The 72,089-nt window shown below is 48.0% G+C and overlaps 1 pseudogene; it reads right to left on the reverse strand.

The window, feature by feature from the left end:
* Positions 1 to 5,564: 5,564 nt before the first annotated feature.
* LOC125758901 (uncharacterized) lies at positions 5,565 to 42,310 on the reverse strand (annotated as a pseudogene).
* Positions 42,311 to 72,089: the final 29,779 nt, after the last annotated feature.

Genomic DNA, 72,089 nt, shown 5'->3' on the forward strand with positions numbered 1-72,089 from the left:
GTGCATGATTTTGCCGCCAGAGGCGCCAAAGGTCATTTTTCGCGACTTTCAATGAAGAAATAAAAATATAAATCCGCCTCTCATTAAATAAACAGGGTTGGTTTCAGTCAATGCGACGGACAATCTTTCCATCAGTGCAGTCATCTTATTTCATGTTCTGGGCAGTTGTCGGTCCCTTTAATATTGTGTATAACAAAGAAAAACTAGCCCTTAGAATTTCCACTTCTTTCCTTCATTCAGGGTATTTGTAAGTGGCAGGATATAAGCCAAAAATGCTATTCATGTAGCCATGGCATCTTTTTACAGTGCATTCAGTCTTTGGCATTGCGAAGTTTAAATGAAGGGTGCATTGCTTTCACTGTAAGCATTGGCTTTTCATTTATATCATTTTATGTCTCATTTGAGGTTCTTGTTAATCCCTGTAACATTTGATTTCTACGTTGTCTTTGAGCGCTGTTCATATTGTAAACATTGTATAAATGGAATTGTCCTGTGCATACACCATGGTAAACAGAAGAAATGAGCCCTATTGTGTGCCAAACTGTATCATAGATTCTTGCAATGCGCAGTGCCGAGCGCTCTCAGCTGTGTATGTTGATAGGTCTCTGCAAGTGATGTATGCAGCTCCAGGTGCCGATACAGATGCAATACACACATTGTTTTAAGTGCGAATGCACTTTATAAGCGACCCTGAGTCCGCCGTCCCATAGCAACGGCGCGAGGAAAGGAGAGGAGCGTCTGTAGCAACGGCGCAGCGACGTCACACCCCACGTGACTGCGCGCGCTCCGCCTCCTCACCGCGGTTTGCGCGGGCGCGCGCCGGCTCCGCACCGCTCTTCTACATGCTCTTCTAGGTGGCATTGGGTGCAGTGCTTCGCCGCTCCTTCTCTCGCCGTTCGCTCTCTCTCCTCCCTGCGCCCCACTCTCCCGTCCGCTGGCTGGGCGCCTCTCAACGTTGGCGCCTCTCGAAATGTGTGCTCGAGACGCCGCTGTGAAACGCCAACGGCGACCACAAGGCAGAGATTATGGCCGTCAGGTACAATGACAACACAAACAGGTGCTGATGAATGTGTAAATAAATGGTTACGGTACAAATCCTCGTCTCGTCATTAATTTACGCCATTAAAATTACTGCGCCGTCTACTCTCGGCGTAAGAAATGCATTCGCATTTCCTCACGATTCCCTTCGGGGAGTTGGGGGCATTTTTTTCTTAGAAGAATGTTTTCTGCTGGAATGACGTTTCATAAGTTATGATATTTTTGTTTGAGGAGACCCCATTTGAAAGAGCCCTGACATTACCACGCCCTGTAACATGTGTAGTGTGAATACCAGAATGTGCAGTGCCGAGCGCTCTGAGCTTTGTGTATTGGTAGGTCTCTGCAAGTGATGCAGCAGCAGGTGCCGATGTAACATCGAGAGTGCTGCTTGTGCATTAACTAGGAGTGGAAATAAACTGCATAAGAATGGAAGCTTGAGCGAGTTGGTATGCGTTCATCTTTGTTGAAACAGCGCTCACTAGACGAAGACAAAGTAAAAGAAGGCACAGGACAGGCGCTGACTCGCAAATAAACTTTATTAGGAAAGACACGCATGTATATAGGTGATGTGCAACAACAAAACAACAACTAAAAACACCAAAAGCGAAAAACACCCAAACAAGTCTCAGGCAAGTAAAAGCAAAAAAAGCAGGTATCATACTCTGCAGTTGCTGCAAAGGTACGAAAATTCTGCGTCACTCAGCGAAATCAATGGCATGCTAACACACTTATCTCCTTTTCTTCTAATGTGGAAGGCCTCGATCACTTCCCTTGCTACCTGCTCTTTATGATGCGATAAAATCATTCTGTCACTGAAGAAGGGTGCGCAGCCGCATTCGTGGCAATGAGCGGCGAGAGAAAAAATGGCTTTTTTTCTGTCAATGATCGTTCGTGTTCACAAAGACGAACGTTAACGCATCTTCCGCTTTGGCCAATATAAGTTTTTCCGTATGATAATGGTATTTGGTATACTATGGCCTCCTTGCAATCTGTATAGTGGTAGGTGTGGTTAATTGCACAGTTGCCAGGAACACTTTCCCTGTCGTTCCTCTGCTTATCAATGCTTTGCTGTACCTTTGAAGGACGGAGCCCTCCAGTTCCTAGACCTGCAGTTAGAATTTTTACCCACTCATGTTTGTTGGCGCTACCATCCTCGTTCACTGAAGCCACTTCTGCATTGCAGAAGTCCTGCCAGGATAGATTGCAACTAAGCTTTGATGAACAGCTAGTTAGGCTTAGGCAAGCGGGTTTTCCGGAACACGTAATTGCGCAAGTGTGCGAGAAGATGCGCAGACACCTAAAAACAAATGGAACGCAGCCTGGGAATGATGAGCGGACCGCCAGAGCAAAAAAGTACACGGTGATACCGTACACTCACCGAGTGGCACACGGTTTAAAAAACGTGGCCAAAAGATATGGCGTTGACGTAGTTTTCTCACCTCCTCATAAGCTGGTGTCCATTTGCGCAAAGGTACAGCAAAGCATTGATAAGCAGAGGAACGACAGGGAAAGTGTTCCTGGCAACTGTGCAATTAACCACACCTACCACTATACAGATTGCAAGGAGGCCATAGTATACCAAATACCATTATCATGCGGGAAAACTTACATTGGCCAAAGCGGAAGATGCGTTAACGTTCGTCTTCGTGAACACGAACGATCATTGACAGAAACAAAGCCATTTTTTCTCTCGCCGCTTATTGCCACGAATGCGGCTGCGCACCCTTATTCAGTGACACAATGATTTTATCGCATCATAAAGAGCAGGTAGCAAGGGAAGTGATCGAGGCCTTCCACATTAGAAGAAAAGGAGATAAGTGTGTTAGCATGCCATCGATTTCGCTGAGTGACGCAGAATTTTCGTACCTTTGCAGCACGTGCAGAGTATGATACCTGCTTTTTTTGCTTTTACTTGCCTGAGACTTGTCTAGGTCTTTTTCGCTTTTGGTGTTTTTAGTTGTTGTTTTGTTGTTGCACATCACCTATATATATGCGTGTCTTTCCTAATAAACTTTAGTTGCGAGTCAGCGCCTGTCCTGTGCCTTCTTTTACTTCGTCGTCGTTTACTGAGCGCTGTTTCAACAAAGATAGGAGTGGAAACGCCATGACAAATTGGCCGCGCATCTGCGTGCTTCGCTGCAAATGTCGTCTAAAGACGATAGAAGAGGCGCTGCGTGAGATATGGACGCCATCTCGCAATACGTCGGGAAACATGAGTGCTGTGTTGCGGGCTGGTAGTCCCGGCGCAGCAGCAGGCGAAGACCGGCGGTGACCAACGCGACCGGCGGGGACGCCAGCCAGCCCGAACACGCAGTTTGGCGCGAAGCGCTGAAGCAGAAGAAACGTCCGCACTCAACGAGTACTCTCCACACACTCTTTCATGTACACGTCGCCTGGGTAAAGCAGGAATGCCAGAGCGGCGCCCCATGGCATTGGTACAGTGCAATACAGAACCGAAACCGAAACACAACAATGAGCTCGTTCAGAGGGCACGGAGGAAGGCAAGTTTCAGCGCAGTCGCATTTTCAGCATAGCTTAAGAAACTAGGGTCTTTAGAATTACGTATGTATGCATTTTCTATTAAAGGAACACACCCCCTAATACTTACCTAGTGATGTTGCGCCTCAGATATGCGTAATATATACTTTTTGATCGACAACGTTCACAAGTATGAACAGCCGTACCAGTTCAAGCTGGGTGGGCGGTAAGCAAGTGGTTCAACTTTGGCCGGGTGGCTGAATCGAGTGACGTGCCGACAAACAGAAAGACAGACAGACCAAAATTTCTCCGTTTAAGTATCCCAAGGAAGACTATCGTCTTTAAAAAAGCATAGCTTCTGAGCAGGGTCATGCCCCCTTGTTAGACCCAGTGTAGCTTTCATTGCACTAGTGGAGACCAACGGAAGGAAACTCAACACATTAGTGCAGTTTATCTGTAATTTTTGCAACAAAGGATTCATAAGGCTATGTCACAGTGATTAGTTGGAAACGTGTTTCAGAGCCACTTAACCTATATATGCCCAGTGTCCTACATATAGGACGCTTCTTTGATGCACTCTAACATCGCTATTTCTTTAGCTGATGACTAGCACCACCTACAGCACATCAAACAGGCCTCATTCTCAATGTATGCAAGCCTAGACATTGCTTGCTTTTCATGCTGCCACGTGCCAACCGCTTCCTCCGGGCAAACGCGTGCTTTGTGTGAAAGACGTCACGGAGAGGAAGAAGTGCACGAGAAATGCCGACCGCTTTCTCCGGGCAAACGCGTGCTTTGTAAGAAAGACGTCATGGAGAGGAAGAAGTGCAATGTCGGTGTGTACGTGAAATGTTTCAAGGCTTACCACACCCGCACATAGTACCCCTAATGCACAGTGTCCTAAATGTGTAGGACGACTTGAAAAGCAGTGTTGCGTTTACCTGGCAGTAAATAAAGAACTTGTGCTTTCTTTTGACGGTAGAAGTACACTTTTTGTGAAAAAACTATTTGTTTTGTCATTTTTTTCTGAGTTTGGGCATATATGGGTTAATGGGTTGTTATATTTTTAGGCGCCACTTATTTTTCATTTACGTTTACAGCAAGAAGAGCTCCTCTATGTAGTTCAATAATTATCATTTACTGACAAGTGAGCACAAATGCCTCCCGCCTTGTATTGCTGGCTTTTCAGTTTTTACGCCTCCCAGTAAAGCCACTTGCATTGTATTTAGCAGAAATTGAATGGAACTTGGAACAGAAACTTGAGCTTGTTCGCAGGAGTCCATCATGACAAGAGGTTATGCATGAAAATACAAACACAACAGAACGAGAAAAGATGTGTTGTCCTGTCCTCTTGTGTTTACGCACCTTACCGTCTTTCATATTCAAATGAAACCACTTATTCAGTGTACCTTCTGCTTGCTCGACATCTTTTCGAATATTCATTGTATACAGATTGGACCCTGCTCTATGTTAGAGCTTGTGTTCTGTTCGGCTAGATAAATCGAGTGTGATTACATTTAGAAGCGAAACAACAACGGGTCAGAGCAATATGAGTTCGTGTGGTTTATTTTATGAAGAAACGAGAGCAAAGCAAGGTTTAATAAACCCATTGAAACAAAGCCACGATGCTGCGCAGACATATTACAAATTATGAATAATGAAATCGCGACTATATCAGAACACCATCACACGAAAACTTGCGTCAGAATGTGCAGCATAAATGTGCACTTCAATGACGAATACAAGTTGTAAAAGGGCACAAAAACGTAAAACCATGCCTGTAGTAGCTGATCTGCAAATAGTTTGCCAAGGGGCTTATCAGCAGGTTTGGCTGAGAAAAAGAAAGAGGTCCCCATGTGATCAAATTATTTCAGTCCTTCAATACGGCATGCCTCATAATCATATCGTAGTTTTGGCACTAAACACCAGCAACTGTTATAATTGACATCATGCAATATGCTCAAAAGAAGCCAATTCCGTACTCAGCAACTTTTATGGTGTGAAGTATTTCATGATAAACAACTTTGTGGCAAAATCACTTGAAGTATTCACAAAAAACGATGTGCTGCTAAAATTGGGGATGACAAATTTGTGATACCAGCAGCCACTATCACAATGTCATCAAGTAGTCCCACCATGCTCCGCGGAATCCTTGTTGACAAGACTTTATCTTCATTCGCTGTATAGCACGCTCGACGTGGACTCTGGCCGACGCTATCTTTTGTGTTTGAAGTGCGTCACCTCTTGACATCTGCTTTCGTAGTTTTTTTAATGGAGGCCTGATTAATTCAATTAAACGGTCTGCACATATGTCATCAATCAGAAAGCCGCGGTCTGCCATGATGACATCTGAGACTGCATGGATCTAGTTCTTTAATCAGACAGCTTTGTTCGAATATAGCCTTGTCCGATGTTCGGCCCCCATATCCTTTACTTATGTGGGCAATTAGACCGCTTGGTGTAACAGTCACCATGTATTTGACTGTGAAGCCCTTCTTATAGAAGGAATAGCTCTGCAACGCGCACCGCAGACAGTTAGGCTGGCCTATTGAAATTTCTGTCCAGTCCGCAATGACACGCACGTTGCTGAACTGTTTAAAACACATGGGCAAATGCTCAACAACTTCTTTTGGTGGTACAGTCACAGTTAATGTCAAAACTTCTGACAAAAGCTGAACTGTCTCTGCAATTATGTTGCTGCAAGAGTCAATGAACAGTTAAAAAGGTGACTCAGGAAAGCTGTAGAAATATTATGCTTCAATTTTACCAGAGTTAGACCAATTCTTTCTTTTGCAGACAACTGGTGCCGTCCTGAGAGCGGATGAATCATTGTGTAGCATTTCACTGGAGCATCCAAAACTTCTATTGATGGCAGGTCTGTTAAAGTATTTATGTTGTTGCTATTTATCGTGTCCACAAACTTGTGTGGAAAAGAACCTGATGTCACTTGGACAGCTTTATGTTCGGTAGTTCCAGTCCCCGAAGCCATTTCTAGGAGGAAATGTGCCACATCTTTTTCCTCTCCAGAGAACTCTGCCACTTGTGTCCGGGGGCCAAGTTGGCAAGCACATTCCGGTCACAAGACAAAAGCAAGAGTTATTATATCTGGAATAACTGATAGCACTGACGTCAGACGTAGAGACATATCTTTTTTCTCACTGCTTTTTTCTAATAATCTATGTCAGCATGTTAAATGAAAAGCTTGAAATAGGAAGTCCAGAGTTTTTGTGTACGTAAGTTAAAGCACACACATCTCACGATAAGAAGCTTTTTGCAAAGTAAATCCAGAAAGCATAACCCATACTCTGAAACGATCGCGAAAGACGACAGTATTGCTTTTCGTGATGTAGAATCTGATGTGTTCAGTAACCAACCAGTGCAACGTCATTGTTGCACTAGCTGTTGGTGTTACGAAGGTCTCATAACACAGGATTGAGCATACTGTAAGAGCGCAGAGCAACCCGAGTGCGGCATTTTCGAGTGTATGCTGGCTTCCATACGCAGTGGTCAGGCTTAGCTGGGGCTACTTGAAATGCAACGCGTGTTGAAAGTGCTTTCAATGTTTCCTGTACAGTAGTTTAAAGCACAGTATAATATTTAAAGAATGCCGTTTTGTGTGAAATGTATTTTTGCTGAGAGCTTAACTTGCGTACTCAGAGAGGTCAGCTGTCGTACGCCACCGCAGCGACTTCATTTCTGAATCTCAACATGTTGGCGGCGTGCAATAAACCAGCAACGCATGGTTCATGTTCTTGGAATGTTCAAACCACACACAAAAAAACAAGCATTGGCAAAAGAACAAGTACTGAAAACACACCGAGGTAATGCTTGCTGGAAGCTTCAGTGCAATAATTACTACGCATTTCCACCAAGGCTTGAATACTGCCTATTTCCCCGAGATGCTATACTTCACCACCAATTTACAATGATCAGGGGTGTTCGTTTATTCCAGGCATATCAAGAGCACCGTCACATCGATGGAAATTGTAGATCGCATCCGCACTTTCCCAGTTTTGCTCAATATCCAATCAGTGCGCACCAAAGGCAACACTTATGCCTTTTGCGATCGTTTCAGAATACAGCCCCATGATGGAGTCTTGATAAAACAAGTTACCACCACAAATGTACAAAAAGATGTTACCATATTTTCCAAGTCCTTGTTGGTTACGTTGTGCACAAGGCTTTGGTTGAAGCGATTGTCATCAAGGGATGGGAGATCATCCTGTAATGTAATATCAAGTTTAGTCAAAGAAAAGAGTGGGCTGAAGTGTAAAGAAGTTTCAGGCAGCCGATTTACCATGGTTGGGCTGGCAGGACCAAGTACACCAGGCAATGCATTTGCTTCCGGTTTGCTTTGAGCAGTTTGTTTGCTCGATTCATTCTGTAATGCATTAACAAGTGATGACATTGTTATTTAACCCATATATGTAATCGTGGCTTATGTACAGGGATGACCACATCTGTGGTGAACACGTCATTATTATTCAAGCTGATAAAACTAGAACAATTGTACTTCGCAAGGAAAATATCCATTATATGTGTAATCATGATGTCGATAAGCTCAATATTAATTTTAAGAGTTAGACATCATTAGATATCAGCTTCTATGAGGTGTTCACCTTAGATGTGCACGATAAGTTCTGTGTTATGCGGTCAAACTAACTCACTCTGGCTGACCGTTCAGTACGTCGGCGAAGCCTCGCCTGTGACAACTCTCTTAAACGAGCATCTTTGTTCTCATCCTGGCATGGTGTCTTAGGTAGGTTCTGGCTTGGTACGGCGTTGATTTTTAGCCGTCTTTGCTGGCATGGGACATCTGAAAAATAAATTGTTTAAGCTTTATGTGTCGGTGTGTGTTGAATTTAGTTTTTCACAACAGAAACACAATGTTTTTAGGAAAAAGAAAGGGCACTTGCAATCAAATTAGGGTCATGTTTGGAGTGTTATGAAACATTACACACCGAACGTAGCATCTGCAAGACACAGTTTAAAGTTGCTTGTAATACAATAAAATGATGAATGCTTATGACGCTGACGTCAGCATAATCGAAATAATCTACATAACGCTACTTTAGGTACTAATACTGCACTTGTAATACGGTATACGCCAGCAAAAAGTGGATGCGGTTGGTTTTTTTTAACTTGCAAGGGCGAGTAAAATTGTCGCGAGGGTGGCGTGCATGTCACCGATTACTGTAATAAACCGGCTGAGTGAAATACCAACATCATATGGAGACATTCGTGCGTGAGTGGAAGACAAATCCGTACTCGTACGCGGAGAGCTTTTTGAGTGCACTGCGGATTCGTCCGTGCCATGCAAGAGACTGCGCTTTCAATAAGTGCTAAGGTTACAATGATCGCTTCCCCGAACTTGCTGGTACGCCAGTAGTAAACACTAAGACTTCCTACACCCGTTCACGATGCGCGAGCGTTGTGCTGGAAAGTGCATAGGACGCCTTTCGGGTTGCCGCCACGTGTAGTGCAGAAGACGCGGACAACGCAGACACCGTTCAAAGGTCGCACATGTGCTCGAACTGCGGCATGATACATGCAGCAAATAGTCGCAAGTGTGCCGAATAGATCAAGTCCTCGTATTCCGGTTAACATACAAAGAAAATAAGGTTGAGCTCAATCGTCTAATGCACATGGCGTACCGAGACCTCGCAGTGCCGCATTTGTTGACATACTTCAGGCGCCGCAGCGACATGTGAAGTCGCTACAATGGTCATCTAATAGGTTCTAGTTAACAAGTTTACACTAGTGGATCACCTGGAAAGAAGAAATCATCCCGTGCAAAATGCCGCGAGCAAACGGTCATCGTCGGCGTCACAGCCTTGCCGATGCGAAGATTAATTCTAATCCACCGCGCTCTGCGGCTTCGGTCTTTGGCCTCGGAAGGAAACGCATGAAAAGAAATAGCGCTATCTTTCCATCTCGCAGACACGCACTGAGGAACACAGCAGAACTGCTTGGCCGTTCGTTTTTTTCTTTACTGGCGGCTCCATCTTACCGCCCACGACTGCAGCCGATACGGTACTTATGGCGTCCGGACTGTTTTGGACCTCCGTGCGCAGTTTCCTCCCACTGCCGCTAGGTGCCGCATGAGTTGCTGGAGTCGCGAATATAAAGCCAGCTAAACGGCCACGAGTGCGCCATGAGCATGGCATGTAAGTCATGTCGTACATGACATGCATATCACGATTTTCATGTTACCACCTGTCATTTATGTTTGCCATACAGTCACGTCGCGCAATACCAATTTTATTGCATATCAAGCGAGCGAAACGGCCCCGAGTGCACCATGAGCCTAGCATGTAAATCATGTCCTACATGACTTCCATATCATGATTTTCAAGTTTCCACCTCTCATTTACATTCATCATACAGTCGCGTCGCGCAATATCAATTTTGGTGTATATCACGCGAGCGAAACGGCAGCGATCGGACAATGAGCGTGGCATGTAAATCATGTCGTACATGGCTTGCATATCATGATTTTCCCGTTACCAGCTCTGATTTATGTTCTTCACACAGTCTCGTCGCGCAATACCAATTTTGGTGTATATCAAGCGAGCGAAATGGCCGCGAGGGCACCATGAGCGTGGCATGTAAATCATGCCGTACATGACTTGCATATCATGATTTTCACGTTAGCACCTATTATTTACGTTCATCATACTGTTTCGTCGCACAATACCAATTTTGGTGTATATAAAGCCAGCGATACGGCGGCGAGTGCACGATGAGGGTGGCATGTAGATCACGTCGTACATGACATACACGTCATGATTTTCATGTTACCATGTGTCAGTTATGTTCGTCATACAGAAATGTCTCATCATATCAGTTTTGGTATGTATCCATTCATTTAAACGGCCACGAGCGCCCCGAGACCATGTAATGTAAATCACGCTGTATACATGAAATGCGTGCCATGATTTGCACTTTGGGACCTGTCACTTATGTTCGTCATACACTCTTGTCATGCCATACCAATTTTGGTATATATCAAATAACGAAACAGCCGCAAGAGCCCCAAAACCGTGGCATGTAAATCATGTTGTTCATGACATGCATGTCATGATTTTTATGTTATGACCTGTCATATACGTTCGTAATGCGGTCATGTTATGTCATACCAAATTTGGTATACATCCCATTAACGAAACGGCCAGGAGAGCACAAAGTCGTAGGCGGCTAGATAGATAGATAGATAGATAGATAGATAGATAGATAGATAGATAGATAGATAGATAGATAGATAGATAGATAGATAGATAGATAGATAGATAGATAGATAGATAGATAGATAGATAGATAGATAGATAGATAGATAGATAGATAGATAGATAGATAGATAGATAGATAGATAGATAGATAGATAGATAGATAGATAGATAGATAGATAGATACGCTCAAAGTTGCAGAAGTTCGCTAAGAAATACTTCGCATATAACTTCCCATTTAAAAGAAAGAACGCATAGCATAGCCTTGTATAGTAGAGCAAAGCGAAGTGAGGGTGGGGAGATAAAGCATTGCAAAGCCACGTATAGTATAATGGTATAGTGAGGGGGGTGGCAGGGAAAGGAGAAGGCCACCAGATCCAGTGTCTTCGCAACACTAGTGCGTAGCTCCCCCAATCACTTTAGAGTGAAATGCACTTGGGAGCAGAATAAGGGGATGTTATTGACGCCTCTGTATAATTCTTTTCTTACATGTAATTATCCTCCACTCTCATAGCATTAATATATTCATAATTGCCTTTAAGGCGCAAGAGAACACGATCACAAGAAAGAACACGGGACAGGTGATCGTGTTCTCTCGCGCCTTAAACACAATTATGAACGTGCACCAATTCGCCCAACAATAATTTATCTTAAGTCACAGTGTCAAAGCGGCTTAAATGGCTCGCAGTGCCATTTCCGGAATGTTGCTCCGGCAACACGAAGTAGGGGCAGCGAATAACGTTTCTTTGTTAGACAATGAAACCGAGGAAGGCACATGTAGTTTTTAGCGTCACTCATCGACTCGACAGACCAACACGGCGACGGAACAATGCGAGAACACTGCGCCGCCTTCTTTACGCACAGCGCCCACAAAATTAAGACGCTATAATAGCACCCTTTCGAACGCCGCGGCTTGAGAAACACACACACCCAGCAAATGGACGTGTTGTTCACAAGTGCAGCCGCAAAACTGTCCTAGTTTCTTGTCGGGATCCTTGGCCAACGGCAGGCTGCTTCCTTCTTCAGTGCTATTTTATTTTAAACGCCGGCAGGCTCAAAGTTTCAGGCCCGTTACGTCGCAGAGGTGACGTGTGTTACTCGACAAACTTAGGAACAGCCTCGTAACTGCTGACCGTTTCGAAAAGCTCCGCGGAAGTGACTGGCTCCATGAAGCGCTCATTCGGCGACATAACAACTGGCATGTTCCGCTGTGAAGACGCTGGTGCACTCTGAGTACGACGTCCTAAACTGCCGTGTGAGAACGAGGTTAAGTTGCGGAACGGATGCAACAAAGCACGTTGCTGTTATTCAGCTGACCTGTGACGCAATTATAATCGCCACGAGTTCTCGAAATAGAGCTTCTGTATATGATGAGCCTTGCGGAAGTACCCTTCGTATTTGTTGAATGTGCACGCCGCAAAGACACAGAAAAGCATCGTGTGGCCCTTCGTATAGCCAAGAACAATGTGGCGCACCACTCATGGAGAAAAATGTGATACACTTTAGGAGCATGCGTGGAAGTAAAATGCATTCACTCAGATACGAGTGGTATTTCCTTCGGTAGAAGCCATAGAGTGTCCTACTACCAGGAGCGTAGCCAGACATTTTGTACCCCCAAACTCCCTGGTTACGCCCCTGCATACTACTACCTAGAGTGAAAACTGGCGCTGAAAGCTGTTGTATGCATCGGAATGCTTACAGCAGCTCACAGAATAGAACAATTGCCCCGGGCGCCACTTGGGAGGGGACACCGAGCCGAGTCCGCCTAACATGTGCCCGGCGACACAAACATGGGTCCGGGGACACAAACATGGGCCTGTTTTCAGTAACAGGAAATGTCTGTAATGTTACATTTTTTTTGTTCTCAGTAGCAGTAAATTTCTGTAATTTCAAATATTTTTTTCTGTTTTCAGTAACAGAAAACTTCTGTACCTTGAAATGGTTTTTTCGGTTCTCACTAACAGAGAATTTCTGTAATTTTACTACACTGTTGGTTTCTTAGTACAGATATCTTCTGTGACTTGACAAGCTTTTTTTTTTTCATTTGTTCAGTACAGGGAGTTTCCGTAATTAAAATGAGTTTTCTGCTTTAAGTAACAAGAAATTTTTGAAATTGTATTTCTTTCTCATCGCAGCAACGTCAGTTCACAAATATTCTGCAATTTGACAGGTTATGCAAACTTAAGCCTGTTTCACATGCGAGCGAATGAGCGGCGGGGCCCGCGGCGATTGAGCGGCGACAGGACGCTCGGACGCGGCCTCGTTTCACATGCACCGCTTTTGCGCGGCGCGCGCCTCTGCGATGCGAGTGATGGTTGTGGAAAGCGCCCGTTACCCGCGGGATTCCTTTCTCAGAGTTCGCTTGTGTTGGTGCACTTGGGTTGCAAGTTTCACCAGCCTTCTACTTCGGTGCTCGATTTTCACGCGCCCAAACCTTGAATGACGAAAATGTGCAGTGTATCAGAGTGCAATTAAACAACTTCAGTAGTCACGTTTATTTCTGTTCCAGCTTTCTTTTTTTACCACGCAAGTCTTCTTGCACGCTCATACACTTGGCCATGGAAAAGCAAAAGAAAGAATTGGTTTTTGTGCTTTTAAGCTTTCACAGTGCTTTCGGTGGCTTTTGCTCTCGAATGCCGCAAGGCGTTGGTGCGCCGTCTGGGCCGGCAACCATTGCAAACCCACAATGTCGTCGTCTGGGGGGCTCGCATTTGTCGTCTTCGGGGTACGTGACCATTGAAAAAAAAAAAGAAAACAGTAAACTATTCGAACGTGCTGGGCCAGAGTAGTAAAAAAAAAACTGAAACATATCCTACGACCAACAAGTGCGCAGTGCCGTAGGGTCCCCCTGTACGGACCTGTGTTGGTGCCACGATTCGATAAAAATACAAAAGAACAAAATGACACGTGCAAACGATTTGTTTGCTTTGATGGAAGCGCAGTAAAGAACAACAAAAGGAAAAGAACGGCGTTTCTACACTGCCAGCTCGTTACAGCGAATGTCGTCTGCTAGGAAACCGAGTTCGTCCTGGCGCACGCGCCCGCTCCTCGACTCCGCCCCTGCAATCACGTGCTCTCCACGTCACTGCTCTCCCATTGGGTGACCTTGGGCAGACGCTCTGCCGCGAGCGAATTTTTCCAACTCGTTACGAGCGTCCACTGGTCGTTCTTAAAACCTGTTTTTGGCCTCCCGCGACCGCAGCCGCTCCGCTCTTGGAGCAAAATCGCTCGCATGTGAAACAGGCTTTAAAATGTATGTGGTGCAAGAACAGAAAATCTCACAAACAGAAAGCACCACAATTTTTTTGCATCTGCATTGTCTCCTTTATAGCACGCATCCTCTCTCACAAATTCGTTAATTCAGTACACCATAGAGTGAAATGCAAGCAAGTTTATTGACATGAAACAAAGGAGTTCAGGCAGTTGCCAACACGTGCATCTTAAAATACGAGAGATGCGCACACTATCCCAAGCGGTTCTATGCGTTAATCGAAGGTCGCAGGTTCGGTCCCTGCCAGCGGCATGTTATCTTTTCGTCCACTTTGCTTTCTTCACATTTGCTTCGTAATGACTACAAATAACATCCCCTGTAGTTGCCTTGGCTTTCTTGTCTGTTGTAATTAATGTTGTGCGTAGCAAAGAAAAACAAGCCATTACAATTCCCGTTTCGTTCCCTATGCCCACAGTATCACAACGGGTCCAGATTAAGGAATCTCCCGGGGATATTGTTCGAGTTGGCAGGCACAGATGTTTAAAAGTCAAGTCCTTGAGGAAGCTAATCAATGACGCTACTTTCGGGTTCATGGGCTGTTTCCCTCGCGTATGCTCAGTCTTGGTGCCCTTTCCGAGACTGACAGTGGCAGTTGACCTAAAAAGAAGAGGCAATTCTGTTTAGCAGTCCAGAAGTACCTAAATATTCTTAGATACAGTGTAACTACAAAGTTACCTACTAGCACTTCATTAAGAATAAGCTTTTCTGCATACATTCATCTCTACTTACATTACGTTCACTTTAAATACAATATTGCCACATAAGTCTAAAATGAAACTCCTAACCTATCTAACACTAAAATTAGAATTTGAACCTTCTAATGTCTAAGTACTGACAGCCATTATGTTCGTGGATACTAGCAAGCAGTACACCATAAAACAGGTAGCTTCTCATTGAAGGGATAATGGTTTAGTTTTAGTAACTTTCTTCCAAAAACGCTTTCTTTTCCTTTTAACTAAATGAAGCCATCTCAATAAAGGTCCGTAAGAGACAGTAGGATTGGGCGTGTTGGTATAACATGACAAAGAGTCAATAAAGGTATTTTACGTGAGCAATATACCATACATTTTTTTTTCAATGTTACCGGAAAGCTAGAGTTATTGACCAATATATTGTGCCCAAGATGTAGTTTCAATCTCACCTATGAGTGAACTCCAGGGTAAGACTTGCCTCTTTTGGGTAGGCAACGTTGACGCAATGTCTGCCAGGAATAATATCTTGAACGCCTCTCTAGGACTACATGCTTGCATGAGAGGAACGTCGTCAATGCGACCTGTGAAGGACTTCGCTGTCAGGAAACCACCACCTGCAAGATGAAAATTTGGGTTCAAGATTTACTCATACTTACAGTGGCGTACCAACTCGTTCGCGAGTGGGGGGGCTGGCGTTGCTACATGTACATATATATATATATATATATATATATATATATATATATATATATATATATATATATATATATATATATATATATATATATATATATATCCCCCACTCGCGAACGAGTTGGTACGCCACTATAAGTATGAGTAAATCTTGAACCCAAATTTTCATCTTGCAGGTGGTGGTTTATATATATATATATATATATATATATATATATATATATATATATATATATATATATATATATATATATTATTTGATTTGAGGTGATTTATTATATTCACAGAGCTGATCAGATGACTTGCTTTTCAGAACTGTTTGTTTTAAATCAAGGAAGAACCTGCACAAACAGATTGTGCAGGCTGAGCCGTCCTACACCGCGACAACACAGCAGTGTTTAATAACATTTGGAAATATTACCGTGAAGTTTAATCATCATCATCATCATCATCAGCCTGTCTACGCCCACTGCAGGGCAAAGGCCTCTCCCATGTTCCGCCAATCAACCCGGTCCTGTGCTTTCTGTTGCCACGTTATACCTACAAACTTCTTAATCTCATCTACCCACCTAATTTTCTGTCTTCCCCTTACGCGTTTGCCCTCTCTTGGAATCCAGTCAGTTACCCTTAATGACCACCGGTTATCCTGCCGACGTGCTACGTGCCCGGCCCATATCCATTTCTTCTTCTTGATTTCAACTATGATATCCTTAACCCCCGTTTGTTCCCTGATCCACTCTGCTCTCTTCCTGTCTCTTAAGGTTACACCTATCATTTTCCTTTCCATCGCTCGCTGCGTCGTCCTCAATTTAAGTTGAACCCTCTTTGTAAGTCTCCAGGTTTCTGCTCCGTAGGTAAGTACCGGTAAGATGCAGCTGTTATATACCTTCCTCTTGAGAGATAGTGGTAGACTACCATTCATGATTTGATAATGCTTGCCGAATGAGCCCCATCCCATCCTTATTCTTCTAGTTATTTCACTCTCATGGTTCGGCTCCGTGGTTACTACCTGTCCTAAGTAGACGTACTCCTTTACAACTTCCAGCGTGGCTCCGTGGTTACTACCTGTCCTAAGTAGACGTACTCCTTTACAACTTCCAGCGTCTCGCCACCTATCGCGAAGCGCTGTTCTCTGCCAAGATTGTTCCACATTACTTTAGTTTTATGCATATTAATTTTCAGACCTACTCTTCTACTTTCCGTATCCAGTTCAGTAATCATGAGCTGTAATTCGTCTCCCGCGTTACTCATCAATGCAATGTCATCAGCGAAGCGCAGGTTACTGAGATACTCTCCATTAACTCTTATCCCTAATTCTTCCCAATCTAGGGCCCTGAAAACCTCCTGTAAACACGCGGTGAATAGCATTGGAGAGATCGTGTCTCCCTGTCGTACGCCCTTCTTTATTGGGATTCTGTCGCTTTCTTTATGAAGGACTATAGTGGCTGTGGATGCGCTGTAGATGCAGTGCCGATGCAGTTCACTGCCGATGCAGTGAAGTTTAATAAGTACACCCAAATTTAACCTGATCATCTGAGCATTGCATCAGTAAACTTCCCTGTCTTAGTTGGCGTTGTAGATACGACGAGCATGAAGAACCTGCTATGACTCTAGTACCTTAAATTCTCACTTATTAAACAAAACATGCGGCTGACAAAGCAAGGTACTTCGAAGATGTCTTCAGGATAAGCGGAGTGCCAATTTCTTTACTCTTAGAGCCCCCTAATATAAAGTCTTTCTTAAGAAGAAGACCAAGATCAGTCGATTAATACTTAAGCAAACCACGTTGAGCAGGTTGTGTATAGCTATAAGAATATAAATGACTACGAATTTATATAATAGGTGTCGTTCCTCACCCTCCTACTTTTCCCAGCTTGGGTGGGGGGTGGAAGAAAAAAATGTCGCCCGCATCTTCCCACGGGGGGAACTGGAGTAAATGCGTCGCAGAGTGGTGGGGGTATCGCGTGAATGTTGCAGAATTGGGTTTCGCAGAAGCGTCGCGCTGCCCGAGTGATGGATCCGCTGCTCGACGTTCACGAACGGTTGCTGCTTCTCGAGCACGACGTTCAGGATCCACAGCCCGTCGTTGCCGTTTCGCAGCTCCTTCTCGTTCCCCGAATGAAGGATCCGCAGCCCGTCGTTGCCGTCTCGCAGCAGCTTCTCGTGCACGAAGTTCCGGGTCCGCAGCTCGCTTCAAACGCTTGCGTTCAGCGCCGTATGCTCGTTTCTTCGCGGCCTTGTCTTCTGCGTTGCTTGCTGTTGTTGACGCCGACGACGGTGAGGGTGGGGTAACGTTGCCTTCAACGAGTGGTGGGACGCTGATTGAAGGTACTGTTGCTTCCATCGCATCTACTCGAGTCAAGCAAAGTATCAAGTCAAGCGAAAGCCAAGTAAAGACACCCTTGACTGAATTCCGAACGCGCGCTCCGCCGCTTATATACACACCGCCCGCGTTCGATCGAGAGGAGGGAGGGACGGAGAGGAGTGAGGGAGAGGAGAGGCCTGCTGCCGGCAAGAGACGAGCCGAGCATGCGAGGGAGGGAGAGGAGAGGCTTGCTGCCGGCACGAGACGAGCCGAGCATGCGCAGTGGGGGTGTGGACGGCGGCCGACGCCGCAGGTGCGACTAAGAAATGCCCCGCATTTAAAATCAGTGAAGTGGCCCTGTACACCTCCCCTCCGGTTCCTCCAAGTAAATAACCTACGTAAACTGTGAAAGCACAAATTTTCCTTGAAAAAATGTGGGCGATTATAACGTTAAACTACCCACATTCTTTCCTTCCCTATACGTCGTTAGCTGTTAAAGATTGGTCGAAATTTTCTGGGTAATGCTCACAGCACCTGCTCGTAAAACGACGCAACAAATGACGCGTAAGTGATCCACCGTAGTGACCACGTACGCATGACTACGTAAAAAAATAATAATGAACTATTTTCAATACAGCGCATTGTTTGTCATTGGTTCTTGGCTATTCGTCAAAAATTTTCAATGTGCCATAAAATCGCCTCATTGTTGCGCGACGTCACAAGTCTGCGAAAACTCGCGGCGTTAAAACGAAGTGTGTACAATAAGCAGCACATTACTGTGCTGAACAATAACTATTTTTTTTTGGAATAGCCAGACAGTGTCTCTTTCTGAACGTAATTTAAGAAGGCTGCCGGCCAATCACATTGGCAGCGGCTGCTTATGGCAGCGGGCGAGATGGATTCATACGTCTATAATAGATACTTTCTGTTGTAGTAAAACGATGTTGATTTTATTTTGCGCGTGTACAACTCTCTGTGAACTCATCGTTGCTTACAAAGAGGTAGAGATAGAAATAAACATTATTAGGAACAGACACAATCCTTTGCAGGTAGGCAGCCTTCTTAGCCCAGAAAACCGTGGACGCTGATCATCTCCCTCGTGAGGTCGATCAAGTTACGGGGCAAACTTGAAAGCTGGGCTTGTGCTCGAGTCCACTGCCTTGTTACAAGCCGCCACAATCGCTGCAGGCTACCATATGATAAGCCAAGTGAAGCAGGCTAATCGGAGACTACAGTGCGAATCTATTTTAGCTGTCCTGGCTAGGCACAACTAAAATACTGGACACTTCTGCACACTCATCAAGTCACAGCAGCTTGGATATGGAGCAGTGGCGATGCTATTCGTTTTCAAAGAAAGAAACTGAATTTCCTGAAAAAGGAGAGCGTTTGAGCGGGCTATAACACGTTTACTGGTTCCCGCCCATATATGCGTCGCGGATTACTTAAATATCAGGCCAGGCCGAACAAAATAAAATCATGACAGATTACTGCAATGTTATAGAGCCCCTTCTGAGCGATAGCGTCCTCTGCAATGCTCGAATGCAAGACGCACAAGCGTGGAATAGGCGGCCCGCACCGCGGGTAGCTTAGAGTGCGTGGTCATGACACACGGAGGACAGTCGTCACAGCAGAATCGTAGGACAAATTGTATTGCATAATTACGTTATTGCTGCGTTCAAGCAAAACTTTGCCTGACTTGTTATTTCCCAGTCTGCAGCCGACAATAACCACTGTCGAAAGTGGGGGGGGGCTCCGCCCCCTTAACATTTCTCAGTGGGGGGGGGGGGGGGGGGGCTAGCGCCCCCCTTGCCCCCTCCGGTAGATACGCCTATGCATATTTAGAAGGGAAGAATAGCATACGTTTCGCAAATATGAAAGGCCAACTTGGCATTTCCTGAAGGTCATCATCCCAGATGGTATCTTTGAATAAAGAAACGAGCATTGATCGAATAAGTAGACGCGGCGAAATAGAATATGTTAATTTGTTAATAGGAAATAGCGCGGGCAAACGGGACAAGAAAGGCTGACAGGCCTTTCTTGTCTCGTTTGCCCGCGCTGTTTTCTGTTATGAAGCCAAGCCAACAAGCTCAAGCTCATGCCCTTTTAAACAATTTGTTAAAACTGGATGTTTGCACATATTTTAACACTGCGTACTCTCAAACACTTTGATCGCCCCAGCGATGTTTAACAAAAAGCACAATGCAAGGAACAAGATAAAAAATCAACAAGCGATTTTCAAGCTGCATTAGCACCGAATCTCTTGCCCTAAGTGGAAGTGAAATGGCGCATTTTGAAAGTGCTGGTCTGCACCTGCGATGGTTCACTCTATTTTTGGTGTACAGTCGAGCCCGGATATATCGAACTCGATGGAGATTGTGAAATATTCAATATTCGAAATTGTACTCGTAATAAAAACTTAGCACGCCTCTGACAAATGTGTAAACTTGCAACAAGACGGCAGATTACCGATTGGCGTATCCGAAAGCAGCAACGTCGATAGGCATACGACGGTGATCAAGGATTTATTTTATGAGCAAAAAGCCGATCACGTCAACGGGGCTCAACTGGCAGCACACGTGAAATGCACAAGAAGGAAGAAGTGCTGAATAAAAAAAAAATTGTTGCAATGGCTTAACTCGGCTATACCAGGATAGCGTAGCGTTAGCAAAGGTTCAGCTAATTATTCTTAGCTTTCCTGATTGTCTAGGATTAACTTGGTTATCATGCTTACTGCTGCTCCAATGACACACACACGGCATACGTATTATGTGGCACATGTATATTTATTTTGCCAGGCAACTACTTGGGGATCCGATGAGTTAAGCTTCACCGCTCTTATGCGCCGTTGAGCAGCATTTGCGCTCTCCTTCTCCATGGCTATACCACACTGGCAAACGCCATTCAGAGGCGCTATCAAGCGGCTCCAGCTCAGTGTAAGACGGCGACTGCACAGCCAAAGCGAATAGCTGCGCGCGCGCCGGCGCCAATACGTCTGCCACGGCTACGACGTCACTCCTCTGGAAAGCACAGACCGGTGGCGGCGGCGGACTGCGCGGGAGGTGCCGGCTCCTGTGCGTGACATCACTGATCCTCGCATGCGCAGCACGGCTCTTGAGGAGCCGCGCGAAATTAGCTCGGCTAGGCCAGTGGAGCTAACGCTACAAAAGGCCAGTTTGGTGCCGAGAAAGACATACCCTATAGTCATAAGTAAGCGCTGTAGTCACATTCAAAATCCAGCGCCAAATCACGGCGCCGATGCCTTCGAGGGACCACTAATTCATCAAAGGCCGCCACTTCTTCGAAGCACCCACCCTCCCCTCACGCCAGCGAAATGCGTGCAAGAACAGCTAGCGTGTTTCGAACAAGTAAGCGCTTACACCACATTCAAAACGCAGCGTCAAATCACGGCGCCGATACCTTCGACGGAGCGCGCATTCATCAAAGGCCGCCACTTCAAAGCACCTACCCTCCTCCCACGCCAGCGAAACGCGTGCAAGAACAGCCAGCGTGTTTCGAACAAGTAAGCGCTTACACCACATTCGAAATCCAGCGTCAAATCACGGCGCCGATAGCTTCGACGGAGCGCGCCTTCATCAAAGGCCGACACTTCGAAGCAACCACCCTCCCCCCAAGCCAGCGAAACGCGTGCACGAACAGTCCGCGTGTTTCGAACAAGTGAGCGCTTACACCACATTTTAAAAATCGAGTGTCAAATCACGGCGCCGATACCACAGTGGCCGGTACCTTAGAAGGAGCGCGCATTCATCAAATGCCACCACTTCTTCAAAGCTCAAACCCTCCCCCCACGCCAGCGAAACGCGTGCAAGAACAGCCAGCGTGTTTCGAACAAGCGCTTACACCACATTCGAAATCCAGCGTAAAATCACGGCGCCGATACCTTCGACGGAGCACGCATTCATCAAAGCCCTCCACTGCAAAGCACCCACCCTTCCCCCACGCCGGAGAAACGCGTACAAGAACAGCCAGCGGACTTCGAACAAATAACCTGAGGCCTGACGCCGTCTCAAACGACACTGCTTTCACCGGCGCGTCTACCGACGACGCCGAACTGGCTCGACCAGCTCAGCATCTTTACCGAGCCGCTGCTGTACTATACTCGGCGACAACTTATCTTGACAGTGGAGCGAAGGCTACGGAGGCGGGGCTTCCGCACATTCGTGTTGCTCCGCAAGTAGTGCGGCAGTTTGCGGCTGATTTCGGTTTTGCTCGCTCTCAGTTTAGAAAAACATATACACGAAAAATGCGAACGGGGTGACATTTAGATTGTTCAATGTACATTTTCGTGTCGTAATACGAGTATATTTTTCTTGGAGAGCTAAAGAGCACGTTTGCGGCCGCACACTGGCCCACTACGTCACGGACGCCATGTTTACTTGGAAAACGGGCGTGCTGAAAAGGTGGTGCTGTCTAAGAAATGGAAAGAAAAGGAAAGGATTCTTGCAAAGTGAACAATAACTGTATTTTACCTACGACTTCCCGCAACTGTTTCAGTCTCATAATAAATAAAGCAGCATTTATTTCAGCAAGGCAAATCAGAGAATTATCAGTAAACTAAAGTACTATTTTCTGGTGCGGTAGCAGGCATGCGCTTTGGTTCTGTAGCTTCCACAGTGCTGTCAAGAAAAGTTGTCGCCGAGTATATGAACAGATGAGTCATGTCCAACTCTCCCGAACCCAGGTGCGAACCAATAAGCGCGCAGAGGCGTGTGGGTCGGCCAGTCAACGAAGAAGCCAGTGAGCCAGAAGTGAGGAAAGACACTCTATCAGACTGTGGAACTGAAAATGACTTATCTGTCGCCACGCATACATATCTTGTAGTAACGCAAAGTTCGAAAAAAAAAAGAAAAGCAATGAAAGGAAACAAAAAGGGAAGGAACAAATGACAGGCGCTACACTCTCTACGCTACGCGTGCGCGGACTTCCTGTGGTGCAGTGCACTTTGAGGCCTTGGGCGTGGCGTCGCGTTCGATATATCGAATGTGCAGCGAAGAGGAGCACTATATTTGCGTGAACTAGCCCAAGATATTTGCATGCAGTGGCGCACCGACGGGGGGGGGGGGGGGTTGTAACCCCCCCTGAGGCCGACCTGACCCCCCCCCCCGTAACTGCTTAACTGCGTAACGGTCATTGTCACCGAGAATCCAACGTACACGTTCAGGTGGCCTTGTTAACGTTAACATTTCAATTCAAGAGGTGGTTTCAGGTCGAATTTCCTTCATTTAATGTGTTGTATTCAGTCATCTACTCCTAAACAGAAAGAGCGAAAACCGCAAGTTCTGTGACCCTGTGTTCACTTCCAGTGAAGCAGTTTTGGACGAAAGAGAAGACGCTTTCACGGGTCGTCGGTTTGACCCCTCTTCTTTTCCTGCCCTCTCTGATTACTGCAATAGAGCAAGGAGATAGTTCGGAATCTTCGAAACAAGCTATTTTTCTTATTCTCGGGGGAAGTCTAAAACGGGACGGTGTACAATGATAATGCGGCGCGTGACTTAGCCACAGACGTCGGTGCACAGTGCTTGTGACATCAAAAAGTATTACGTATAGCAGCTAATCCAGCTGTGTACGCAGTGCTACATACATGTATGTCCAGAACAGGAGTTCGCATTGTTGTTTACCGTTTATAACATTATTATCCGGTTCACACAGGTTCACACCTGCACTCACGCAAATTATATTTGGTTACTGGGACGCTTCTAATGCAATTAGAGATTAGAATATCAAGTGCTTCAATAACATTAAATTGTCGGTGTCACATGGCTTGCTTTAATGGCACTAATGGAGCGACGACAAAGTTGCGCAACAAGTATATGTTGGTTTTGCCTCGAATGTGCAACTTTTTCAAATTCTACGTCACAAAACTCATTTTATAGAAATAAGTGTTTTCATGTACATTCAATGCCTTACTCGCTATGGAATCGAAACTCGCTTAAGCGTGATGAACATTTCCTGTTACGATGCCGATGGCATTCTCATTACTTTTTCTTAAATCCTTGATATTATAGTGAACACGAATTGTGTCCGTCACGGAGCACCTTTCTTTTCCTTTAAATACTCAATAATGTACGCTCTCCTGCCGACAAACATTCTTTTTTCATCATAAATGGGTTCTACAAAACATAAAATGAGAATGAGGTGGGATAGCCACTTCAACCAACAAGACCACAATTTCGATCAAGCCAAACTTTACATTCTACAAATTTACGGTCACCACGGGAGAGGAAATACGTGGAATCGTATTTGATACAATTTGATACACAAATTTCAATCCCTACACCCATCAGGAATAAATCTAGCTCGTGGTAATTTGGAATCACTAAAAGCCATAGCATGATTTCTATAATATTAAGAGACATAAAGTACGCTCAGCCTTCAAACAACCTGGACAAATGTTCTATTCGCAACATAAAATCCCTACTAGCCTCCATCATACACTAACAATGTTCTTTTTTAAAAATATTTCAAGTTTTCCGCGCCTTATTCCGACTGTTCCCCCCTGCCTTTTTTTCATTTTTTTTCTTTTTTTCCGTCCTCCTTCTTACTGGACTGCCGCCCAACTTTTGAGGCCATCGATGACACTTGATGCGTATGTCCGCCAATGACTTCACCCATTAAGCACGTGTGGGCTTCAAAATATACACCGCCCGCTTGCCCCACCGTCTTCTGCAGCCCTTTGTGAGTGCTAGACGCGCCGCCCTTCTGCAGCCTTTCCAAGTTGCTTCCATACTCCGCTCTTTTCTTTGTCGAGCCTTCTACGGCTCTCGCTTTGGTGAATGGCCCGTCCGTTTGCGCTAGTACACTGTAGCACTGTAACTGTAATTTGCGCCATACACACGTGTAGTCCGAAACGTGAGGGATAAAGCCCGGGCCGAAGCCAGTTCGAAACCGCAAACGGCGCCGCGTGCGCGACTTCTAAGCGAAACCACATGTTCGAAAAGCCGTCGGCGTAATAGGGTGCCGAAAAAGGAAGGAAAAAGAAACGGTCTTGCTGATATCCCCCCCCCCTCCGAGCGCGCGGCCCGCGCGGTTCGTGAAAATGTTTTCAGCATTACGAGCACAATAGCGCGTTCTCTGCCTTCTCCAAAAGACTGGCCACCGGAAGAGCGAACCCGAGGCATCCTCAACAAAACTGCTTGTACTGGCTGCGACGCCCGCTGCATCAGCGGAACTGAGAACCTGTAAGAAGGACGGGAAAGACGTCCACAATTGTGCAAAGACGCAGACCACCGAATCAATTTTCTTAAAACTGTAGTGCTCGCAGCTGAAACCAATTACCAGAAACATGAATGCTGGCAGATACAAGCTACCCAATCGTGAACCACGCTGAAGGCAACCTACACGTAGCGTCTTCGCTTTTCCCTGCGCAGAGCCTAAGAAAATAGAAAAAAAGATGTCTGCTTACAGCTCACGCAGTCCGGCACTCCAAGTGTCCCTCTTTCCCTGTCTCTCATCTAACAGTTTACCTCGACACATCCACACGCCAAAGGAGCTCCCCACCCCCTTTTACTCTTCAACTTATTCCCACCGGTCTCCTCTGTCCTTTTGCTGTCGAGCACCGCCGCCTCCTGACTCACCCTTTCATACCGGCCGAACAAGAAAAGAAGCCTTCTTCGTTTGTCTCGCTCCCTCGAACTCTCAAGAAGGAACCGTATGGATTCCGAAACGTAGGGACACTGCTCACTCAAAGTTCCAAAGATAAGAGGCCGTCGGCGGCGCTTCGAAACAAGTGTTTTCTGTTTTCTTCGGGGCTTGCGTTTTGTGCAGGCAAATGTTGTCGCCAGCGGGGTGGTCGTGCATTTTTTCTTGACTTTGTTGACAGCGGACGGACGAGGTGCATTGGAGCGGCGAGAAGAAAGACGACCTCGTAGTACGCGGCTCATTCGTCAAAGCGACCGCAAACCCCCGAGGCCGTACAGCGTACAGCTCGAGCACATAACGATATTAGTTTAATCACATACACTGTCGTTCCTGCATTTCTGAGCAAGCCTTGGAGCAACAGTGTGTGCGTCGCCAGCCATGCCACAGTACTGCACACACGCAGGGACCCCAAGCAAGCACGAATGCTATGCGAAATCCATACGTTGCGAAGACGGGAGGAGTAAGACGACGTGGCAGAATGAGTTTTGAAGGCCGTGGGAGAAGAAAAAGGGGCTTTGGAAAATGCGAAAGGTATATTGGGGTGCCACGTTTTCTTTCTTTTTTTTTCAGTAGGCAACTCTCGCTCTCTCTCTTTTTACCACTTCTATTTTGTATGTTGTACATCGGACGGAAAAGTTCGCTTTGCTAGAACTTGCTTCTGTGTCAGCTGCGCGAGTCTGCGTCGACAGTGACCTACCACACCAGACATCTCGCTGACGTGCCAGTCGAACACGATCCTCACCTACCTCCCAACAAAGATTCCGTGTTCCAATTCAAGAGAAGCAGCAACAACACCGGAATGCCCGATTACGGCCAAGAAGGAACCGATGACTCAGCACATAGCGCCTTCGGATGCGTCAATCGATCAGTCACTTATCAGAGGGTACTTCAGTCGCCGAACCTGTGCACCCGAATGACATGGCAAATCGGTGAGCGTGGCTACAACAGTTTATCCGTGAGCTGAGAATTGTATTGTACGTGTGCTGCACTGACCTGTGCATACTGTTTATAATCAATGCCAGAAAGTTTACAATCAATATTTACGATACACTTTCAGATTTGTAGTTTGGCGAGGCTCGAAGGAAGTATAATATAGGATGTTCTGCTCGCATTATGCACAAAATTCTCAGTTGCAGAATTTTTTCAACTGCTAAAGTTGCCAATGGGGCTTGTTTGTATGACATTTCTTGATTACTGTGGCTATCGGACACAAGACACAATAAATGGAACACAAGAAAGGCACACGGCGCCGGGTGTCCTCGTGTGTCTTTCTTGCGTCCGATTTGTTTGCGCTACCATAGTAATCATTTGTTTTATAACTGTTTGTGCGATCGCCAGCCGGCCCGCGCATCAGCACCCTTATCACTACATGGAGCTGAAAAATTTACAAAAACAAGTATTTGCCAGACACATTTGTTGGAACTATATTACGCGTTGGTTTATTCAATTTGCCGTTTATTTTCTACGTGCGCTGCTTCACTGAGTGGTTTCTCGGCCCTCTAAAGTATTTTCAATATCTTGCTGCAAAACGCTGAAAGATCATCATCATCATCATCATCACATTTGATATTATTATTATTATTGTTATTATTATTATTATTATTTATTTATTATTATTATTATTATTATTATTATTATTATTATTATTATTATTATTATTATTATTATTATTATTATTATTATTATTATTATTTGGCATCACATATTTCATTTGTCATTACATTCCTGTAGTCTTCTCAGAGTTCCACCCCCCCCCCCCCTGAGAGAAATCCTGGGTGCGCTAATGTTTGCACGGGATTTTACAACTGTTTGACATGCGCGAGAATTCCTGTGGTTCGATATATACGTGTTCGACTGCATTTTTTCGACAAGTGCTGTTCATGTAGATGAGGGCACAGAATCTTTACGGTAATATGAAACGGGTTGAGGCGTTGCGTTGCGTCACTTTTTAGGGGCGAAGCTCCTTAAGGCGGCACCCGTTCGTCCCTCGTAGTCGTAGTCGTAGTCGTAGTGCGTAACCAGTCTTACGCTTTGACCTCCAAGGTGGTGCCGGTGGGAGATTTTTCCTGTGCGTTGTTGAACAATAAAAAATTCGCAGCGTTAGCTAAAAGCCGACTTCTTCTGTCTCTCATTCCCATTAGCAGCCATTCTTTACCTCCAAGGTAGTGCCTGGTGAGATTTCTCCTGTGCGTGATTAAACAATAAAAATTTTGTTCAAAACGCCGTTGATTCATGAAATAAACCAACGAAAGACGCCAGATGTTTTGTAAAAGCAAAACAAAAGAACGCCAGATGTTTCTAAAGCAAAACGAAAAGACGCCAGCTGCTTAACGAAAGACGCCAGATGTTTTCTAAAGCAATGGTTTTCTAAAAAATGAAAATTTACAGCGTACATGTAAAATTAAAGTGAGCTGCAAGTCGTCATAACTCATCGAACCTTTAGTATAAACGCGCCCGATCTCACGTCGGTGATGATGTACTGGGCAGAATTCACGGAAGATTCACGGTTTACCGATGAACCTCCGCAGCTTCGCCCGCTCATCATCATTCACTCCGTGGATATGCTGTGATTTTTTTAAATGATTATATTATCGAACAAAATCTCGAACCATACAATTCAATAGGCAGACATTACCGCTCCGGTGTCAAAGACCCTCTATAGTTCGACGTAACGTCGACGCGTGCGCACGCTCGCCACAGCGAGGCTACGCTATTCAAACGTACAGCACAAAGGCCGGCGTGACCGGCGCGTCCGGCGTCCGTCGGCGCGCCGCGCCCCTGCTGCAGCCGGCGCGAGATGTGACATGCTGCATGCCGCGCCGGCGACGTTACCCAAAGAGCACTGTGCCCAAAGACTCCGACTTCACGGTGTCTGCGTTTCTTCGTTCCTCGTGACAAAGGGACGCCGGGCGTGCTCAACTGCGCATGCGTCAAGTCGACGTAGTGCTCGGTTGGATCGGTTTTCGCGTCAACGTAACGTAACGAACCAACGAACGTGGCGTCGCCAACTTCTGCTGACGCTGGTTGACGCGAACGCTGCGCTCGACTAAGGACGCACGCGATCCGCATAAATGGGACTCATTCCGCCAGCGCCACATGACACGAACACATTCCTTGATGGCAACGTTAGCGGAGCACCTGCTTCGGTGCGCCTAAACTAGCTCCTTACAGATATGACAACGGACGAACACATTGCAGTGTGACGCAATCTCGCGCACTCAACGCCTGAACTGCGCGTGCACGATAGTACGCTCTGCGCGGTAACAACGAAGCACACTGCGCAGACGGCGGCAGCAGTTTGGCACATTTCAAATGACAGTACTGCTCTGCTTACACCTCCTGCCGCACGGCTAAGCGCAGCAGCACAGCTAAACACGACGTGCACTAGCAACCAACATTTCTAGAACTATTGGTTCAAAAAACTTTGCTAACTATGGCTACACGAGCCGTTGTCATCGAGCGTTATAACAACATAATCACGTAATAGCACTTCAGTAACACAGAATAGAGTTCAGTAATCCCATAAAGCAGCAAGGGAACTCTTACTCACCTGATGGACGAACTGTAACAAAGCGCAGTGGTTCAATGGCAGCAGACCGTCGACGAGCAAAAAACGAGGAGCATCAGTTGGTCCAGTCCATAAAGAAGAAACTAGGCCTACGCAGCATGAAATTTGAATCTGTGCATTGAAGCGCGCCGAAATCAAGGACCGCAACATGTACAAATACGCATATTACTTGAAACAAAATTAATTGCTACCGTTGGCTTACTTCCTAAAATATAAGCAATTTATTACTTTGTGCAGTCCATTTTTTATAGTTGTTTTTCAAGTACTAAGAGACACGTGATCAATCGTCTGTAAAGCGCCGACTTTAAAGACAGAAACTGTCTGTTTTTTCTTTCAGGTACATATTTCTGTTAAGGGCAAATAACAGAAATTTTCTGTGTGACCACAGACATGTTTTGTAAAGATATCTGTGCTTTTACACATATTTTTTACACTGTAGATCCGTGCACCAGACTATGGCATACAGTGGTGTGAAATTACAACAACAATAGAGGTAGAAAGCAACGCGTAAAGGAAAAAAAAGCACAAAGGAAGTACATAAAGGCATCAATAAAGAAAAAAACATATATACACATTAGAACTACAAGAACTTTTCTAGATTGCAATTCTTAGTAATTGATATATTTAATCTGTACATATCAAAACTCCTAGAAATTAGCTAAATTTCAAATCAAGGTAACAGACATATGTAGTACACTGAACAAAAAGAAACAATCACAGTTGCACATACATATTGCGTAACTCATTCAAAGCCGTTAAAGCTACGTCCGTACCATCTCTGGCAAGTTCATTTAGTAATGTTGGTAATGTGTACCTGAGCATTTGCTACGATAAGTCGTGCGGCATTTTCGAATGTTCCATATCTCAGGATGGCGTGTGTGGTATGCAGGGTCATTTTTTTGTCAAGTTCGCCAATGTCTTTAGAAGGGAAATTTTCTTTTTTATTTCCAACTTGTGTTGCCGAAGTAATCTGAAATGTTATGTACGCTTGCAATTTTAAGCTTTTCGAACATGCCCTGTGTGTGACTTATGTAAGGAGCGTTAAAAACTATGCGTATTGCATGCTTTTGGAGTAAAAGAAGTTTTTTTATATTTTCTTTTGTGGTCGTCCTCCAGACCAGTGCACCATAGGTCAGAGTAGAGGAAAATAGAGCATTGTATAAAATATTGTTAATTGAAAGAGGGAGGGTAAAGCAATGTCGACGCATGAGGCCAATTACTTTTGACAGCTTTTTCAGCAAGTAATTAATGTGATCATCCCAGGACAAGTTACTCGAGAAAAATACGCCTAGCGTTTTGAAACTATTCACAGCTTCTATTTCAGAATTGTTGAGCACTAATTGGGGGACTGCGCAGCATTTGTTTCGCGGGTGAAACAAAAATGTCTTGGTTTTACTGATGTTTAGCTTTAGTTCATTATTAGTAGCCCACGAGTGAATGGAATGAAGTGCCTCATTTGCTCGATCCGAGAGACATGCAACATCCGAACCAGCGAAAAAGAGGCTTGTATCATCAGCGTATAGTATATGTTTTGCCGTAGGATCAATATTAGCAATGTCCTTTATATAGACAACAAAGAGAAAAGGACCGAGAATGCTCCCCTGTGGTACACCTACATTGACTGGTTTAATTGAAGAAGAGTGACCATTAACCATGACAAACTGTGAACGATGTTCCAGATAGTATGAAATAAGCGACAAAGCTTTTCCTCGAATGCCATAGTGCTCCAATTTTTTATTTAGTATGTTGTGGTTAATAAGATCAACCGCTTTTGTGAAGTCCAAAAAGATACCAAGGACCAAGTTCTGACTTTTAAACATTTCAAGAATTATTTCTTTTTGCGTGAGCAATGCCAGCTCAGTAGACTTATCTTTTCGGAAACCGTACTGCGAATCCGTTAAAATGCTGTAACGGTCAGTGAATGAAATCAATCGTGCTAAAATATTGTTTTCAAAACCTTTTGAAAACACAGGGAGAATAGAGATTGGACGGTAATTTCCAACATCATTTTTATCGCCTTTTCTTGTAGATAGCTGTAACTTTAGCACACTGCATCCTACGGCGAAATACTGCACATGAAATACAACTGTTCATTATATGCCTTAAACATGGTGCGATTAAGTCAATGACAAATTTTACCGGTTTTTTTCTGAAGTCCGCATTATCTGTAGCTGTGCTGTTCTTTAGGCTAGTGTAGGTTGCAATAATTTCCGATTCAGATGTAGGCCACAGAAACATTGTGTGCCCACAACGCGGCTGCATGTAGGGGAAGCTGTCACTTCTGGATGATAATAGAATGTTGTGAAGGAAGGAATCATTAAATGCATCCGCTAATTCTTCACCGGAAATTTCTAGGTTATCTTTTACTATACTAGTAATATGTTCAGTTCCTCTGCCTATTATCATATTTAGTTTGCGCCACATGTCTCCAAAGCTTTGGCTCGAAGAAATGAGTCGATGATAATATTACCCAGGAACGTAGGCAAGGGGGGGGGGGCGCCCCCCCCCCCCCCGAAATTCGTCCGGCCTTCTATACTCCCGGGAAACTTTTGTTTTATTTTTGCCATGGAAATACTTTTTTTCGGACAGTTAGGCCTTGGGCCCCCCCCCCCCCCCCCGAAAAAAAATCCTGGCTACGTGCCTGAATTATTACCTGTTTTTAGCAGTGCGAAGTTCTTTAGTTACATAATTCCTATGTTTTTAAAGGCATAAGCACATTGGGACATCTAGTTTGAATAAATTTTTTGTACAGCTGGTCTCGTTTCCTTATGAGAAGCAAATGTTCACTCGTTATCCATGGTTTATGAGCTTTCTTTGGTCGGTTAAATGTTTTTTGTGGAAAGCATGCGTCGTAGATAGACGTAAATTTTTCTAAAAATGTATCATAAGCTACTTCTGGATCGTTTTCGCTAAGAACATCATCCCATTGATATGCGCTCTTGGTATTATTGTGTTTTTGCGTATGCATACATTTACATTTACTGCGTCTTTTTCTGATAATATCATTCAGCATTCATATATATATATATATATATATATATATATATATATATATATATATATATATATATATATATATATATATATATATATATATATATATATATATATAGAACTGTAGATATGGTTCAAAGGGCCAGTTCTTCTCGGGTAACGGGTATAATACAACGGAGGCGTTGTCAACAGTGATATAAATATTTATTTCCCAACAGTTTGTATTTGTATTTCCCAACAGGCAATAATAGCGGGGGTAGTCAAGAGTGTTTAGGAAACTAAATGGGTAAAAATGAGTTTGCCAGCGCTTTCATTCATACCACAAGTGACGGCTTTAAACTTATAGATTAAATACGATTCTCGAAGCTCTCTTTCGTGGTGGGAACGGAAAGCAGATTGAAGGATTGTAGCTGTAATATTATCAAATGAGTGGCCCGGAATGTGCACGTGTTTTGATAGCGGATGGTTAGGAATGGTGGCAACATGACACTTGTGGTTGTTGAACCGATATCTGAAGGGCGTTTCGGTTTGTCCAATGTACTGTAATTTGCAGACGGAACGTTCGAGCAAATAGATGCAATTGTAAGTTTCACACGTAAAATTTCCTTTAATTTTATAGAAGAAATCAGAAGCAGTGCTTTTAGCAATGTGTAACGTCGTCATATGCGCGCAAACCTTGCATCATGGTTTTTTGCAAGGTAGGCAACCGACATTATCGGGAACCCTTGTTTTAGATGAAGTTAGGATGTCATGCAGATGGCGAGACCGTCTGAAGACTACCCGAGGTGGCAATGGAAAGATTACTTTAAGATGAGCACTCTGCGCTATTATGTTGAAATGTTTTTTGAGAATTGAGGAAACGTTTGGCACCGATGCTGAGTGTGATGGAACTAGATTACTTTGTGCCTGAACGGATGGTTGCTTTTTAACGCTGAACAAATCCTTGCGATTCACCGCATCGGCTCTTCTGACGGCATCCTCAACAATGCGGGGTGGGTATTGCTGCTGGATCAAAGATTCGCGGAGTTGTACGCAGTTTGCATAAAAGTGTGGCTGCTCAGAGCAAATTCTCTTAAAGCGGAGCGCCTGACTGTACGGTATACTGGTTTTCCAACGTTTTACATGTGAACTTTTAAAGTGAAGATAACGGTGCCTGTCTGTAGGTTTCCGGTAAAGCCTAGTGGTTAGTTTGTTGTCAGAGATGCAAACTGTGACGTCCAGAAAGTTAACGGTAGAACGAGAGTATTCATGCGAAAACGAAATATATTGGTGAACAGGGTGGAAATCAGCTATAAAAGATAAAAGTTCATTTTCACCATGGGGCCAGATGTGTTCACCATGCAGCCAGTTGTGTTTACCAATAACCGTTGGACTCCTCCGGCCCAACGTGATAAATATCTAGACATGTATATTGAAGCAGTCCAACGCGACGTGCTTAAAGCCTACGAAAAGCAAAAACCGTTTAAATCAAACATTTCATTTGAGGAAAGGAAAGTTATTTCATCACTGGCTAAACGCAGTGATATCGTGATAAAGCCAGCCGACAAAGGTGGTGCCGTTGTTATTATGAATAAAACGGATTATATAAGCGAAGCCCATAGACAGCTTAACAATCCGATTTTTTATAAGCACTTAGACTATGATCCCACTGAAGAGTTTGAAGCAGTTGTCCATGATACCGTCAACGATCTCGTAAAAGATAATCAATTAGGCGACAAGGCAGTACGCTCCCTCGTCCTGCTCAGTCCCGTCCCTGGCAGGTTCTACTTGCTGCCCAAAATACATAAGAAAACTGTCCTGGACGCCCCATTGTTTCGGGCATTGGCACTGTTACGGAAAAACTTTCCCGCTACGTTGATGTAATAATCAGTAGCCTTCCATGTAAATTCTCGTCCTATCTTAAAGACAAAAATCATTTTTTGTTGGACATTGATGAACTCGTGATACCAGATAATTCCGTGCTCGTGACATTAGATGTGGTTTCACTGTATACCAATATACCCCATAGTGATGGAATCAAGGCAGTAATTCAAGCGTACGAAGAACTGTCTGATGAAAAGCCCATTGGAAGTGATACATTAGCTACCTTATTGATATTAATCTTACAGCTTAATAATTTTGAATTTGATGGCTCCCACTACCTTCAAGTAAGTGGAACATCAATGGGCACTCGCAAAGGACCTAATTACGCTAGCCTTTTCATGTCTGTTCTGGAAAATGACTTTTTAAGAAATCGCGCGTTAAAGCCTCTTTATTATAAGCGATTTATAGATGACATCTTTTTGATCTGGCCCCATGGTGCAAATGAACTTTTATCATTTATAGCTGATTTCGACACTGTTCACCAATCTATTTCGTTTTCGCATGAATACTCTCGTTCTACCGTTAACTTTCTGGACGTCACAGTTTGCATCTCTGACAACAAACTAACCACTAGGCTTTACCGGAAACCAACAGACAGGCACCGTTATCTTCACTTTAAAAGTTCACATGTAAAACGTTGGAAAACCAGTAGACCGTACAGTCAGGCGCTCCGCTTTAAGAGAATTTGCTCTGAGCAGCCACACTTTTATGCAAACTGCGTACAACCCCGCGAATCTTTGATCCAGCAGCAATACCCACCCCGCATTGTTGAGGATGCCGTCAGAAGAGCCGATGCGGTGAATCGCAAGGATATGACGACGTCACACATTGCTAAAAGCACTGCTTCTGATTTCTTCTATAAAATTAAAGGAAATTTTACGTGTGAAACTTACAATTGCATCTATTTGCTCGAACGTTCCGTCTGCAAATTACAGTACATTGGACAAACCGAAACGCCCTTCAGATATCGGTTCAACAACCACAAGTGCCACCATTCCTAACCATCCGCTATCAAAACACGTGCACATTCCGGGCCACTCATTTGATAATATTACAGCTACAATCCTTCAATCTGGTTTCCGTTCCCACCACGAAAGAGAGCTTCGAGAATCGTATTTAATCTATAAGTTTAAAGCCGTCACTTGTGGTATGAATGAAAGCGCTGGCAAACTTTCATTTTTACCCATTTAGTTTCCTAAACACTCTTGACTACCCCCGCTATTATTGCCGCTATGCTTTCACGCAGATAGATTAGTTCCCTGTTTGAGCTTTGTCGGATCATGACAGGATGTTACAGCCGCGTTTATGTTTATCGATAACTTGCTCGCAGTTGTACCTATGACGTGCTATTGATGTTCGTGCCGGTGACACACGCGTTATGTGGCTTCATCATTTTTTACTCATTGGTAATCATTTTTTACTCTTTTATTCGTTTTGTCTTGCGCAAGTGCGCACGCGTGTATTCTCGTTTTTTCTTGTCCTATCACGCGCACTGTTTCCCCACGTGCTTTTAACAACCGCTTGTCAGCCATTAACAGCGCTATGATACGTTACTGCAATTTTATATTGCGGTACCGTCGCATGTTCGCATCACTCCGACGAAGGCCGGTCCCGCGGCCGAAACGTCAGTCCTTTAATGAACAATTTTTCCTACGTGCTTGATTTTTTTTTGAACTTTTACTTCCGGGTCCTTTGTTAGCATATATATATATATATATATATATATATATATATATATATATATGTGTGTGTGTGTGTGTGTGTGTGTGTGTGTGTGTGTGTGTGTGTGTGTGTGTGTGTGTGTGTGTGTGTGTGTGTCGTGACGTCGAGGAAGTCAGCAGTCAGCACGTCAGAGCTGAAACTGTTTATTTGGCCGAACTTGTGGCCGGGAAACTGAAAGTCAAACTACAACAATACACTGATAGCAGCGAACGGAGCGTCGACCGTCGATCAATTGACAAGCGGTGGAGCGCGTCGGCATTTATGCATGTGCCGTCGAATATTCCAGCCTTATCGCTGCTTGTCGCGCAAGCGCTAGAATAAGCTCGAGTGTTCGCGTCTTGCGCGCAATATTAACAAAACGATCTACAGTAATCGCGAAGCTTCTCGAACAATGATGCGCGGTTTGCGGTGAGCGTTGCTGACACTATTTGTGGGCGAAAACCGAATACAGCAAAAGTGATAATGAGAAACGCACGTGGCAATGCCCCCCTCTGAAAAAACATCGTCCCGATGCTTGAAAACAGAACATGAATACTAAAAAAAAACTAATAAAGCAAGCAAGCATTAGAGTCCTCAGGTGCGTTAATGAGCATGGTACGGTTTAAGGCGCACCGCATGCACGACCTCGGGTCGAGCTCGGCGCCTCTAAGAGTTCGTGATGCCGTCGGGGACAACCTCGAAGTCGAGTGCGCCGAGACGTCGAAGTAACCTGTACGGTCCGAAGTATCGTCGAAGAAGCTTCTCGCTCAGTCCGCGTCGTCGTATTGGCGTCTAGACCCAGACACGGTCGCCGGGCTGGTACTCCACGAAGCGTCGTCGAAGATTGTAGCGACGGCTGTCGGTGTGCTGCTGGGTCTTGATGCGCAGGCGGGCGAGCTGTCGGGCTTCTTCGGCACGTTGTAAGTAAGCCGCGGCGTCGAGATTTTCTTCGTCGGTGACGTTGCGTACCATGTCGTCGAGCGTCGTCGCCGGGCTCCTTCCGTAGACCAACTTCTACAGCGTCATCTGCGTCGTTTTTTGGACGGCCGTGTTGTAAGCGAAGGTCACGTACGGAAGGACGGCGTCCCACGTCTTGTGCTCAACGTCGACGTACATGGCCAGCATGTCGGCGATGGTCTTATTTAGACGCTCGGTGAGGCCATTGGTCTGCGGGTGGTAGGCGGTGGTGCGGCGGTGGCTCGTCTCGCTGTATTTGAAGATCGCCTGAGTTAGGTCCGCAGTAAAGGCGGTACCTCTGTCTGTGATGAGGACATCTGGGGCGCCATGACGCAAGACGATGTTCTCCACGAAGAACTTGGCTACCTCGGCGGCACTGTCTTTGGGCAAGGCCTTTGTCTCGGCGTAGCGGGTGAGGTAGTCACTTGCTACGACGATCCACTTGTTGCCGGAAGACGACGTCGGGAACGGCCCCAGTAGGTCCATCCCGATTTGCTGTAACGGCCGGTGAGGTGGTTCGATTGGCTGCAGAAGTCCCGCTGGCCTAGTCGGTGGTGACTTCTGTCGCTGGCAATCTCAGCAAGTCTTAACGTAGGTAGCGGGCGACGTCGGCAGCAAGGCGTGGCCAGTAGTATTTTCCTGTATTCTGGCGAGCGTGCGGGAAACACCGAGGTGTCCAGCCGTCGGGTCGTCGTGTAGGGCCTGGAGGACTTCTGGTCGCAATGATGAGGGCACGACAAGAAGGTAGCCGGTTCTAAGTGGCAAGGAGTTCTTTTTCGGGAGAACGCCGTTCCGTAAGAAATACGACGCCAGTCTTCGCTTGAATACCTTCGGAACAACGGCGCCTCGTTGCCTTTCGGCGAAGTCGTCGGCACTTACAGTTCCGAGGAAGCAGTCATCGTCGTCGTCTTGCGGCGGCGCGTCGACGGGGGCACGAGACAGGCAGTCGGCGTCAGAGTGTTTTCGTTCGGACTTGTACACGATGGTAATGTCGAATTCTTGAAGCCCCAGACTCCATCGTGCGAGACGACCTGAAGGGTCCTTCATGTTAGCTAGCCAACATAAGGCGTGCTGGTCACTGACAACTTTGAAGGGCCTGCCACAGAGGTAGGGGCGAAACTTTGACGTAGCCCAGATGATGGCAAGTGTTACGATCGGCTTTGGAACGCGACGTGGCCGGCGCCATGGTGGGAGCTGATGTCAGTCACGCTTTCATTCGTAATGTTTTCCCTTAGGCCGGTCCTTGGAGGAAGGCACGGAGCGCGGCATGTTTCGGGAGCTTATGCCCGCGTGGGCAGTCAGGCATGGATCCTGCAGCCGCAGATGGGCTGACTGGAACAAAGGGGAGGCCTCGGACGACTCTTTCTACCGGTGCAGTCGGCATGGGACAGCGCCTGCCTGGACTTTCCCACCAAACCTCTGCATTCCTTTCGCGAGCGCAGACATGAGGGAGTGTGCGAGTTTAGGGAAACCGCTCGTCTCCCCCCCCCCTCGAGGTCAGCGACACTTCGCCCCCTTCTACCCTATCGGACTCTCTTCCTCGCCTTGGGCGTGGCGTGTGTATTGTGACTCATTGCCTCCTTTCTGGACGCCGGGATGGCAAGTCACCGGATTGGCGGGAGCTACGGACACCGGTTTTGAGTGTCTTAGTGTTGTCTGACTTGTCACTATATAAACTGGAGACTGATGTACATATTTTCTCTCTTCTCGATCCTCTGGATCTGATGTAAATAAACCTCCGCCCTTCTGTACGAGCATTTCTGCTCTCTGCAAGGGATGGGTCCGGTGACGAGGGCCAGCTACCAAACGTGACCGGCCGGACTGGAGTCAAAACGAACTGGATGGCAGCGGTGAGATGGAGCTCATCGACTTCATGGAAATGCTGAGACCCGCTTCCCGAAGGACGTAACATTAGGACGACAGCTCCTCGTGGCACTTCTGACATATGCGGAGGGAACGTGCCCGGATTCATGACTGCCTGTGGTGAGTGCATGGCTTTTCTTCCCTGAGATATCACCTGTCTTTGGGTAGCATTGTAGTAGCAAGCAGTGATACAGAGGGACCGTTGACGGCAGATTAAGAGTGCGTCGAGGTCGTGTTGGAGGGAAGAGTTAGCAGCACTAGGGGCAGTCATGAATTTGAAGGGGCTTAAAAGGCCGCGGTTGTTAGAGTTGGCCCGTGAGTTGGGCCTCCAAATTGCCGAAACGAGAAGAAAGCCGGAGATCATTGAGCAGATCGAGGGGCTCGGGGCAAACGACGACGAACTCGAGGATTGCCTAGAGAGCGTTGAGCTAAAGAAAGAGGAACAGAAGCGCCGCGAGGAAAAAGAAAAAGAGGAACCAAAGCGCCGTGAGGAAAAAGAGTATGCTATCGAAATGAAGCGCCTTGAAGTTGAGCTGGCGAAGGCTCAATCCTCGAACGGAGCTAGTACTGTGGCGCGAGAGAAAGAGCGCCGAATGACAGACGTGATGCCATCCTACGCAGTAGGAGGGGACATGGGTCTTTTTCTTGTGCACTTTGAGCGCGCGTGTGACCGGGAAAATTTCGCCAAAGACACGTGGCCGCAGCGCTTGCTTACGCTGCTGCCATGGGAAGTAGCTGACATTATAGCCCGCATGGGGAAGGAAGACGCAGATTACTATCATAAGGTCAAAGCGAGTCTGCTCAAAAAGTACCGATTGTCAGCGGAAGCGTTCAGGCGAAAATTCCGAGAGGTCGAGAAAGCCAAAAATGAATCACACACTGAGTTTGTGTACACCTTAAAGGCCAACTCCGGCGATTTTTTGGCCATGTCAAAGTAATGGTGCTTTTATGTTCCTGAGACGCTCCTGTTACGGGCCCGATAGCAGAAATACTCGGCAAATTGGAGAATAATTTTAAATAAGCAAAAAAGCGCAACACCTAAACCGAAACTCAACCGAGTGTACTGTCTACGTATGACGTAGACGTTGTTACGAACGAACCGGAAGTCGTGCAAGGCATTCCGGTCACGCCGGCGCGGAGTATGAAAACTGTGACGACCAGCGAAGCGCCGGCCAAACCAACGTTGTCTGTCGCCTTGTGCACAGCAGACGCTCGCTGTAGCGGCCGAAGCGCCGAAGTTAGCGGTGCCCTCGGCTGCGTCACTTCCGCCGTCTTCCCAATACTGACGTCACAGACGCTATGTTGCCAATAATTGTGGGAAGCCAGGAGGGAGTTTGCAGACAATCTTTAAAATTCATTTGCAAACAACCTGCGCATGTCTCAAGCCTCTAATTTGGCATAAATGGCGGAAACGTGCAAATGAATGTACCCAGCGAATTTCATTGCGATCCATCGACCTCGAAAAATCGCCGGAGTTGGCCTTTAAAGGTAAACCTGGAGGTATGGCTTAGAGAGGAGGGTGCGCTCGGGGACGCGGAAAAGACTTTGCAGTGCTTTGCGTTAGAGCAGTTCTTCCGTCGGCTGCCTGAAGACATTAGGTATTGGGTTCGGATAGGCCAGGCGTAGATACTGTTACGAGAGCAGCCGAGCTCGCTGAAGAGTATGTAACTCGTCGTGCTGTGCCGTTGTCAGATGGGAGGAGACGCGGCGCCCGGAAGCACTTTGTCCCAGAGTTCTACGATACTCATCAACCCATCATCATCCATACGTCTATCCCGGCACGACCTCCCCCGCGGGTTGTGGATGGGAAGATTTGTTTCGGAAAGACGGTCCCTGCCCGGACAAGGGGGCTACCGCTCGGCGCAAAGCGCCAAACAGACGTAGCCAGTCTCACGGCCCCACGCCAGAGAGACTCGGCCATGGGGCTACAGTTTGGTGCGGCAACTTCAGTCACCGCACACAAAACAGACGTACCCGAGAAATACCGCACGGCTGGAAGCCGGCGGGGTCCTACCCGGACGGGGGGGCCGCAGTTCGGCTCGGCGAGTCCAATCGTCGTGCACAGAGCTGTGACCGCATAGGGGCTACCGTTTGGCGCGGCAACTTTAGTCGCCACACACAAACTAGACGTACCCAGGGAGTACCGCGTGGCTGAGAGCCCGCGGTGTCCTGCCCGGACAAGGGGGCCGCCGTTCGGCGCGACGAACTGAGTCGTCCAGCACAGAACGAAAACAGCCAACACGGGCCCTGAGGGCAAGGCCCAAGAAGGCGACTGGATTACCCGGGCGCATGCAAAGCACGGGTAAGCAACCGCGGAAACCTCGACCGTCATCACCGCGGTGGAGCAACGAACGTCGCATGCACCCAGACCGGCTCGGGCTGTTGGTTCCGCAAACACAAGTGACTGGCACGCTAGGCCAGGTCGATGTACCTTAAAGAGAGCCATCATTAAAAGGTGATGGTGATCTGCCCTCCTGACTCACTAAAGATCACTGCCGGACGGTGCCAGGTTTCGAGAAACTTCTTCACGCCCAGGCGCTGCCGTTCCCGGTGGAGGACAAACCAGATCTCCTTCCGCACTTTTGCAAGTACCTCATGAAGACCCGGCCGCCTCCCATCGAAAACGGCAGCGCACCGTGCCACCCAAACTTGGTAAAAGCACTCGACGAGAAGTAGCACGTACTGGTTAACCGCCTGCGCAGGCAGGGGATGCAAGAACCGAACGGTGTCGAATGGAACTCCGGGGTGGCCATACAAGCTAGCTATCCTTTGATGGAGGGCTGCTGGGAGTGCACACTGAGAGAAGATGTGAACCAAATCCTCCCTACTGCCACAAAAAGGACACTTTCCTCTGGTAGGGATTTTTGTGAAGGGCCTGAATGTTATGGGCAGGCACCCTCTTGCCATGCGGTACATGAATGTAGCGCGCTTGGCGTCCAGAAAACTGGCAGTGATCAGCTTCCAGTTAGGACTGTGGCGGGACAGGTCATATCTCACACAGTGGGCCAGGAGTTCTGGCGTGAGTAAGTCGACTAGATCATGGAGCTCGAGAGAATCTAGCTCTATCCCTGGGTTGGCCTCACGGATACGAGCCAGAGTTGAGGCGGCCCCCGCATAAAAGGGTGAAGGAGTTCCCGCCCGAGGCACTGAGTTAGAGAATGCCTCTGATGAGAAAAGCCGCAGTCGTGTGCTCAGAAAAAACGACGCAAAGCTTCGAGTTAGGAGCATATACGATTCGAGAGCTACGCGTGTCCATCTAAGATGCAGCGCAGTGGCCACGATGCCCAGGTCGGGAATTCCGAGTCCTCCCTTATTCTTGGGCAACTTGATCACAGGACGCGCCACATACATAGATGAGCCACTCCATAGGAAGCGAAAGAGGAGCCCCTCCAAGACTAGCTTGGTTCGGGTTGCAACCGGCATAACGGAAGCTACATAGGTCAGAAAAGAAAAGAGCAGCGATCGAATGATCGTTACTCTGGCCGTCAATGGACATCCCAAGGCACTGATTTCCTGAATCCTGTCGGTCAGCTTTTGCTTAGCCAGCCTCCAGTTTTCAGTAGTCAGGCCATCCGGTTCGAAATGGAAACCCAAAATACGTAGGCGTCGTTGCACGGCTAAGCCGTGAACAGGACGCGGACTGGAAGGAGCGGAGTTCAGATACATGACTACACTCTTGGACCTGTTTATCCTGGCTCCGCTCGCCGAGCAGTACCCCTCCATGACGTCCAAGACGGTGCAAACTGTGGCCACGTCATGGACAACAATGGAGAGGTCATCTGCGTAGGCAAACAGTGCGACAGAAGGGGAACCTGGTGGAAGGGGAAATCTACCGCTGCTGTTGTCACTGGAAAGCCTCTGCAGAAGCGGCTCAAACGCGAGCACATAGAGGGCAGGTGAGAGCGGGTCCCCCTGCCTAACTCCACGACCCACGTCGAAAGGCTCCGAGATGCGATCCTGTATTACAACAGCCGAGCTGGGACGGGAATAGAGAGCCCTAACCATACTGATAAACTGGCCGCTGAAGCCGGCCTCTCTTAAAACCTTGAAAAGGTACCTGTGACTGATAACGTCAAACGCCTTTTCTTGATCGAATGAGCAGAGAATGCCGCTGAGATTCCGTGCATTCTCCCATTAGATCAGGTCCCTGATAGCAAAGCCGTGAAGCTGGCAGGACCGCCCTGGAACGCAACATGCCTGGTACGGACCCAAAACCGTGCTTAGCGCTGGAGTGAGTCTTACGGACAGGCACTTAGCTATGAGCTTGTAATCGCTGTTCAGAAGGGTGATGGGCCGCCAGGCTCTCAGGTCAGTGCGTCTCGACTCGTCCTTACACAGGAGAGTGATAAGCCTTTCCCTTTGAGTTGCTGACAGGGTCCCCTCACGGAGAAGCCTGTTTACAAGAGTGGTAAAAGGCTTCCCCAAAACCTTCCAAAACTTGACGTAAAATTCAACGGTCAAGCCATCCGAGCCTGGGCTGCGATTGCGCTTCATAGATTTCAGGGCTGCAAGGAGCTCCTCCTCAACAATTGGGGAGTCGCAGATATCGACCTGTTCATAGGACTTGACGAAAGGAAACGAGTACGGGGAGGGAGGTGGTTTGGCATAAAGGTTCTTGTAGAACTGCCGCGCCAGCTCTAATACTCCGTCCTGCGTTTCAACTAGATTGCCAGTACTTGTATCTGTGAGAGAGGTCATAACCGCTCTCTTTCGAGCTAGGTGCCTACGAAGAACCTTCCTGCTACACCATGCCTCCATTTCCCACTGCTCAGCACGCGCTGTGGCCCGCAAGCGGTCCCAGCGTCGCTGAAGCAGGACTCTAAGTTCTTTGCGAAGCGAAGTCAGAGCCGCGGTTACTCCGGGGCCACTGGACAGCGGCTTTGAGAGCAGGAGGATAGCGTCTGAGACGATTTTGATCTCAGCCCGCTCCTCGCATGCCCGCCGTTTGCCCCACTCCCGAAAGCACTCCGCGACACTGGCCTTCACCGCATCCAATTCGCTGCCGCCTAAGTCCTGTCCGCCAAGCAGCGAACGGCAAAGAAGCCCAGCAACATCTTTAGCGGCTTCTTTATCTTTTAAGAGCCGTGGGTTCAGACGCCACGGTCTCTTGCCCTGTGCTACGAGGTTGGAATCGGCGAATCTCAAAAAAAGGGGGCAATGGTCACTCAAAGCGGAAGAACACAACCAGGAGGAATGCATGCTAGGAACGAGCGATGGCGAGACATAAAAGCGGTCGATCCTTGAGCGGCAGCCCCTCCCTGTCCATGTCATTCCTGACTGTACAGGGCGAAGGGTGCGCCAGGCATCGACCAGTCCGAGCTCATCAACAAGCTCCCGCAGCTCTAAGTCGCCTTTCCTGTCTCTATACTTTGGAGTTCCCTTAAGGGATACGCGATCCACTTGTTCAAGAACACAGTTAAAATCGCCGACTAAGATAACTCGAGAAGGGCCAACCAAATATGGATCTAACTAGGGAAAGAAATCCTTTTGTTCCTTCACCTGAGTGGGAGCATAAATGTTGACAATCCGAATACCAGAGTCAAGATCTACTGACAGGACACGGCCTTCCGAATCCCTGGCGTGGCGCAGCACAGAGCCAGTGAATCGTGGCATCAAGATGATGGCGACCCCCCGACAATGTGCTGCGCCATAACTCCAGTAGGATTTGGTGCCAAACTGTCTGTCAAAGTTGTAGATCTGACCAAGTCTAGACACGAATGTTTCCTGTAGAACGAGGATGTCTATTTTTCGAGACCGAGCTAGGTGAATAACCTCAGCTTGTTTAGCTGCTCGAGAGATGCCACGACAGTTGAAAGTAGCGATTGTTAAAGAAGGAGTAGCCATGATGAAAGAAAAGGGGGGAACAAGGCTAAGAACAAGAAGGGACTAGGGGAGCTAGGAAACGAGAAAAAATGGGGGAATGGGAAGGCTAGTACTTGAAAATACTAGCCCCGCTGAAAGCTACCGTGGAAAGCTAATGAGAACCCTCCTCCTCAGAGGAGGAGTCCTCGTGTGTGGACGAGTACACTCGGTCAGACATAGGTGAACAATCACCATCGCAACTGCCTAGACCACAGTAGGGGCAAGAGAAGCTCGTCTCACCCACAGTACTGCCCTTGACGGTGGACTGGGTTGACTCCGCGTCCGAATCCTTCGCTGCGGTGCACTTCACGCCAGGCAGGCCCTCCTCCAAGCCACCGGGTCCGCCGCACGCAGCCGCCGCCGGCCGCTCGTCAGAAGAGTCCCTGGACCGCGCCCGGCGCTTCTTTCCTCGAACCACCCTCCACGCCTCCGCATCCATCTCCCCCTGGTCCTCCTCGGCTGCAGGCGCGTCAGCAGGGACTGCAGGCACGTCGGCAGGGGCCGCAGGCACGTCCGTACGAGCGACCAGCGGCGGCAAGGCTGCGGAAGAGGCGGAAGCCTCAGCTAACTCCGGCCTCCTACCCTGCTCGCCCCCTCCGGGAGCCTCTGCACCAACTGGCTCCCTCTGTGGCAGGGGGGAGCCCTCGGGACCCTTCGAAGGTGCCTCCTGGCTTTCAGCTGCACCGCTCGTCACCTGTGAGGAAGAAACACGAGCAGGAGCACGCGCAGCAACGGACGAATATGTGCGCACCTTGCAGGCAGACAAAGCATGGTCGTCGCCACAGCGCTTGCATACCGCTTCGCAACGGGCGTGCCCGAACTCAGTGCAACGCTCGCGCTGTGGGACCTTGCAGTCAGCTGCGTGGTGCCCCGGGAAAAAGCACCTACGACACAGGCGAACGACGCCGTCGTACTCGCACTGCACGATCCTGCTCCCCACCGGAAGAAGGTTGGGAACAGGTCGCGCCATCTCGACACGTACGCGTCGGTTGCCTGTCAGGACACTCTTAAAATCCGGAACGTGCTCGTAGTCTATACCAAGCACCTTGCCGTACGCCGCCAACCCGTTAAGGAGCGCGCTGTCACTGGCATCGGCTGGATAGCTCAAGACGCGCACAGTCTTCACCCGAACGCCACGGTACTCGAACTTAACTTCCGCATTGCGAACCTTGACGACAGACTGGTCGAGAAATCGCTCAACTGCCGCCATGGTCGCAAAGGTAACTTCAAACCTGCCTGCTCCAAAGTCTTGGACACACTTGAGCTCGTTTGGCGAGAACCGCTTCACGAGCTCCTTGCAAATGTCAACGTTGGTCGTGCCCTTAGGGACACGACCGTAGAACGTCAGCGGCCGAAGCTGCTGAGGGACCGCCATCGCGGTAGAGACCACGAGGCGGCAGCGCACAAGACAAGCGAGCCTACCCTAGAAAAAACTGAGGTTAAAGCTAGCCTATCCTGAAAAAGAAAAAAAAGCGTCAAAAAAGAGGCAAAACCTCACCGAAAACCTGCGAGAAACCGGCGAAAATCCGTCGCGGAAGGCCGCCGGGTTACCGCATGAGATCGCGAGGTACCTCCTTCCTGAAAAGAAAGTCCGCTACTCACAACACGCAGGAACAAACAGCGCTACACCCGCGGGAGCAGGGCCATGGCGCGTCCGATCACAACGAGTGCCCCTAGGAAGGAGATGGGTAAATACCGGCCAGACAAGCCGCCGCGATGGGCAAAGTCGAGTCAGTATAGACCGAAGGAGAGGTCAGACACCGTGGATAGTAGGGAAGAGAACGGTAAGGGAAAGCGAGAGACGCCCGAAAAAAAGGTAGAAGGGCAGCATAAAGTCCCTAGATTTTGAAAGAACAGGGAAAAATCTAGGGACTTTAGGGCAGCAGAAAAAGGCGTTCGAGACCAAGAGGACAATAGTTTGCTACAGCTGCCAACAGACGGGGCATATTGCTTTGGGATGCAAGAACCCCAAAGTTGTGTTGATGTCTCTGGCGCCATGGTGGGAGCTGATGTCAGTCACGCTTTCATTCATAATGTTTTCCCTTAGGCCGGTCCTTGGAGGAAGGCACGGAGCGCGGCATGTTTCGGGAGCTTATGCCCGCGTGGGCAAGCAGGCATGGATCCTGCAGCTGCAGATGGGCTCTGACTGGAACAAAGGGGAGGCCTCAGAGGACTCTTTCTACCGGTGCAGTCGGCATGGGACAGCGCCTACCTCGACTTTCCCACCAGACCTCTGCATTCCTTTCGCGAGCGCAGACATAAGGGAGTGTGCGAGTTCAGGGAAGCCGCTCGTCTCCCCCCCCCCCCCTCGAGGTCAGCGACACTTCGCTCCCTTCTACCCTATCGGACTCTCGTCCTCGCCTTGTGCGTGGCGTGTGTATTGTGACTCATTGCCTCCTTTCTGGACGCCAGGATGGCAAGTCACCGGATTGGCGGGAGCTACGGACACCGGTTTTGAGTGCCTCAGTGTTGTCTGACTTGTCGCTATATAAACTGGAGACTGATGTACATATTTTCTCTCTTCTCGATCATCTGGATCTGATGTAAATAAACCTCCGTCCTTCTGTACGAGCGTCTCTCCTCTCCGCAAGGGATGGGTCCGGTGACGAGGGCCAGCTACCAAACGTGACCGGATGGACCCGAGCCACAACACAAGGCACTCCTTTTCTGTTGTGGAATAGTTGGCTTCTGCCTTGGGTAGTGACCGGCTAGCATAACTGATAACCCTTTCAAGCCGGTCAGTCTTTTGCACAAGGACGGCACCGAGTCCTACGCTGCTTGCGTCGCTGTGTATTTCCTTGTCTGCGCGATCGTCGAAATGCGCAGGTATGGGTGGCGTCTGCAGGTGTCGTTCAAGTTCCTGAATTGCTTGAACTTGCACCGTTTCCCACCTGAATTCCATGTTAGTCTTCGTAAGAAGCGTGAGTGGTTCGGCGATCCGTGAAAAGTTTTTGACGAAGCGTCTGTAATAGGCGCACAAGCCAAGAAATCGGCGCACGGCCTTCTTGTCAGTGGGTGGCGGGAAAGCGGCGATGGCAGCTGTTTTCTGCGGGTCTGGGCGCACTCCAGTCTTGGTGATCACGTGACCCCAAAAAAAAAGAGCTCCTTGTACGCAAAGCGGCACTTTTCTGGCTTCAGAGTGAGCCCGGAGTTCTTGATTGCTTGAAGTATGGATTCAAGGCGCTTGAGGTGTTCGTCGAAGTTCGAGGAAAACCGAACGACGTCGCCCAAGTAAACAAGGCAAGTTTGCCACTTCAAGCCAGCTAATACTGTATCCATGACTCATTGGAAAGTCGCAGGTGCCGTGCAAAGACCGAAGGGCATGACCTTGAACTCGAACAGGCCGTCCGGTGTTATGAAGGCAGTCTTTTCTCGGTCTATCTCGTCGACTTCGATTTGCCAGTAGCCGGTCTTGAGGTCCATCGAAGAAAAGTACTTCGCGCTGTGGAGTCGATCTAGGGCGTCGTCTATACGTGGGAGCGGGTACACATCCTTTTTCGCGATTTTGTTCAGGCGACGATAATCGACGCAGAAACGTAGGGTCCCATCTTTCTTCCTCATTAACACCACGGGTGACGCCCACGGACTCTTGGACAGCTGGATGATGTCTTCGCGTAGCATTTCGTCGACCTGTTTCTTGACGGCCTCCCGTTCCCGCGTCGAAACCCGGTAGGGACTCTGACGATGTGGTCGAGAATTTTCTTGTGTTATAATGCGGTGCTTAGCAAGGGGCTTGAGAGAACGGCAGCATGGGCTAGTTGGTGATTTGTAATCGACATATTTGCACAGCGCTACGAGAACGAGGACGTATGAAAGGACACAGCACAGGCGCTGACTTCAACTGAATTTTATTAGCGAAAACGCTAGAAATATATACAGCTGATAACACCAGCACATCAGCACAAACGCACAAACCTATTGCATCAAAGCCAGATACGCGATTTCATTTTTCGTTAGGGCAACTGATGGCATGCTTACACAGAGGTCACCCAGCTGTTGGATTTGATTAGCTTCTATGATTTCGCGTGTAAGCTGCTCGCGGTGTTTCGCGACAACGACGCACTTTTCAAATTCTGGTTTACACCCACAATCTCTACAATGTATGCCGAGATGACCTTGAACAGCTGTGGTGACATGATAGTGATGCTCTTTTAAACGCACGTTCAAGCATCTGCCCGTTTGCCCAACGTACTTCTTACCACAAGACAACGGCATCAAGTGCACAATAGCCACAGCGCATGCTAAGAACTGCCTCTTGTGTTTTGTTATGCAAACGCTCCTTCGAGTGGCTTGGGTATTCACGCGCTTACAAAGCATTGATAGTTTTTCCCGGAACTGAGAATAGAACCTTAGCGTCTATCTTGTCCCCTATCTTTTTCAGGTTGTGCGAAATTTTATGCAGGTAGGGGAGCACCGCGACTCGTTTATTATCTCTAGCGGCACAGCTCGCTGGTGCTTCACCCCCCTGTTTAATGGCCTTAAGCATTTTTTCTGCCACCGAAACCAGCACAGGCTCAGGAAAGCCGGTACTTGTCAGACGGGAAGCCTGCTAAAGAAAGCTGCATTTCAAAGAGTGGCCGTAAGATTTTCTAAGAGCATTGGTGAAGCAAAGATTTGCAATGCCCCTTTTTACAAGCTTTGAATGAGCTGACAGATACGGTAGAAGTGGCTTGCTTCCTCGGGGCTCGTACTTCCAGCACAGGTGATCGCTAGAAATGCTTTAACGAGGCATTCTGTGGCAGCTCATGCGTCAGGATTAGTGATGATATGCACCATTTAAAATCACGTAACTCGTTTGAAACAGTAGCTTCAAAGCCCCTATCGTCACAATCAAACAGCAAAAGAAAGTCATCGACAAAACGGAAAACTTTCACAACAGTCGTATTGTCGAGGCGGCTATGAAGTAGCCAGTCATGATAAGCAAGAACAATGTCACTTAAAACTGGCGCTATGCATGAACTGATACACACGCCTCTTTTTTGAATGATAGTGTCATCGTTCCACGAGGAAAAAGCTGCTTTTAAGTAAAAACCAAGCAGCTCGAGAAAACCACTAGTCGACACAGCTGCCGCATTCTGGAAAGCAAACGAGCCAAAGTTGTCAATGCAATTCTCAACGCACCAAAGTAGCGTGCCGTGCGGTAAAGAGTAGTACAGGTCCTTGATGTCTACTGAGCAGGCGTTAACACCTTTGTCGTTAGTTGATAGAAAGGCTATTAAATGCGAAGAATTTCTTAGCGAACCTTTGACACTTTGAGCGTTTCTATCTATCTATCTATCTATCTATCTATCTATCTATCTATCTATCTATCTATCTATCTATCTATCTATCTATCTATCTATCTATCTAGCCGCCTACGTCTGGGTGCTCTCATGATCGCCTCCCTAACTTGGTGTAGACCAAAACTGGCATGGGAGGGTAACAGGATTTGACGAATATGACTGTCGGATCATGACACAAATAACCTGAAAATTCTGTCGTGTACGTCGTCAAACCCTTTCCTCCAGGCACGTGTGGCACATACCCGTTTACCACGGGCCGCAGTGTAAGGGTATGCGCCACAGGTGATTGACAGTTCACATCTACCCAGGAGCGGCGAGAACAGACATTGGTAATTTAACTGCGAGAGCGTTAAGAAAAACTGACATCGGCAGCGTTGATCCGATGAATGGAAAGAATAAAAATTAGGATCCCAGCAGGAATCAAACCCAAGCATTTTGCGTGGCAATCAGGTATTCCACCACAGAGCCACGCCAGGTCTGTAAACTGGTTTGGGAAAACAACCTATGCAGGCGCAATGTCGATGCAACGTGAATTGTGGGTGTGGTGCTGGCTATTTAATTTTACAAGAAAGCAATAAACACTACATACGTACTCCTACGATACAGGCGTCATATCAGATTAACTTCTGTGGTTCATGTGTTGGCTACGCTTTTATAGCAGCCTAATAAACACTAAATTTGTATTCCTATGATTCAGCAAGCTATATTGAAGCATTGCGCGACCCCGAAGGTATACATTAACGAAAGTTACGTATGATATTCACATGATTCCACCATAAAGTGCACTTACTTTCAATAATACTGACGTATGTACTCTAACTTGAGGGCAGACATTACGTCGCACCATAACTTACCCTTTAAACGCCAGTGTTGTCGACGTGCCTGGTAAGCCCACGATGTGCAGACAGCTGCTACACTTACAAAAACACGTCAATCCACCTCGTAACTCTTGGCTAAAAGCCATAAAATACAGCATAGAAGTACTAGTTGACTGCTTCGCATAAAACCGATTCCCACAATGGGTGGGATCTGCCGATTTTTTTATGTCATTAGAGCCTTTCACCAGGAAAGGGTCGTCAATGGTTAGCAAGAACCGAACGACTGAGTTCATCTGGTAGCACGTTCTGGCACAGCTTCGGGCCATCACTTGCCGAGGAACCCAATCACTATACCCATGCCGAGGAACCCAATCCACTCAGCGTGTGCCGTGCCTATCCCGGACAGTGTGCAGAGTGTGTTGAGCTTGGGTCCCAAGTTAGCCGTACAGCCTCAGCTGGCTCCGCCGGAATTGCTGACCCTTGTAAGGCAAGTAGCCAAGCGGGCTCCCGAGGCTGAAACTGATAGATGTGTTTCTGAAGGCATTAATGTTTTGTCGCAGGCAAAATCAAACCGCAATAGCCTGCCTGTCCGCAGTATGGTATGGAAAAACTTTATTTAGGTCCGTAGGGGCGTGACCTAGCACTTAGCGGGCCGCTCCCACGTCGGGACAGATAGGCCTAACCTGTCCGGCACGTCGTGTTTTCTGCGCCCTGCATTTTGGCTAGCATATGTAAGCGCGTTGCGCGGTATGGGGATAGTAGGTCCAGGTGTAATACGGCGCATGTCAACAGATTCAGCAGGTGTGATACATGCATTGTCTACAGTATTCCCCTGACCTGTGGCAAAGAATATATTGGGCAATCGGGTAGGTGTGTGAACGATAGAATGCGTGAGCATGCAAATTTACATCCTACGGGCACGGGTGGAAATCTACCGATTCACTGCAAAGTGTGCGGTTGCGCCCCTCTTTTCAGCAACGTTTCGGTGACTGGGAGGGCTAAAACACAGAAAGAACGTGAAATTATTGAAGTGTTTCAGATTCACAGACTTGGTCCTGATAAGTGTGTGAGTGCGCCATCTGTGCTTTTGAATGACAAGGAGGTCCGGTTTCTTGACAGTGATAGGTGATAGGTTGCCTTTCAGTGATCCACGGTTGTTGCTGCGCATGCTCATATCGGTTTGTTGTTCGCGTCTTCATAAAGTCAGTTGTTAGTCCAGCATCCTACCTGTCCCTGTCTCTTTTTTCTTGGCTCAGTTTCTTCTGCTTTCTTTGGTGCTGCTGGCATTTCCTCACGAAGACTCACAAAGTTGACTGGCCGCTACGGGTCATTATATCCGAGAATGGGACGTGGCAGAAAGCTGTTGCTTTGTTTTTACAAGGGAAACTAAACTTGCTAACCATTGACGAGCCTTTCCTGGTGAGACTCTAATGACATAATAGCCTTTCTATCAAGTAACGACAAGGGTCTTAACGCCCGCTCAGTAGACATCAATGACCTGTACTACTCTTTACCGCACGATACGCTACTTCGGTGCGTTGAGGATTGCATTGACAACTTTGGCTCGGTTGCTTTCCAGAATGCGGCAGCTGTGTCGACTAGCGGTTTTCTCGAGCTGCTTGGTTTTTACTTAAAAGCAACTTTTGCCTCGTGGAACGAATACATTTTCATTCAAAAAAGAGGCGTGTGTATCGGTTCATGCATAGCGCCAGTTTTAAGCGACATTTTTCTTGCTTATCATGACCGACTACTTCATAGCCGCCTCGACAATACGACTGTTGTGAAAGTTTTCCGTTTTGTCGATGACTTTCTTTTGCTGTTTGATTGTGACGATAGGGGCTTTGAAGCTACTGTTTCAAACGCGTTACGTGATTTTAAAGAGTGCATGTCACCACTAATCCTGACGCATGAGCTGCCACAGAATGCCTCGTTAAGGTTTTTAGATTTGTGATTAAGCATTTCTAGGGATCACCTGTGCTGGAAGTACGAGCACCGAGGAAGCAATCCACTTCTACCGTATCTGCCAGCTCAAGCTTGTAAAAAGGGGCATTGCCAATCTTTGCTTCACCAACGCTCTTAGGAAATCTTGCGGCCACTCTTTGAAATGCAGCTTTCTTTAGCAAGCTTTCCGTCTGACAAGTGCCGGCTTTCCTGAGCATGTGCTGGTTTCGGTGGCAGAAAAAATGCTTAAGGCCATTAAACAGGGGGGTGAAGCACCAGCGAGCTGTGCCGCTAGAGATAATAAACGAGTCGCGGTGCTCCCCTACCTGCATAAAATTTCGCACAACCTGAAAAAGATAAGGGACAAGGTAGACGCTAAGGTTCTATTCTCAGTTCCGGGAAAAACTATCAATGCTTTGTAAGCGCGTGAATACCCAAGCCACTGGAAGGAGCGTTTGCATAACAAAACACAAGAGGCAGTTTGTAGCTTGCGCTGTGGCTGTTGTGCACTTGATCCCGTTGTCTTGTGGTAAGAAGTACGTTAGGCAAACGGGCAGATGCTTGAACGAGCGTTTAAAAGAGCATCACTATCATGTCACCACAGCTGTTCAAGGTCATCTCGGCATACATTGTAGAGATTGTGGGTGTAAACCAGAATTTGAAAAGTGCGTCGTTGTCGCGAAACACCGCGAGCAGCTTACACGCGAAATCATAGAAGCTAATCAAATCCAACAGCTGGGTGACCTCTGTGTAAGCATGCCATCAGTTGCCCTAACCAAAAAGGAAATCGCGTATCTGGCTTTGATGCAATAGGTTTGTGCGTTTGTGCTGATGTGCTGGTGTTATCAGCTGTATATATTTCTAGCGTTTTCGCTAATAAAATTCAGTTGAAGTCAGCGCCTGTGTTGTGTCCTTCCATACGTCCTCGTTCTCGTAGCGCTGTGCAAATATGCGATAGCAAGGGGCGCTTGTCGGACCCGCAATGACCACAAGAAACAGTCCTTGTATTGCAGAAGCAGGGTTTTGAGCTGGTCTTGCTTGACCTTCGGAAGGCTCGGGTTGACGTCAAAATCCAGTTCGGGACCTCCATTCATCGAAGCAGGTTCAGCAGCATCAAAGAGGGCGAAAGCATTGCTGGCGGCAACACATTCATCGATGTAGCAACCGTTGTACCAATGTTGAGGTGCCTATATTCGTGGCTGAAGTCTATCAGCACTACCTTTGCTTTACCGTCACGCAGCTCGGCTATACCTCGTGCGACGCAAATTTTACAGTTCAGGAGTAGGTGCTGATCGCCCTCGATGACGTCTTCAAGGTTCGCAGGTTTTTCGGTGCCGACGGAAATAATGACGCCGGAGCGCGGCGGAACGGTCACCTGCTCTTCTATCACATTCAGTGCATGGTTCCCTGGCGTCGCTTGGGGCGGGAGCGCTTTGTCTGAGGTTAGTGTTATCGACTCAGACCTGTGTTAGTGTTATCGACTCAGGCCATGTACAGGAAACAGCCGAAGGAAACAGATCTCTGGAACCACTTCTTCGCGAACGAGGCGTTGTTGCCTGGTTTAGGTATGTAGACGATTACCTTCTTTGCGCCCCTAGGGAGGAGGAACATAATCCTTTAATGAACGTTTTACCCTTCTTCCAAAGCCAATTTGAAGGCCTCGAGTTTACGTTGGAATCCCCTACAGGTGGTGTCATACAGTTCCTCGTTATAAAAATAATTCTTAACAAGCATCACACGTGTTGGGCATATAATCCTAGGGGAGAGAAAGAACTAGTCAGGTTCGATTCTGGGCAGTCGAAACTGGTAAAAAGAGGAGTGGCATTGCTTTGTGTGCAGCAGGCTATCAAGAAGTCGTGCTTCCACACGGTACCGGCTAGCCTTGAAGCACAGACTTCCAGGTTAAAAAAGGCGTTGTACCCGGATAAGGTTACCTGCTCGGTTGCTGAAAAGGCCCTTGCAATATTCACTACAGGGAAGATAGAGCAACCCTCGAGGTCGAGTGGCAGATTGGAAAGACCGGCTGTCATTCCGTACATCCACAATCTCTCCCATAGGATAAAGAAAGTCATGTCAAAGTTTGACGTACGAGTTGTTTTTTCAGCGCCAAACAAACTAAAAGGGCTTCGTAAAAGGGTCAACAGTGGTGAACGCGGAAGGAAGGAAACGAGCTGTAGCGTTAGGCACAGAAACAAACTTGTGGAATGCACAGAAGGCGTTATTTACGGCATTCCCCTCTCCTGCAATAGGAACTACATAGGCCGTTTACGGGGAGGTGCATTAATGAGCGACTAAAAGAGCATAATTACGCTGTATCGCTGTTGACACACCCTGGCCATTTGGCTTCCCACTGCGCAGAATGTAAATGCAAGGCGATGTTCCCTGACACAAAAGTTTTAGCGCAATGCAAGACGAAGACAAAAAGGTTCACAAAGACGAGCACTAGTCTTTGTGAACCTTTTTGTCTTCGTCTTGCTTTGCGCTATAATAATTTTAATGACCTACCAACTAGCCCAAACCGCTACAAAAGTTTTGGCACGATCTTTCGACCAGACAGAGAGGGAAATCACCGAAGCATTTTACATGCACTTCAGCGAAGGGTGCGTTAGCACACCCTCGATCGCCCTTTCTCAAACAGAAATTAACTTTTTGAAGGAAACCGTATTACCGCACGCGTAATCTCTTGACACGTTTCGGTGACACTGTTTAAAAGCCAAGATATGTATATTTTTTCTGGTTTTTGTGTTATACTGCCTCATCACTGAATCCCCTCCCCCCCCCCCCTCGTCATTTAGTGTGCCTTCTTTCTTGTACGTACATAAGGCTGTACGTTATCGAAATAAAGTAGTTGTGAGTTTGCGCATCATCTTGTGCTGTTTTTCCTTGTTTCTTGGTCCGTGTCCACCGGTAGCGCACTACAAGCATGAATGCGTCGGTTTGTTCCGCTGCTTCCATGTCGGGTCGTCAGATCTTCGGTGCGCGAGGGTACTGTCGTCAGGAGTCTGTCTGGTTCGTGTTGTGTTCTGCAGATCTCGTCGTGTTGTCGTCGTCGGCGGCCGCGGAGGATCTTCGGCATTTCGTCGTACAGCAACCGCGCCTCCATCGGATGCTGCCCTCAGTTTCCCGGATACGGGCTAGGCGACCGGCCCCGGTTCGGGCCAGTGTACTGCCGGCGGAGCGGTGGCATGTAGCGGCCGGGCGACGGCGAGCGGGAAGGTAGTCGTTCTTGCCAGTGTGTTTCGGTGAGGTAGTCGTCGATGTCGCGAGGCCGTTCGCCTGGCCGCGGGCGCGGCGCGTTGACGGCGAATCCGCGTAACCCCATCTGTAGGTACTGGCAGCGGCGTTACGTGTGGCCGGCCTCCCTGCAGTGGTAGCAGAGCGGACGGTTGTCAGGGGCACGCCAAACGTCAGTCTTCCTTGGCGCGTAGCGCGGGGTATAGCGCTCGGTGACAGGAGGACGGTAAGGCGTCGGTGGTGGTGGCGGCGGCGGCGTCTGGCGGCCGAACTGCTGCTGCGGCGCGGCGTCTTGACGTCGGCGAGGAGGGGGGCGTTGCGTCGGGCTGCAGCAGCGTACCTCATGGCTTGCGGCTGAGGCAGTGGCGGTTCAAGGTTACCCAGTGACTGCTGGATTTTTGATCGAACGACCTCTGCGATCGAGTCCCCACTTGAGGCTGTGGTGAGGATAACAGATTGCGCAGTTCCTCCCGAACGATCGCTCGGATCGTTTCGCGCAGGTCGTCGGAGGCGAGTGCATGTGGGCTGTCTTCAGTCGAACGGAGATTGTACTGGCGGGTTCGCATTTCCAGCGTCTTCTCAATCGTCGTCACTTCTGAGACGAATTCCTGGACAGTCGAAGGTCGGTTCCGCGTCAGACCAGCGAAGAGCTCTTGCTTTACCCCTCGCATGAGGAAGCGGACATTCTTGTCCTCGGGCATGGCAGAGTCAGCGTGGTGAAACAGCCGGGTCATTTCCTCTGCAAAGATGGCCACGCTTTCATTTGGAAGTTGGACCCGTGTCTCCAGCAAGGCTGCGGCCCTTTCGGACGACACTTGCGAACGTCTCCAGAAAGCGGTGCGAAAGGCGTCCCAGGTTGCAAGAGTGGACTCTCGATTCTCAAACCAGGTCCTTGCTGCGCCTTCAAGGTAAAAGTAGACGTGGCGCAGCTTGTCCTCGGAGTCCCAGTTGTTGAAGGTTGATACCATTTCGAACGTCTCGAGCCAGGTTTCGGGGTCATCGCTTGTTCATCCATGGAAGTTTGGCGGCTCTCTGGGCGGCTGCATCACGACAGCTCCAGAGGACGCTACGGCTATCATCGTGTCCGTTGTCTTCGTCGCCGTGGCTCTTGGCTTGTCCAGGTGACCGTATTCGGGTTGCAAGCCTTGTAGCCTGCGGCTAGCTCGCTGTTGCACGCGGCCTTCGACGTCTTCTTCACGCGGTGGGCTTGGTTTTTTAAACCTCCTTGGGTTGCCGGCTCTTTTTAGGTGTCCGGAACAACAAGGAAGCAGCACCTCCACCAGATGTCACGTGGCCGTGACGTCGACGAAGGCAGCAGTCAGCACGTCAGAGATGAAACTCTTTATTTGGCCGAACTTGTGGCCGGGAAACTGAAAGTCAACCTACAGCAATACACTGATAGCGGCGAACAGAGCGTCGACCGTCGATCAACTGACAAGCGGTGAAGCGCGTCGGCATTTATACATGTGCCGTCGAATATTCCAGCCTTATCGCTGGTTGTCCCGCAAGCGCTAGAATAAGCTCGAGTGTTCACGTCTTGCTCGCAATCTTAACAAAACGATCTACAATACTCGCGAAGCTTCTCGAACAATTAGGCGCGGTTTGCGTTGAGCGTTGCTGACACTCTTTGTGGGCGAAAATAAAATACAGCAAGTGATAATAAGAAACGCCCGTGGCAATATGCACATACGTACAAGCCAGCTACTTATTAAGCGATGATTTCATACATTTCTTTGGGTTTTGCGAGAAGTACGTAAAACTAACTTAAAGGGGTCATGAAGCACCCCTTGGGCTGGTTGAAAAAACGCATCCTGCGGAAAGCTGACACGGCTATGAACTGCTCTGCCAAATATTAGTCGTGCGCGCCGCGTAATGGCCACAAGCGGAGCGCGAAGTTGCCGTTTCCCCAGGCACCTTCTTTTCAAACAGAGGCCGGTTCTCACTCTCGTCGGTGGGCGGGGCGTCTGTCCGTTTACGTCGCGGATCTGTCAGTTTACGTCGCAAGAGACACAGCATGCTTATTGGCCGATAGCCGACGTAAATCGAGAGCGGCGTTCGGATCAGATGCGCTTCTTGCCGCGGGGTGCCGCCACTTGCCGGCGCCGCACTCCTCAGTACACGGTAGCCGCACTCGCGCAAGCGAATCACAGCGGGAGAGCGATCGCGTTTCATGACGCGCGCTGACGTAACTTCTTTCCCCCATGCCATCCCTCCCTGTCTAGCTTCCAGTGCTCTCGTCGGCACGAGAAAAGAGAGAAAGCACTGGGAGCGTGCGCCAAACCCCCGTAACTCCGCTGATTCTTGACGGATTCGAGAAATTTTTGCGGCAATCGATTCGGGAGGCAGTACACTCCGATACTGAGGTCATTAGATCATTACTTGGAAAAGTGGTTCATGACCCCTTTAACGCGGCGTATGGCTAGCGGTTTGTATATCAATTTTGAATATACTATACGCCGTGAGGAGCAGTGTTAATTCTGCGCGCAGTTCCTTACCGCCTTCAGCAGCTTCCCTGCTTTGTCAAATTCGCATTTTGTCAGTATCCATGTTTCCATTGCTGATCCCTCATTTGAATGTGAACAAAATCGCAAATATCCTTGTAACAAATAGACGGCTGGTATTTATTAGATGTGAAGCATCTTATAGCGGAGTTCAATCCGGTGGTGGTGGTGGTGATGTGCGGCGTGACAACCCTTACCGCGCATGCGCAAGCTCTCTCCACCCACCTCTCCCTCCCCACTTCCAATTTCCCCTCCCCTTTCCCCTTCCCCTCTGAAACGCGGGCTCTACATGCCGAAACGCTGCTTCGCATCGCCTCATGGTCCCCTTTAGTGGGAGATGGTGTGATTTATTATCAGTTAGCACATAGTTTGATAAGTACGAATCGCACAGTCAATGAAAGTGCACGAGCAGCAGAAATATAATTGAAGTGTTATAATCACTCCAACCAATGCTTAAACTGCATAGAAGTTGGACCAAGAGAGGATGGCTTGAAACGTGACCCGAAGGTCGCGGGATCGAAACCCGGCCGCGGCGGCTGCATTTTCGATGGAGGCGAAAATGTTTGATGCTCGTGTACTTAGATTTAGGTGCACGTTAAAGAACCCCAGGTGATCGAAATTTCCGGAGCCCTCCACTACGGCGTCTCTCATAATCATATCGTGGTTTTGGGACGTTAAACCCCAGATATTATTATTATTAAAACTCACGACTACTCACACTCATGAGCACTCACTCACGTTCATACTGCCACGTGCGTTTCTTTATCACTTTTGCTGTATTCGGTTTTCGGCCACAAAGACTGTCAGCAACGCTCAGCGCGAACCGCGCCTCATTGTTCGAGAACCTTCGCGACCATTGTAGATCGTTTTGTTAAGATTGCGCGCAAGACGCGCACACTCGAGCTTATTCTAGAATTTGCACGACAGCCAGCGATAACGCTGGAATATTCGACGGCACATGTTTAAATGCCGACGCGCTTCACCGCTAGTCAGTTGATCGACGGTCGACGCTGTGTTCGCCGCTACCAGTGTATTGTTGTAGTTTGACTTTCAATTTCCTGGCCACAAGTTCGGCCAAATAAACAGTTTCATCTCGGACGTGCTGACTGTTGTCTTCGTCGACGTGACGACCACGTGACATCTGGTGGAAGTGCTGGTTCATCCATGTTCCGGACGCCCACACACAGTCGGGAGCCAAGTCCGGACGCCCACACACAGTCAAAGCTACACCCCCTGAAAGACCGACGTTTGGCGCGCCCCTGACAACCGCCCGCTCTGCTACCACTGCGGGGAGGCCGGCCACACGTACCGCCGCTGCCAGTACCGACAGATGGGGCTACGCGGATTCGCCATCAACGCGCCGCGCCCGCAGCCAGGCGAACGGCCTCGCGACATCGACGACTACCTGACCGGAACACAGTGGCAAGAACGACGACCTTCTCGCTCGCCGTCGCCCGGCCGCTACATGTCACCGCACCGTCGGCAGCACACTGGCCCAAACCGGGGCCGGTCGCCTAGCCCGTATCCGGGAAACTAAGGGCAGCAACCGATGGATGTGCGGTTGCTGTACGACGAAATGCCGAAGATCCTCCGCGGCCGCCGACGACGACTACGCGACGAGACCTGCCGAACACGACGCGAAGCAGACGAAGCCCTGACGACGAAACCTCGGTCCCTGAAGAAGACCTGTCGACGCGACGTACAAGCAGCGGGACAAGCCGACCTAGCCGTGACCCGACGCCGCGATTTAACCGCAACGCAAGACGACGGATTAGCGACCTCGACGTACTATTCGACGGCCACAACGTCACCGCTCTCGTCGACACTGGAGCCGACTATTCCGTCGTCAGTGGACCATTCGCCAAAAGATTGAAGAAAGTTAGGACCGCTTGGCAAGGGCCCGAAATCCGGACCGCTGGGGGCCATCTAATAACTCCGGCTGGAGTCTGCACCGCAAGAGTCACCATCAATAACCGGACTTATCCTGCGAGCTTTGTAATCTTACAACATTGCTCCAGGGATGTGATACTCGGGATGGACTTCCTAAGCCACCACGGCGCCGTCATCGATCTGAGATCTGAGTCAATAACACTAACCGCAGAAAAAGCGCTGCCGCCACACACGACGCCAGGAAACCCCGTGTTGAATGTGATAGAAGAGCACGTCACCATTCCGCCTCTCTCCAGCATCATCATTTCCGTCGGAACTAAAGAACCCGCAGACCTTGAAGGTGTCATCGAGGGCGATGAGCACCTACTTCTGAACCGTGAGATTTGCGTCGCAAGAGGCATAGCCGAGCTGCGTGATGGCAAAACTAAGGTAGTGCTGACAAACTTCAGCCACGAATATAAGCACCTCAACATTGGTACGACGGTCGCCTACATCCACGAATTCGTGGACGCCAGCAGTTGTTTCGCCCTCTTCGATGCTACTGAACCTGCTTCCACGGATCGACGAAACCAACCCGATTTCGACGTCAACCCGAGCCTCCCGAAGCACAAGCAAGACCAGCTAAAAGCCCTGCTCCTACAATTCAAGGACTGCTTCTCGTCGTCGTCAAGAATTCGACAGACCCCAGTCGCGAAACATCGCATCATAACAGATTAAAGTGTCCGACCAATCCGTCAGAGCCCGTACCGAGTTTCGACGCGAGAACGCGAGGCCATCAAGAAACAGGTCGACGAAATGCTACGCGACGACATCATCCAGCCGTCCAAGAGTCCGTGGGCGTCACCTGTGGTGTTAGTGAGGAAGAAGGATGGAACCCTACGTTTTTGCGTCGACTATCGTCGCCTGAACAAGGTCACGAAGAAGGACGTGTACCCTCTCCCACGGATAGACGACGCCCTAGATCGACTCCATAACGCCAAGTACTTTTCGTCGATGGACCTCAAGACCGGCTACTGGCAAATCGAAGTAGACGAGAGAGACCGAGAAAAGACTGCCTTCATAACACCAGACGGCCTGTTCGAGTTCAAGGTCATGCCCTTTGGTCTTTGCTCGGCACCCGCAACTTTCCAACGTGTCATGGATACAGTGCTGGTTGGCTTGAAGTGGCAGACTTGCCTCGTGTATTTGGACGACGTCGTTGTGTTTGCCTCAAACTTCGACGAACACCTACGGCGGCTTGAAGCTGTACTTCAAGCAATAAAGAGCTCCGGACTCACTCTGAAGCCAGAAAAGTGTCGCTTTGCGTACGAGGAGCTTTTGTTCTTGGGACACGTGATAAGCAAGTCCGGAGTACGCCCTGACCCCCAGAAGACAGTCGCCATCGCTACATTCCCGCCGCCTGCCGACAAGAAGGACGTGCGTCGATTTCTCGGCCTGTGCGCCTATTACAGGCGGTTCGTCAAAAACTTTGCCCGCATCGCCGAGCCACTTACTAACCTTACCAGGACCGACGTCGAGTTCAAGTGGGAAACTCCGCAGCTGGAAGCATTTCAAGAACTAAAACGACGCCTGCAGACGCCTCCGTTACTCGCGCATTTCGACGAATACGCCCAAACGGAAGTGCACACCGACGCAAGCAATGTAGGACTCGGCGCCGTCCTTGTGCAGAGGACTGACGGATTGGAAAGGGTAATCAGCTATGCTAGCCGGTCGCTATCAAAGGCGGAAGCCAACTATTCTACGACAGAAAAGGAGTGCCTTGCCATAATTTGGGCTACATCAAAGTTTCGCCCCTACCTTTACGGCAGGCCCTTCAAAGTTGTGAGCGACCACCACGCCTTGTGTTGGCTGGCTAACTTGAAGGACCCTTCAGGTCGTCTCGCACGATGGAGCTTGAGACTTCAAGAATTCGACATTACCGTCGTTTACAAGTCCGGAAGAAAACACACACGCCGACTGCCTGTCTCGTGCCCCCGTGGAACCGCCGCCGCAAGACGACCAGGACGATGACTACTTCTTGGGAACCATAAGTGCCGACGACTTCGCTGAACAACAGCGATCCGACCCGGAACTCAGAGGCCTTATGGAATACCTCGAGGGCAAGAACGCCGTCGTTCCGAAAGTGTTCAAGCGAGCACTGGCGTCGTTTTTCTTAGGCAACGGCGTTCTCCAAAAGAAGAACTTCTCACCAAACGAGCCAAGTACCTTCTCGTGGTGCCTTCAGGATTACGGCCAGAAGTCCTCCAGGCCCTGCACGACGACCCGACAGCAGGACACCTCGGTGTTTCCCGAACGCTGGCAAGAATACAGGAAAAGTACTACTGGCCGCGCCTTGCCGCCGACGTCACTCGCTACGTAAGGACATGCCGAGACTGTCAGCGACGCAAGTCACCACCAACAAGACCAGCGGGCTTTCTTCAGCCGATCGAGCCACCTCGGCGACCGTTCCAGCAGATCGGGATGGACCTCCTGGGACCGTTCCCAACGTCGACTAGTGGTAATAAGTGGATCATCGTAGCTACCGACTACCTGACCCGTTACGCCGAAACAAGGGCCCTACCTAGAGGCAGTGCCGCCGAGGTAGCGAAGTTCTTCGTTGAAGACATCGTTCTGCGTCATGGCGCCCCAGAGGTCCTGATCACCGACAGAGGTACGGCGTTTACTGCGGAACTAACTCAGGCGATCTAGAGGTACAGCCAGACAAGCCACCGCCGGACCACTGCCTACCACCCTCAGATAAATGGCCTCACCGAGCGCCTAAATAAGACCATCGCCGACATGCTGGCCATGTACGTCGACGTTGAGCACAATACGTGGGACGCCGTCCTTCCGTACGTGACCTTCGCTTACAACACGGCCGTCCAAGAAACGACGCAGATGACGCCGTACAAGTTGGTCTACGGAAGAAGCCCGGCAACGACGCTCGACGCCATGCTACCCAACGTCACCGACGAAGAAAATCTCGACGCCGCCGCTTACTTACAGCGCGCCGAAGAAGCACGACAGCTCGCCCGCCTACGGATCAAGAACCAGCAGATGTCTGACAGCCGCCGCTACAACCTTCGACGACGCCACATGGAATACCAACCCGGTGACCGTGTATGGGTATGGACGCCAATACGCCGACGGGGACTCAGTGAGAAGCTTCTTCGACGATACTTCGGACCGTACAGGGTACTTCGACGCCTCGGCGCACTCGACTACGAGGTTGTCCCTGACGGCATTACGAACTCTCAGCGGCGCCGTGCACGACCTGAAGTCGTCCATGTCGTGCGCCTCAAACCATATTACGCGCGTTAGCGAATCTGAGGACTGTCATTTTGCTTTATTATTGTGCTTTCTTTCTTGTTCTTATTGTCTATTGTACTTTGTTACTTTATTCTTGTTATTTATTGTTGCATGCATTAGCCTGTTCTGTTTTAAAGCATCGGGACGATGCTTTTTCATAGGGGGGCATTGCCACGTGCGTTTCTTTATCACTTTTGGTGTATTCGGTTTTCGGCCACAAAGACTGTCAGCAACGCTCAGCGCGAACCGCGCCTCATTGTTCGAGAACCTTCGCGACCATTGTAGATCGTTTTGTTAAGATTGCGCGCAAGACGCGCACACTCGAGCTTATTCTAGAATTTGCACGACAGCCAGCGATAACGCTGGAATATTCGACGGCACATGTTTAAATGCCGACGCGCTTCACCGCTAGTCAGTTGATCGACGGTCGACGCTGTGTTCGCCGCTACCAGTGTATTGTTGTAGTTTGACTTTCAATTTCCTGGCCACAAGTTCGGCCAAATAAACAGTTTCATCGCGGACGTGCTGACTGTTGTCTTCGTCGACGTCACGACCACGTGACAATACTCACGCCTACTCACCCACATGAGTGCTCACTGACGTTCACACTCACGTCCACTCACATTCATGAGCACTTACTCACGTTCATACTCATTCCTACTCACACTCATGAGTACTCACTCACGTCCACTCACACTCATGAGCACTCACTCACGTTCATACATCTACTCGCACTCATGAGTACTCACTCACGTCCACTCACACTCATGAGCACTCACTCACGTTCATACTCACATCTACTCACACTCATGAGTACTCACTCACGTTCACACTCACGCCTACTCACCCTCCGAATGCTCACTCACGTTCACACTCACGTCCACTCACGCTCATGAGCACTCACTCACGTTCATACTCACATCTACTCACTCATGAGTACTCACTCACGTTCACACTCACGCTTACTCGGCCTCATGAGTGCTCACTCACGTTCACACTGACGTCCACTCACACTCATGAGCCCTCACTCACGTTCATACTCACATCTACTCGCACTCATGAGTACTCACCCACGTTCACATTCACGCCTACTCACCCTCATGAGTGCTCACTCACGTTCACAGTCACGTCCATTCACACTCATGAGCACTCACTCACGTTCATACTCACGACTACTCACACTCATGAGTGCTCACTCACGTTCACACTCACGTCCACTCACACTCATGAGCGCTCACTCACGTTCACACTCACGACTACTCACACTCATGAATGCTCACTCACGTTCACACTCACGTCCACTCACACTCATGACCGCTCACTCACGTTCACACTCACGTCCACTCACACTCATGAGTGCTCACTCACGTTCACACTCACAACATTCAAATGAGTGTGAGTGAGTGTTAGTGAGTGCACTCATGAGTGAGTGTGCCGAGCAATGCTTGAAGGCGATGTTTAGTGCGAAAACGCACAAGCTGAACTGTCCCCTTCGAGTGATAATATCCGAGAACGGCACATGGCAGAAACATGTTGCAAAGTTCCTGCAAGACAAGTTAGCGCTCCTCCCCATTGAGGATCCCTACTTGGTGAAGAACTCAGACGCTGTAGTGGAGTTCTTTAAGCTGCACTCGAGCAAGAGCCTGAATGCATGGTCAATAGATGTGAAAGACCTTTATTATTCGCTACCGCACGATCAGTTGCTAACATGTGTTGAAGAAAGCATAGATAATTTTGGAGCAGTAGCTTTTCAAAACGCAACAAGCTTGACTGTAACTAGGTTTCGTGAGCTACTCACATTTTACCTAAATTCAACCCACACACAATGGAACGAAAAAGTGTACATACAGAAACAAGGTGTATGCATCGGCTCCTGCCTGGCACCAGTCCTAAGTGACCTGCTTTTAGCCAAGATGGACAAATGTTTAAAGAACAGCCTTGGGGGAACAAATGTTTTAGGAATTTTTAGATTTGTCGACGATTACGTAATCATCCATGACAAAGCCCTAGGCAACAATGACCAGGAAGCCGAGATTCTAGAAATCTTCCGGAAGTGCCTCGCCCCACTCATTTTAACCCATGAATCATCCATTGACAATACTTTGCAGTTTCTCGATCTTCAACTAACATTTGGTGAAAAACATGCATGCTGGGCTTATCACCCCCGAGCCAACAAGCCGCTTTTGGTGTACAGTTCCTCGCATTCAAAGTTGGTGAAGCGCGGTATTGTAAACCTCTGTTTGACAAATGCGGTCCGGAAGTCTTGTGTCCACACAATGGCAACCAGCCTGCAAGAACAAGTGGCGCGGCTGGACTTGGCAGGATACCCGACACAGGTGCTCGTCTCCGTTGCGAGCAAAGTGCTCTCAAAAGTTCGCCACCCGGATGGTGAACCTGCCTCCGGATCCAGGAAAAAAGAGAAGGTGGCAGTGATCCCCTACATACACAAGATCTCGCACAGGCTGAAAAAAGTAGCGAGTCAGGTGGGCGTAAAGGTGGTTTTTTCAGCACCCGATAAGCTAAGCCGCCTGTGTAAGCTCACCGATCCTGCCACTGAAAAGCCGAAAGGGTGCCAGAAAAAGCACCAAAGTCCTTTCGTGCCATGCGCAGCAGGCGTGGTATACAATTTACCACTGACATGTGGCGGGATATACATCGGCCAAACGGGCCGTTGTATCAATGATCGGCTACGGGAGCACAAACAAAACGTTGCTCGATACAGGGACGGGCACCTGTCCACACATTGCAATGATTGTGGTTGTTCACCTGTTTATTCAAATTGTATCATAATCAGCCGCCACAAAGATAAGTGCACTCGAGAAATCATCGAAGCAAAGACCATAATCAAAGAAGTGGCGAAATGTGTCAGCACACCGTCGATAGTGTTGTCAGAAAAAGAAATTATGTTCCTCAATTCGTCACTGCGCTGAAATTGTCACGTGGCCAAAAAAAAAAGAAAAGAAAAAAAAGCGATGTATATATGTAGGGCGGATTTTGAATAAAAAACCAGTTGCTAGAGCGCTTCCGTCTGTGTGTCCGTGTGTCTTCCTCTAGTCCGTGTCTACTAGCGCTACCCTTCCAAGTATCTATTAGTTAGTTTTTTTTTTCATTCACGGTATGTTTATGCTGTCACACCGACTACCGCTCGTACATTCGTTCGTGCGTGAACACGCAGTCTCGATTTCATGGCGCGGCATCTGTTTGTTGCTCACAAACAGTTGCCTATCTTGTTTGTCAACTTTTAAGTGACCGCTTATTACTCGCTCGTTTATTGCCCACCGGTGTGGACGAAGTTAGAGCTGTTTACATGGTGGTGCTGGTACATAAAAACGATGCTGATGCTGACATGCTGGCGCGCTTCTTTTTCTTTTCTTTTTTTAAGAGTTGTGATATTTGATTGGATTTAGGCGGTGATAAGGTGAAAATGGTCAGAGAGTTTCTTCTGCCAGTGAGGCACAAAGCGCGCCCGGGCTCGAGCCTTTGATCGGCATCGGAGATGATTGGTGTTTTTGTTTTGTTTTGTTTTTTTATAACTTCGTATACCAGATGTACTGTTCTTGCGAAATTCTTGCTGTCGTTCGCAAAGCTAAGCAGCAAAATTGGTAGTTCAAGAAACACTAGACAAGAGTAACAACGTGGTTTTTGTATCGCGCTTAGAAGAGAATTAACTATGTTGTATATTATTGCGCGACTTGTCGGACACGGTCCTTGACCACGTAAACATTTGTCTTCCTGATGTAGTTGTTCTACACACGGAGCGACAGAATTCTTTTTTCTTTGTTTTTTTACTATTCGGCTTTCATATCGATACACTGCACTGTCTTACGGAAGTTGAAACCTCACGACAAAGATCTCGCCACGTCCTTTTGATGTAGTGTTCATTGAATGTTCGGGTTTTACAAGGCTGGTACGGATCAATAATTGAAGGCATGATGCCGGTTACCCCGCTGAGAAGTGAGGGATTTCTCGTCTGTGCTAATACCGGTATACATCAACTGCAGCGATCACCGTGTTGAGCCGAGCTACGAAGCTAATTGTTAGACCGAACACATCATATAACAACTCAGGTGGCTATTCGAGTGGTACTTAGATGTTTTGAACTTTACCGGACAGGGCCGTACTTGACCGCTCATTTTTGTTCGCAAATCTGGCCATATCCGATTGACATTTGACTGCATGGAACACTAGGAATTCCGGATATATTGCAGCACTTGCCGATTTAGAACCTGTAGCGTAACACAAACGATGTACCTTGAAGAGTGCGCACAACCGCAAACACTCTGCGTTTGGTGATGCACGAGTCGCATACTTATTCTGACAGCAGTTTCCCTTTTATAATTGTTAGAAAAACCAAAAAATGGCACGGCGGTTTCCCGTTGACCTTTCGCTGGCTGACATCGCAATAAAAGATAACGAAATCCGCAGGTCGACTTAAAACACGCAAAAATTGTTCGAAAACGCCACTCATCCTAGCATCAGCCCGCACACTCCGTGCCGTCGCGCACGAGCCAGAAAGGAGGAAAGCGCTGGTTGCCAGTCCGGTCCTCCTCGCCCGATGCAACGGTCTATAGCCCTGCAGGGTATGTACTGGGCAGTTATAGCATACGTTTTGCAGTTTACTACGTGCGGATATTACAAGGCACCTGATTTCTGATCGCCCTTTCGGCGCAACTCAATCCTTTCGACGATCTCCTGCATCTAATTTGGTCTCCGCTTTCCACACTCCACCTGCTGTCCTTAAAATTACGTTAACCTCTTCGCTGCCAGTGTCCAGTGTACATGACCACGGCCGAGCGGCCGTGACATTACACTGAAGTGTCATGTCCACGAGCTGTTTGCTCATGAGCAAACAGCTCAGTGTCATTGAAAACTCGTGCCTTCGTCGCCCAGAGTGTTCTTTACCTATATATACTCCAGCAGTGAGCAGTAGAGGCGGCACACAGCTTCTGATAGCGCCAATTGAACGAAATAAACGCACTGGACAAGTGGCATTGTGCAACTGAGTTCTAATCAAAACCGAATATACAGGTGTGGAACCCTGAAGGAAAAGAACAGCAGACAAAGGCAAAAGAACTCACAGACATGCGCTCATGCGTTATCAAAAACGTGAATTATATTGACAAACGGTCGCCAGAGATTGCATCCGCGCCGGCGGCCTTAAATTTAAGTATTTATACGAGATGTGCACGTTCAAAACGCGCAGCTGAGTTAAATTAGCACAAACACTGAAACGACAAGCAGCACAACACAAGCGCTCTTGTTACGCATGCGCATATAGACTGAAATCAAAATAAATCATATATAAGTAATGTATGTTCCTTTTGGTAAAGAAGGCTTAGTCTAGAAGAAGCCGCTCCTGCCTTCCCTGAAAGTTTTCTCTAGAGGTGTGCGAATATTCGAAAGTTTCGAATATTCGTCGAATATTACATTCGAAATATTCGTATTCGATACGAAAATCTTGTATTCGAAAAGTTGCGAATATTCGATAGCTTCGAATATTCGAAAAATTCGAATATGCGATTCGATTATCATGCATAAAATAACTCGTCTTCCACATTTCTGCTGCGTTCGTATAGCTAAAAACGTTGCCGAGAGGAGCGATACACATCGTAAGTACACGGAGGCACGATATCTGCCTGCGACGAGCGCCCCAATACGTATGATTTATTGCTGGTGCATCTCCGACGTGCAGCGCTGTTGGCGATCATATAACCGTACATTTTCAATAATATGCGTCCGTAACGTGCCGCACTACCACTTGTTCACTATGCGGGACCACTTCTGAAGAAAGACAGTGACCCATGTGACTGGTGGCGGACTGTAGGCACCTTCAAATACCGCAGTCTGGCAAAGCTTTGCCCCATGTACCTCCCTATACCAGCCACTTCTGTTCCAAGCGAGCGTGCCTTTTCAGTGGCAGGGGGGGTTGTCTCTGTTAGAAGGGAGCGCCTGCTGCCTGATCATGTGAAGCAACTCATATTTCTTCATGATAACATCTAGTCATTACTTTCATTGTGCCGTGATATTTGCTTCTGCTGTGATGTGCATTGTGCTAGCCTGGACATTGTGTTCTGGAGATAGCAGTGTATGTTTTGTTGCCAATCAGGCTGTTAATGTTTTTTTTTTTCGAATAGCAACATGTTACATAAAATATTGTTACTGTGGAGGCATTTTTCCTTTGATATTCGATATTCGATTCGATATTCGAAGGTGGATATTCGTATTCGATTCGTATTCGAAAAATTTGATATTCGCACACCCCTAGTTTTCTCGTGTTCCTTGCAGCCAGTTACGGAAGCGCCCGACAATTCCAGCTGAACTGCAATACTTGGTGATCGCCTTTCTCTTAAATAATCAGCGATGTTCCGCAACGCTGTTGTGGCGTGAAACGCGTAAGACCCTCCCGGAAGCGGCGATTGCGTGTCAGAAAAAGGCGAAATGGAACGACCGCGTCAATAGAAGGCGTTCAATGTGGTCACGTAAAATATACGTCCAACCTCTTTTCAGATGAAGCGGGAAGCATTTTCTTCCTTGATCGTATCTGCGCATCTCTGCTGTGGCATCGCGCACGCGGTTTATCCTTGCCCGACTGTTAAGCTCTGCTGTGTCTTTTTAACTTTTACGGACGGCGCTCCTTACCCGCATTCAAAAGGAGTTACACATCTTAAGCGCAAAGCAATGCTCGCACGAGGAAGAGACGGCCGCCGTCTCTTCCTCGTGTGTGCTGCCCAAGTTCATTTATCGCCAACTAGCCCCAATTTCTGCGTTTATAGGCACCAAAATCGGACGGTAAAGTGCCTACAGCATGAGCTTTGCGTGCTTGCAAGAAATGCTGTGAACAGACGCTTCGAAGGTGGTTTACTCGAACTTTGCTCATTTTCCAGAGCAGCGAAAACGTCGGGAGAGAGCTGCAAAACTTGCTTCGTTGGAGATGAGTATAGCAGGCGCTGGCATGACAAATCTGATGACGATATAAGACGATAAAATCCGGCAGATCCCACGCACTGTGGGAATCGATGTAATGCGAAGCAGCCAGCAAAGAGCTGCAAACATCTTCATTTATTTTTGAGCCAAATGAAATCATTCATGCCATGGCATCTAGTTCAGCATATATCGCATGTTTGTCATGCACGCGTGCATGTACAATGCAGTATATACCATGCCAATGAAACGTATATTCTGGTATATACACTGCATGACCGGTCAATTATGTTCATCACGCACTCCTGTCATGCCATACCAGTTTTGGTATATATCCAGTCATCTAAACAGCGGGAAGCGCACCATAACAATGTCATGTAAATCATACCGTACATGACATGCATAAAATGACATGCGTAATTCGCATGTTAAGACCTGTCATTTATGTTCGTCATACAGTCACATCGCACAAAACCAATTTTGGTGTATATCGAAGGAGCGAAATGGCCGTGAGTCAACCATGAGCGTGGCATGTAAATCATGCCACACATGACATGCATGTCATGGTTATCATGTTACCACCTGTAAGGTATGTTCGTCATACATTCGCGTCACGCAATGCCAATTTTGGTGTATATCAAGCTAGCGAAACGGCCGCGATCGGACAATGAACGTGGCATGTAAATCATGCCGTAAATGATATGCATATCATAATTTTCAAGTTACCACCTGTCATATATGTTTGTCATACAGTCACGTTGCGCAAAACCAATTTTGGTGTATATCAAGCAAGCGAAACGGGCGCGAGCGCATCATGAGCGTGGCATGTAAATCATGTCACACATGACTTGCCTGACATGATTTTCGTGTTACCACCTCTCATTTACGTTCGTCATTCAGGCGCGTCGCGCAATACCAATTTTGGCGTATATCAAGCTAGTGAAACGTCCGCGAATGCACCATGAGCGTGGCATGTAAACCATGACATGCATGTCATGGTTTTCATGTTACCACATGTTATTCATGTTCTTGATACAGTCACATCGCGCAATACCAGTTTTGGTGCATATCAATCTAGCGAAACGGCCGCGAGCGCACCATGAGTGTGCCATGTAAATCATGTCGTACATGACAGGCATGGCATGAGTTTCATGTTACCACCTCTAATTTACGTTCGTCATACAGTCGCGTCGTGCAATACCAATTTTGGTGTATATCAAGCCAGCGAAACGGCCGCAAATGCACCATGAGCGTGGCATGTAAATCATGACATACATGACATGCATGTCATGGTTTTCATGTTACCACCTGTTATTCATGTTCTTCATACAGTCACATCGCGCAATACCAATTTTGGCGTATATCAACCTAGCGAAACGGCCGCGAGTGCGTCATGAGCGTGGCATATAAATTATGTCCTGCATGACACGCGTGTCATGATTTTCATGTTACCACCTCTAATTTATGTTCGTCATACAGTCGCGTCGCGCAATATCAATCTTGGTGTATATCAAGCCAGCGAAACGGCCGCGAATGCACCATGAGCGTGGCATGTAAATCATGACATACATGACATGCATGTCATGGTTTTCATGTTACCACCTGTTATTCATGTTCTTCATACAGTCACATCGCGCAATACCAATTTTGGTGTATATCAAGCGAGCGAAACGGGCGCGAGCGCATCATGAGCGTGGCATGTAAATCATGTCACACATGACTTGCCTGTCATGATTTTCGTGTTACCACCTCTCATTTACGTTCGTCATTCAGGCGCGTCGCGCAATACCAATTTTGGCGTATATCAAGCCAGCGAAACGGCCGCGAATGCACCACGAGCGCGGCATGTAAATCATGACATGCATGTCATGGTTTTCATGTTACCACCTGTTATTCATGTTCTTCATACAGTCACATCGCGCAATACTAATTTTGGTGTATATCAACCTAGCGAAACGGCCGCGAGTGCGTCATGAGCGTGGCATGTAAATCATGACGTGCATGACACGCGTGTCATGATTTTCATGTTACCACTTGTCAGTTATGT

Source organism: Rhipicephalus sanguineus, chromosome 6 (genome assembly GCF_013339695.2).
Source record: "Rhipicephalus sanguineus isolate Rsan-2018 chromosome 6, BIME_Rsan_1.4, whole genome shotgun sequence".
Lineage (NCBI taxonomy): Eukaryota > Metazoa > Arthropoda > Arachnida > Ixodida > Ixodidae > Rhipicephalus > Rhipicephalus sanguineus.